At 38.5% G+C, this 71,351-nt stretch overlaps 5 protein-coding genes and 1 non-coding gene across 6 annotated transcripts; 2 read left to right on the top strand and 4 right to left on the bottom strand.

Moving 5' to 3' along the window:
• Positions 1-11,994: 11,994 nt before the first annotated feature.
• Smp_204430 (unnamed protein product) lies at positions 11,995-12,213 on the bottom strand (the record flags this gene model as incomplete). Its single annotated transcript, XM_018790717.1, has 1 exon — positions 11,995-12,213. One exon carries the CDS (start codon positions 12,211-12,213, stop codon positions 11,995-11,997), a length of 219 nt encoding a protein of 72 aa, XP_018645960.1.
• Positions 12,214-17,931: 5,718 nt separating this feature from the next.
• Smp_004530 (hypothetical protein) lies at positions 17,932-18,249 on the bottom strand (the record flags this gene model as incomplete). Its single annotated transcript, XM_018790716.1, has 1 exon — positions 17,932-18,249. The coding sequence occupies one exon, from the start codon at positions 18,247-18,249 to the stop codon at positions 17,932-17,934; it is 318 nt and encodes a 105-aa protein (XP_018645959.1).
• A 255-nt stretch (positions 18,250-18,504) lies between these two features.
• On the bottom strand, positions 18,505-18,777 carry Smp_004540 (hypothetical protein; the record flags this gene model as incomplete). Its single annotated transcript, XM_018790715.1, has 1 exon — positions 18,505-18,777. One exon carries the CDS (start codon positions 18,775-18,777, stop codon positions 18,505-18,507), a length of 273 nt encoding a protein of 90 aa, XP_018645958.1.
• Positions 18,778-23,528: 4,751 nt separating this feature from the next.
• Positions 23,529-31,236, top strand: Smp_004550.1 (hypothetical protein). The gene is made up of 3 exons (XM_018790714.1): positions 23,529-23,565; positions 27,464-27,611; positions 30,753-31,236. Exons 2-3 carry the CDS (start codon positions 27,524-27,526, stop codon positions 31,109-31,111), a joined length of 447 nt encoding a protein of 148 aa, XP_018645957.1. The 5' UTR covers positions 23,529-23,565; positions 27,464-27,523; the 3' UTR covers positions 31,112-31,236.
• Positions 31,237-34,149: 2,913 nt separating this feature from the next.
• Positions 34,150-64,151, bottom strand: Smp_124570 (leucine zipper protein, putative; the record flags this gene model as incomplete). The annotated part of the gene is made up of 8 exons (XM_018790713.1): positions 34,150-34,747; positions 38,524-38,637; positions 47,999-48,356; positions 49,155-49,240; positions 51,992-52,202; positions 54,955-55,030; positions 62,600-62,729; positions 64,041-64,151. 8 exons carry the CDS (start codon positions 64,149-64,151, stop codon positions 34,466-34,468), a joined length of 1,368 nt encoding a protein of 455 aa, XP_018645956.1. The 3' UTR covers positions 34,150-34,465.
• Smp_tRNA_01540_Gln_TTG.1.1 lies at positions 54,587-54,652 on the top strand. Its single transcript has one exon. It is a non-coding gene (tRNA).
• Positions 64,152-71,351: the final 7,200 nt, after the last annotated feature.

Raw genomic sequence — 71,351 nt, 5'->3', positions numbered from 1 at the left:
GTGTGCTGGCTTGAGACGATCAATGCTGACTGTTTCGATGCGGCCACGTCGATCAACCTTGAAGGTCTTTTCGTGACGGGAAATCACGTGAAAAGGTCCTTCGTAAGGCTGTTGTAGAGGTTTGCGTACCGAATCTACTCGTATGAAAACATGTGAACAGGTAGATAACTCTCGAGGGAGAGCGACCTGTCGATGTTGTATACGAGTTGACACCGGAGTCAGTGTTCGCATGAATGCAGACAGTCGTTGGACGTAGTCTGATTCGCCGAACTTAGTGCTGCTCTGTGGTGTGAAAAATTCCCCAGGCAGACGCAATGTCGTGCCGTAAACAAGTTCAGCGGCGGAACATTGAATATCTGCCTTTAGACTCGTTCTGATTCCCAGGAGGACGAGCGGAAGGGTTTCGTACCAATTGTTGTTTTCGTGTGCTCGAAGAGCACTTTTAAGTTGGCGATGAAACCGTTCAACTAAACCGTTTGATGCTGGATGGTAGGCGGTAGTGCGTATGCGTTCCGTACCAAGCAGCCGTGTTAGTGAGGAGAATAATGCGGACTCAAATTGTTGTCCTCGGTCAGTCGTGACAGTCGAGGGACAACCGTACATAGCTATCCATCGTTCTACGAAGCGGTGAGCAACTGTCTCCGCCGTAATAGACGTGATGGGAATAGCTTCGGGCCATCTTGTGAAACGATCAATGCATGTGAGTATGTGATCATACCCGTGCGATGGTGGTAATGGTCCTACAATGTCTATGTGAACGTGATCGAAGCGAGCATCAGGCGTAGCGAAAGTGCCAATAGGGGCAGCTACGTGCCTGTGCACTTTTGATCGTTGACATTGTAAGCATTGCTTTACCCACATACGGACATCTTTATTCATTGACGGCCAGACGTATCGTGCAGCTATGAGGCGTAGGGTGGCTGCGATACCAGGATGAGATAGACCATGAAGAGCATCAAAGACGAGACGGCGATAAGCGGAGACCCAATGTTAGACCCATCAGAGCTTCTAGCGGGATTTCTACATCTACTTCGGATCCCACGCTAGGTGCACCTGAGACCTCATTCTCACGTCCCAGTCAACAGCACGTGTCATCTGCCCCGTCTACGGACGAGACTTCCGTCTCACGTCCAGACCTGCAGACCACACCGCCCTTGACTGCGGATGAGATTGCAGGCTCACGAGGTTCGAACGAGACTACCGTCTCACGTTCTGGTCGCCGAGTACGCTTACCCGTACGCTTTCTCGACTAACCTCATAACCAACTACGGATACAGTTAAACAAATACAGTAAAACAATCTCTGGTACAATTGGTTACAATAATAATAATTGTTTCTATTATTCCAATCGTGTTCTTATCGAGACTGGCCGGTCACTACACGTGAATAGCTTAACATAGAACAAGAAGAGAAGTTGTGGAGGTTTCACTTTGCTTTTCCGTCAATTAGATAGATGACGGACCTTTTTTTGTGTAAATCATTGTTAAGCAAGTTGATATTCAGTAGGTGACACAATCCACCTTCGGAAAGAAAATCATCAAGAAGACTTCGGAACCGGGTTGTAGTTTCACTGCATCGGAGGTTCACTGACAGTCTGTTCCACATGGTAGAGTAGTTGTATTCTGCAACATGTCCCTGACGGACTACTTTGCAATTTGAAATGTTAAATGCAAGTCAGCTGTCACATGTCCAACTGTGAACTTGAGCCAGATCCTTCTGAAGTGCCAGTTTATCTTCTTGGTAGCATACTCCTCTTCAGAGTTTGTCCTTTAACACTCAAAATCTTTTTCATAGGCTTATATAAACTTATTGATATTCTGCTCTCGCCTCCTTTAGTATCGGTATGGTTCCAGGTATTTCGTAATGTTCAGTGAGTGACAGTCTAGCCATTTCAACTCGCAATTTCTATTCCGTTGCATGGTTTTTTGTGGATCTACGGATCTTCTTGTTTGGTTGAGTGTGTTTGTCTAAGAATTGTAAGGTTTCTGGACACTAGTAGCTATCACCTTGCCAGGCAGGAGGTCCATTGATTGCAATGTGAAAATATAAGTGATCATTCGATTGCTGAGGGAAGACGATCGTTTTAAGAATAAATAAGTAATTTACTTAAATGGTAATGTGTGACAACGGAACTGAAATAATAAGATAGTAAACAGAAATGGAAGACATGAGAAGTAGTTACTGACGTGTAGCAATGATGGCCGTGGTGATTTACGAGACACACCAGGCGGCTGGTTTGAGAGACGGATTGTAATCCATAGGTGGGGATAACTCATTATGAGGAAAAGTTAAAGCGCACCTCAGTGTTGATGACAGCCGTGTTTCCGTGACAACGATAACCTCCAGGTCTAAATGAATGCATATATTTCTAAATTTTCTTCGTTTACCCCTGTCCTCTTACGTTACCACATCGGTTTGTGTCATTACCTGATGATCCTCTTCTTTCTGGTTTTTAACAGACTTCTGTTTAAGGTGCGCCATCCAATTCCACGAGCAATGGCAGCTACAGCGTTTTAATCTGTATAGTGTGTCGCACAAACGAGATTGTGGTTTGTGTTCTGTACAGTTGGTTAATGCTAAAGCATTTGCAAGAACATTCTGATTGCATTAGAAGGGTCAGAGTTTTTTCTGAAGCGATAACCGCTCACATATATTCTACCAATTTGATTCACTGCATGACCTTTGCCCTCCGACTGGTTTTCATGTTTTTTTACTTCGCTAAATTTCCACATGCCCAAAGGTCATACTCTGGTACTATAGTAACAAATTTTGTACAGAGTTTTCTTGAGTTGCTTGTTCTAACACAAATGTCAAGTTACCTGCAATTCCGTCTTCTTCCTGTCTTAGCCGTCGAAGTTTGATGTGCTGAGTATAATTGGCCGTCTTCAGTTCCGAAAAAAATCGTTTCCGTTCCTAATAATGTGAAGCCGTAGGCCTCATTGGACCCCGATGGAAAGACACAATAAGGATAGCTACTAAGTGTTGCTAATAAGCTTGAACGCCTACTAGAGCTAGCAGTGAACAAAGAGAACGATTTTCTCAAACATGCTGGAATAGTAAATTGAGTGTGTGAGCGGTTCTTTGTGAGGACCATTTCAAATCAATTATACTTATCTGTATTTGTAAATCTCAAAAGTAAATGAATTTTCGTAAACACCTGTTACATTGTCTTAACCAGGACTCAAAAGTAGCACTTAAGGAAGTTTCTGAAGAACACCAACGATTAATGAACGTTCAAACACGACACTGGTGGGCAAAACAGCTTTAGCATTCAAGCAGTTCAAAATAAAGTCCGTTCCTGTTTTAAGACCACAACATCCACATCATTACACGGAAAATTATCAAAAAGGAAGTCTAAAGTAAACTCACACTTGAGGAAGATGATGATCCAGTGTTCTGGTCAAAAAACCGGTTCCTTATATATAGTCACCACATGTGGACTCAGAACTTCAACGTCTAGAAAAACAAGGTTTTTCTATCACCAATTTTATTCTCAGCTTGGTTAACTCTGATAGTAGTCATCCACAAACCAAATGGCACAGTGCGGATCTGTGTGGACGTCTCAACTGAATTGAATGCTGCTCTAGGAAAATATCATCATTCCTTGCCAGTTCCAGATGATCTTTTTACTACTTTAGAGGGTGGAAGATACTTCGCAAAACTAGGTCTAGCTTAAGTTTATCTGCAATTAGAGGTTGACTGGTCATGACATGAATAATTAACGGCAAAAACACAAATCGAGGTTTATTTCAGCATAATCGACTGCTTTTTGGAGTGAAGACGACGTTTGCGATATTCCAGCAATTAATAGATACCATATCAACTGGTATTACTGGTGTAATGATTTATTTTCACGATATACTTATTGAAGATACCACCAGTATTGTAGTTTGACAACTATTAACTGGTAACACCTTCTATATTTGAATCGTCCCCCACTCGGTTAAAATCAGAAGTCAGATGTGAAGGGGTTGTTATCAATATATCGAGAACCGGTTGCTTGATTTTCACCATTACCTTTGAAGTAGACTCTTCTTTACTTTTTACTTGAGGGCGACTCAAGAGGCAGGTGAGTAAACACCTGATAGCCGGTCTGAGCATGGAAAAATCGTACCTCACCAACATGGTGTTGGATAGCCCACTCGCGGCACTTCCTCAGATATTCTTATTCCACATTCTCACACTTTCTTTTGAAAGCACGCAGCAAACCGTCAGCGATAGTTGTAGAAAAGATCACATGCTACAAAATAAGATGACAAGCTAGTAAATGAAGAGACATCCATGGACTATCGTTGAAAGCGTTAGTCGTAACTGATTGTAAGTCAAATAGTGAGCGAGTTGATAATTTCGCCTTGGGATGAGAAATAGAACTAAGGTGTTTTCAAAAGATAGGTTAATCGAACCGACGTTCCTACGGAAGTCGATTCTAAGGGGAAGCTAATGTAACAGCTCAGGTTGGTTGGTTAAGAGTTGACCCCAAACAACCAAGCATATGCTAAAACAGTATTGTTCAAGTATTCATTCACTTCCTTACTTTTTGTAAGCGTTATATTCCCTACTATCTTATATTGAATGTTGAGAGCCTTTGTTTGTCTGAACAGATAATCCCACGCTCCACTGTGACTGCGCGAAGATCGAAATAAAGACCTATTCACTACTTCTCTGGTTTCTTCTATCAATAGCACGAGGGTTACCTCAAGGCACGAAAGCAGTATAGGATGTGTCTCCGTTTTTCGGAGTGGTAGGTTATGGTGTTTAAGGAATGGTGCTATGTCCAACGTCGTAACTGCCGCTACTACGGCGACTGGATTGATTGTTTCGCACTTCATCGAAGATTCGACACTGGATTGCAGTCCTGTCATCGGTGATTCTAACATTTTTAAGTGTTGGACTACGCCTTTGTAAAGACTGACTATTAAGGAGGTGACTGGATTCTGTGATACTACTAAACTGAAATGGGTTAGGACAAGAGGCTTTAGTCTGTGCTTCACGTAATCTTCTTCTTACACAACAAGATTGCGACGATCTACATTCTTGTAGTACAGTACTTTTAGCAAACTTTAAGTTCATACTATCAGGTATGTTATACACAATGGAATTGTGTATACACTGAAGTCTTTTCAACACTTCAGATGATGTGTGGTCAGTTATTTTTTCAATGTTTTTTATAATTTTGAGACTAGAATTTTCTGCAACACTGATTAAATATTTATACGGTAATAGGTCTTGAATAGTTTGGATGAGGCTAGATTTTATTTGACTGGTTTTAGAACTAACACTGTTGAGATTATTAGGGTCTATGTAGTCGCAGACATATTTGTTGCATGTGTCTACCAGGTGGCTACCTTGTGCCTACTTAGTTGAGAGGTGAGGTATATATCTGGGTGAAAAGTCGAGATCTACGTCATCGGGCTGGCTAGTGTAGGTAGGCCTATGTGCACTCTGTTGGCCGCCACGCGGGATGGCCGATTGTGGACCTACTGTGTGTATGGGGTCAACTGCGCTGTCTAAATACCGCTCACAACATGTGATACGTGGGCTGCCCATTAGTGTCGACTCACCTGACATTAGACGAATCTTATTTATATCTACAAGCGAGATGCAAGGTAGTGAGTTCGTATTAAATGGGCAGCGACTGTTATATTTTTACTTACTAGATGTGTAAAGTTCTATGGTAGGATCAGATCCAATATCAGTTAAGAGCTAGTGTGTTATCGAAATGAGGACAGCGTGGGAAATAGCGAACTTAATGTACGACGTCGAGTCACAAAATGAGGTGTCAAATTATTAGAATCCTATCAGAAATGAAGTATTTCTCGCTAATAAATGCTGTTAAATTAAAAGGGAACACTAATAAGAAGACAAAATATGACCGCGTACAAAAGCTAAAACCTTCAGAGGAAGCGCTACTAGTGAAGGTTTAACAATAAGCAAAGTTACCAATGATATACCAAAAAGAGTTAACACTACACATCTAAGCGTCTGTCCATGAGTAACGCAAAAAGTAACAAGTCACATCTACACTATAAGTGGTGTATTAAATGACAAAATGATGACAATTGTTATGAAATGAATGCTACATGTGAGCTGCTTCTCGAGATAGCAACCACAAATGAGTTCACGTGATTAACAAACGTTCCTCTGCACACGGTGGTACCCGTGGCGTAATGAGAAAGATTAGGCCCAATAGTATTTTTTAACAATGATCTGGGCGAGAGGTTATCATCAGTGTTGATATGCTAGTCCTTCTAATGAAATCTTACTATTTTTACGACAACCATTTCACCTCCTGCTTTGTGAAATACTTTCTTTGCTTCTTAATTCGACGGCCTACTTTTCCTGTCGTTTTTTCTTCATGTTAATAAATTTTCTGTGATACAACTTTGTGTCACTCCTAGTATTTCCCTTGGAATTTTAAAAATGTTCAGGAAGATGTCCTAATGGGTCTTCTTTTGGTATTTTGCTTAACCGGTTCTTTTGGCGTTTCCATTTCTCTAATGCCACTTCAAAAATGACTTTCTCTCCCTGACATAATATTTTTCTTTTTACCTAAGATTCTTTTTTAGGTTTGTAATCATGGACGTGCACAATATGTCTCGGTCTAATGTAAAAGGTATTCTTTTTGTCCCTTTTTCTCAGCTAGCTTCGTTGCATCTTTTATTGTCCGTAACTTTCATTTCCCCAATGAATTTCGTTGTGGCTATCCGTTGTTGGGTGTACTTCTGTATGTGAGTTGAAATCGTTGAGCGATTTCTTTCATAGCTTTTTTCTCCTGACGCTTTACAGACGGCTCTTTTAAATTTGTCCGTGGAGCGTTCAGCTTTGCCATTAAATTTTGGGTGGTGCGGTGTACAGCGAACGTAGACGTTAGCATTTTGATTGCAAGAATCACTGAACGTGTGAGATGTAAATTGGAATCCATTATCAGTGACCACAGTCTCTGGAAGTCAATGCAAGCAAATATATATTCCTTATTACTTCCAAAGGTTTTTGCGTCGTTGGAGGAACTGATGGATGGATTTTAGGGCACCTTGAATATGCATCTAATAAAACTAAATAGTAAACTCTTCCTCTAGTACCCGAAAAATCAAGATGTAATCCGGAACATGGATGTTCTGGCTCTGGTCAGTTTACCGGTTTAACCTTTGCTCAGTGTTTCTGATGCACACTGGCATTGTTCACACTTGTTTTTATGTCTTCTACCTGAGAGTCCCTTTTCGACCAGTATGTGTAACTGTGTTTAATTGATTTCATTCAACATATTTCTGCATTTCCGTTATGGAATTGTTTAACTACAATCCTCCATAATTCTTGTGGTATCACTACGTGTTTACCAAACACAGGTCATTCTCCAACTGTGCACAGAGATTGACGCCGTTGAAATATGTGCTTTCATTCCTCATCTGAAGGCGATGGCCATTAATTTTAAAGATAATGAATCGTCCTTTGGGTCTTCGAGTCTCTCCATGTGCCGTTTGCCACTTAGAAAGTCGTTATGGGAATGGCTCTCACTTCATCTATGAAGTGTCGTTTGCGTACTCTCTATTAGAAATCACAACAACAATGTTCGTTAGTATTAGGCAGATTACCTAGCAAGCAAGAAAGAGCGTTTTCTGACCCAAATTTAATATCACACGATACTGAATGCAGAAATCATATCCTAGCAGTGCTACTGCCCACCCCTGAAGCCGGTCAGCCGAATGCTCCAGTATTCCAAACTCCGAACCAAAAACTGCAAGTAAGGGCTTGTGATCAGCGAACAATGTGAAATGTCTGTCATAAAGCCTTTTGTGAATACAGCGTACAACAAAAAACGCTCGCCGAAGTATTTCTCTTCAGATGTTAGTAATGTATAGGCACTAAACCCCCTAACCACACGACCTTTGAAGTCGAGTATATGATTACTGAAAAGATTTTTATTGAACAATTCATACGAGAAGAAGGCCAACAATTTAGAATGCGGGAACATTCTATTCAATTCAACAGAGTAGCATTGCTCAGTCTTGCGAACTTGGTCATTCTGTAGAGCCCGCCTTTATTCACCTTAAATATAGTATTCTATCTTCAGCCTATATGTGTTCTTCAGAAGTACTGGGTATATATTTCCAATTGTCACGATAGAATAAGTCAGTGTGAACAATGATGTGACTTCCACGTAAGATCTTATACATTAAATTTTAACATCATAGCAAATCTACAGTTTTAGGATTAGATCTATTTTTAGATTAGTACCAATAAAGGACTTAGATTACTATAGATTGGTAAAAGATGAGACCCGAATGGTGCTCTCAATTGTTCAGAAGCTGTTTGACATTGATTGTTTTGTTCTCACTTTGTATTCTTTTCAAGTAGATAATTAAGTAGTGCTCGCTTTTCATGCGGAGATGACAAAAACGCAGCGAAATAACTGATGAACACGAAGAACGAACATATGGTCAGTAGGTCGTATAGGAGAGGCATTTTATCGATAGCTTGGATATTCTCAAGATCGAGACGTCTTCCAAAACTATTAAACATGAATTCAAGGTACTATGCAGACCTTAGAAAGAATTGACATTTTCTGGTCGCAACCTGAAACCATTTTCCTTTTTACAGTTCATCATGACTGTGATTCGGTCATACAACTCTTCTGAAGATATTGGAACTATAATGTAGTTGTAAATAATTCCCCAAAATCAATAGCTTTTTAAGTGTTAGACATCGGATGCTGACCACATTAGTTTTAGTGGACATGTTTAACTGAAGGCGTTCGGTCATACATCTGCACCAGATCACGTTATAGCCCAGCATGGGAAACATCTCCAACGCTCACTAGCCACATTAGAGCAACCGGTTCTCGATATATTGATAACAACCCCTTCACATCTGACTTCTGATTTTAACCGAGTGGGGGACGATTCAAATATAGAAGGTGTTACCAGTTAATAGTTGTCAAACTACAATACTGGTGGTATCTTCAATAAGTATATCGTGAAAATAAATCATTACACCAGTAATACCAGTTGATATGGTATCTATTAATTGCTGGGATATCGCAAACGTCGTCTTCACTCCAAAAAGCAGTCGATTATGCTGAAATAAACCTCGATTTGTGTTTTTGCCGTTAATTATTCATGTCATGACCAGTCAACCTCTAATTGCAGATAAACTTAAGCTAGACCTAGTTTTGCGAAGTATCTTCCACCCTCTAAAGTAGTAAAAAGATCATCTGGAACTGGCAAGGAATGATGATATTTTCCTAGAGCAGCATTCAATTCAGTTGAGACGTCCACACAGATCCGCACTGTGCCATTTGGTTTGTGGATGACTACTATCAGAGTTAACCAAGCTGAGAATAAAATTGGTGATAGAAAAACCTTGTTTTTCTAGACGTTGAAGTTCTGAGTCCACATGTGGTGACTATATATAAGGAACCGGTTTTTTGACCAGAACACTGGATCATCATCTTCCTCAAGTGTGAGTTTACTTTAGACTTCCTTTTTGATAATTTTCCGTGTAATGATGTGGATGTTGTGGTCTTAAAACAGGAACGGACTTTATTTTGAACTGCTTGAATGCTAAAGCTGTTTTGCCCACCAGTGTCATGTTTGAACGTTCATTAATCGTTGGTGTTCTTCAGAAACTTCCTTAAGTGCTACTTTTGAGTCCTGGTTAAGACAATGTAACAGGTGTTTACGAAAATTCATTTACTTTTGAGATTTACAAATACAGATAAGTATAATTGATTTGAAATGGTCCTCACAAAGAACCGCTCACACACTCAATTTACTATTCCAGCATGTTTGAGAAAATCGTTCTCTTTGTTCACTGCTAGCTCTAGTAGGCGTTCAAGCTTATTAGCAACACTTAGTAGCTATCCTTATTGTGTCTTTCCATCGGGGTCCAATGAGGCCTACGGCTTCACATTATTAGGAACGGAAACGATTTTTTTCGGAACTGAAGACGGCCAATTATACTCAGCACATCAAACTTCGACGGCTAAGACAGGAAGAAGACGGAATTGCAGGTAACTTGACATTTGTGTTAGAACAAGCAACTCAAGAAAACTCTGTACAAAATTTGTTACTATAGTACCAGAGTATGACCTTTGGGCATGTGGAAATTTAGCGAAGTAAAAAAACATGAAAACCAGTCGGAGGGCAAAGGTCATGCAGTGAATCAAATTGGTAGAATATATGTGAGCGGTTATCGCTTCAGAAAAAACTCTGACCCTTCTAATGCAATCAGAATGTTCTTGCAAATGCTTTAGCATTAACCAACTGTACAGAACACAAACCACAATCTCGTTTGTGCGACACACTATACAGATTAAAACGCTGTAGCTGCCATTGCTCGTGGAATTGGATGGCGCACCTTAAACAGAAGTCTGTTAAAAACCAGAAAGAAGAGGATCATCAGGTAATGACACAAACCGATGTGGTAACGTAAGAGGACAGGGGTAAACGAAGAAAATTTAGAAATATATGCATTCATTTAGACCTGGAGGTTATCGTTGTCACGGAAACACGGCTGTCATCAACACTGAGGTGCGCTTTAACTTTTCCTCATAATGAGTTATCCCCACCTATGGATTACAATCCGTCTCTCAAACCAGCCGCCTGGTGTGTCTCGTAAATCACCACGGCCATCATTGCTACACGTCAGTAACTACTTCTCATGTCTTCCATTTCTGTTTACTATCTTATTATTTCAGTTCCGTTGTCACACATTACCATTTAAGTAAATTACTTATTTATTCTTAAAACGATCGTCTTCCCTCAGCAATCGAATGATCACTTATATTTTCACATTGCAATCAATGGACCTCCTGCCTGGCAAGGTGATAGCTACTAGTGTCCAGAAACCTTACAATTCTTAGACAAACACACTCAACCAAACAAGAAGATCCGTAGATCCACAAAAAACCATGCAACGGAATAGAAATTGCGAGTTGAAATGGCTAGACTGTCACTCACTGAACATTACGAAATACCTGGAACCATACCGATACTAAAGGAGGCGAGAGCAGAATATCAATAAGTTTATATAAGCCTATGAAAAAGATTTTGAGTGTTAAAGGACAAACTCTGAAGAGGAGTATGCTACCAAGAAGATAAACTGGCACTTCAGAAGGATCTGGCTCAAGTTCACAGTTGGACATGTGACAGCTGACTTGCATTTAACATTTCAAATTGCAAAGTAGTCCGTCAGGGACATGTTGCAGAATACAACTACTCTACCATGTGGAACAGACTGTCAGTGAACCTCCGATGCAGTGAAACTACAACCCGGTTCCGAAGTCTTCTTGATGATTTTCTTTCCGAAGGTGGATTGTGTCACCTACTGAATATCAACTTGCTTAACAATGATTTACACAAAAAAAGGTCCGTCATCTATCTAATTGACGGAAAAGCAAAGTGAAACCTCCACAACTTCTCTTCTTGTTCTATGTTAAGCTATTCACGTATTTCGCGTCTCTTTTATTTCTATCCCCTTAGTTTCTTCCTTTCCTTCACAACACTTATGTACCCATAAGATGTTTATGAGTAATAATAATAAATAACAGACCACCGTCAAACAATCACACACGTTCACCGGCCTGGTAAGTTTTTATAGATGGTTCGAACCGAAATGCGCGACTCTTATGAGACCCTCAGCAGACCAACTTTATTTAAATGCAAAAACCATCAAGTTGGATGGCAACGCGACCAAAGCAATCCCCACAGTTAGGAAACTTATCGCCAAGGCAACATTGTTCGCACATCAGAACATCGAACTACTCTTGAGTATCGCAGTAGACACATTCGGCTTAACAATCAGAGGAGTCTTACAACAATGTGTAAAAACATCTGACACCCCAGAAGTTTAAACCTAACGAGTTTGCCCTTGGTAAACACTCTTCTGAAAGCTTCCTTTGTTCATCATCGTCTAGTCGTCTTTCCTTACTATAAGGGGCCATGCGGTAGAATATAGTATTGGAAAACAGGTGCAGTGAAAATTTAGATTCATCGTAAACTACATCGTTTTATCAACATTTCCAGTCGTCCTAGAAAAGAACAGGGAAGGATATGTTATTACATGTCGAATTACACTCGTATGTGCGGTAAGACAAGACGGGCTAAAAAATGCATATACATGCGTTTCATAAACATGCAATAGAGTAAAAACGATTCTTCCAGGGAGACTTTTCCCTATTTTCTGAAGGAATAAAAGCTTACACACATGAGCAAGCATATTACCAACAAAAAGATCTTGTTCACTTGAAACAAATATATAAATAACACCAAAATTAGTTCTTTTTGTTTTATTGACATAATACAAATAAAATTCGAGAGTTTTGTAGTGTCTTGTGTGCACTAATTGTCTAGGTGTCCCTGAAACCTTTTCGTGCCTTAAGGTAACCCTCGTGCTATTGATAGAAGAAACCAGAGAAGTAGTGAATAGGTCTTTATTTCGATCTTCGCGCAGTCACAGTGGAGCGTGGGATTATCTGTTCAGACAAACAAAGGCTCTCAACATTCAATATAAGATAGTAGGGAATATAACGCTTACAAAAAGTAAGGAAGTGAATGAATACTTGAACAATACTGTTTTAGCATATGCTTGGTTGTTTGGGGTCAACTCTTAACCAACCAACCTGAGCTGTTACATTAGCTTCCCCTTAGAATCGACTTCCGTAGGAACGTCGGTTCGATTAACCTATCTTTTGAAAACACCTTAGTTCTATTTCTCATCCCAAGGCGAAATTATCAACTCGCTCACTATTTGACTTACAATCAGTTACGACTAACGCTTTCAACGATAGTCCATGGATGTCTCTTCATTTACTAGCTTGTCATCTTATTTTGTAGCATGTGATCTTTTCTACAACTATCGCTGACGGTTTGCTGCGTGCTTTCAAAAGAAAGTGTGAGAATGTTGAATAAGAATATCTGAGGAAGTGCCGCGAGTGGGCTATCCAACACCATGTTGGTGAGGTACGATTTTTCCATGCTCAGACCGGCTATCAGGTGTTTACTCACCTGCCTCTTGAGTCGCCCTCAAGTAAAAAGTAAAGAAGAGTCTACTTCAAAGGTAATGGTGAAAATCAAGCAAACCTGAAGAACTGCTCCACTGCCTGCATAAAATAATAAGATACAAAATGGAAATACATAAATGCAATTGATAATTGTTCGGTTCATGTAAGTGCTTGGTCTCCAGAACGGGTTGGTATTCTGGAAGGAAATAGACATAGTGTAGATATCTTGTGCACGAAGAACCATGAAAACAACAAAAAAACTCTTTTGTAATGCATATATGTAAAAGGGTGAACTTGCTAGAAGTTGGACTCTTTAACAAAATCGATCAAATGCATGACCCTGAGCCAGTGATGACCGTCTTTTACAACTAGGTGCGTAACCAAGGGTGCATCAGAGTAATCCACAAAACGGAAACGAATATACGGTTAAGAAGCAAAAAAAATTGTGTGGAGTATGCGGATCAAGTACAGTTGTGTCAAATACCCTTTTCTGGTTTGATTTAGGTATGCATGATATATTGAAGCAATATTTCGTCAATTCATCCAAGTAACGAATTGGTTTGCACCTCAGGAGTGTGTAAGTCCTATTACTCATTAGTATTATGAATGATTAGTCGATAAAATGAAAAATTGCAGTCATTCCCCCGTGGTTTGATGTGGTCTAATGGCTAGGCACACGGTCCAGCATTCAGGAGGGCAGAGGTTCGAGTGCGTGAGGCCTGCGTTTTTGTTCATCAAAACCCCCTTCAATACGACGTTTGTTGGCCATAAGTTGCTCAGATATGAGAGAAAGATAACAAGAGGACGGATTGATATGTCAAAGTGCCATATTGGAACAGTACAAGTTCTTTGTTTGTATTAATAATAATACCATAGAAAAAAAAACACTACAAGTTCGGTAGATTTCCATTTTACGTTATAATTAAACCAACGAGAAAAAAAAGTACACATATAAGCTATTGACATAACATGTCTTTTTTATAACGCTAGTGTTAAGTTCCAGGGTTTTGTATGGGCCACTAATAATAATTGGTTTAACGTTAACATAGCTACGATAGTCATATCGTCAGTTCAATGTTATGATTACTTAACAGTTCCTTTATAAGTTGTGTTTAAAATTAGGTATGTGGAATCAACGCGGCTAAGATAGTAACCTTACAGTAACGCACTGTACTATATCTTCACGGTTATTGATTCTTAAATGTCAGAAATTTAAAAAAAATCTGAATATTGCCAATAAAGATGGGTTATATGATCACACTAAAAAGCATGCTGCAGGAAAACTGGTTAAGTCATTACGTAAGTTTCCTAAACATGAAAAAAAATGATGAGAACTTTAATAAGTACTTGACCATGGTTTAATCCAAAATGTTTTGTCTAAAAAAAACACTTATTAATAGTAGTATTAATCGTATCAAGCTACTAAACATATCTTCGACCGAAAACTTTTAGAATTAGTTCATATGGTATATATGTATAGCCAGTCTATGTGAAAAATGTATACAGATATATAAGAAGTACAACCAACATAGTTAATTAACCAGAGAAAGAAATTATAAAACTCGCCTGGGTTGCTTTTTGAATTCGTTGTATTTGCCAGTGTTAGTTGTATGAGTTTGATTAAAATCCTCAGCCATCGTTTCGGAATACCTAGCTTATGTGTCCAGTATTTAAAAAAATATTTAACATAACACTTATATATCAAAAGTAAAAGGTCTGGGGAGTTGTATGTGAGGCGGAATGAGGAAAAAAAAGTATTTTTAAGTAGATGCAGGGTCTGATTAGCTACGTGGTTAGATTTTATCCTGCAGCCGAAACTGTCAACATCCTTGACTGACTAATCGGATGTGCCCAGCGAACCGTTCTAGTCATTTGTAAAAATTTATCATCTTTACATTTCGATTCCGTAATGGATTTGTCAGTTAAACGATCTAACAACACGTATGGTGGTTCATGATCTAGATAAGCCGGCTTTAGCCTATCAATACTTACTGTGTCGATGTTTCCATGTTTTTCTATCACGAAATATTTAGATTTTCTTGAGACGACTTTGAAAGGACCTTCAAATGGAGGACTGAGTGGTGCTTTTATTTTGTCACATCTTATCCAGACGTGCGTGCAATTGCTTAGGTCTTTAGGTATATATACGGCGCGCGATTGTTCACGAGTATTAATCGGCTTAAGTTTAGACATGTGGTCCCGTAGTTGATCTACATAATTTTCTAAATTAAGTTTTTGACTGTTAGTATTAGGGTTCATAAATTCACCTGGTAGTCTCAGAGTTGTTCCGAAAACCAGTTCCGCAGCTGAACACTGTGCGTCAGTTTTGACAGATGTTCGTATTCCCAACATAACTAACGGTAGGAATTCTGTCCACTGATTGGGGTTTGAGTGAGATATAAGGGCGGTTTTTAGCTGACGGTGAAAACGTTCTACCATCCCATTAGCCTGAGGATGATATGCAGTGCAGCGTATCCTATTGGAGCCTAGAAGTTTAGCCAAGTTATTAAATAGTTCGGATTCGAATTGCGCTTCTCTATCCGTCGTTATTGTTATGGGTGTACCAAAAATGGTTATCCAGTTCTGCATGAAAACTTTGGCTACTGTTTCCGCTGTGATGTCCGTTATCGGGATGGCTATAGGGAATCTGGTAAATCGATCTATGCATGTAAAAAGATAATTAAAACCGTTTGAACGTGGTAAAGGACCTACCAAGTCGATATGCACATGGGCAAGACGTGCATCTGGTTGCGAGAAAACACCTATGGGTGAATTTGTGTGACGATTTATCTTTGATTGTTGACATGCTGAACACTCTCTAACCCATTTGTGTACATCCTTCTGTAAATTCGGCCATATATATCTGGCATTGATTAGTTTTGTTGAAGCTTTTGCGCCAGGATGAGACAAAGAATGAAAGTTATTATATATCAACTTTCGCATACTTTTGGGAACGAAAGGTCGCGGCATTGCCTTGGTCGTGTCACAGTAGATTAGAATACCATCGACAGGTGATGGGAACTGTTTTAAATTAAGACTTGAATTGTTTGTTTTAAGCAGGTTTTGTAGTTCTAGATCCTGCTCTTGTTCGTTTCTCAACGTCTCGAAGTTTACTGTAGACTGCTGTAGCACGTTTATTTCTAGCCTAGATAAAGCATCTGCCGCCTGATTGTCCTGACCTTTGACATGTCGGATATCGCTTGTGAACTGTGATATATAGTCAAGGTGTCGGACTTCTCGAGGTGAGTATTTATCAGCTCTCGCTTTTAGTGCATTCGTTAGTGGTTTGTGATCCGTAAAGACTATAAATTCCCTGCCTTCTAACATGTGTCGGGAGTGTTTAATGGTTAGGTAGATTGCAAGAAGTTCTCGCCCGAAGGTAGAATACCTTGTCTCTGCTGGAGCGAGTCTTTTTGAGAAGAAAGCAATTGGTTTCCAGGCGTTTTTAACCAGTTGGTTAAGGGTACCGCCTACTGCTTTATCTGAAGCATCCACCATCAAAGCAAGTGGGGAAAGAGAATTCGGATACATCAACGTAGTTGCTTGAGCTAATTTATCTTTAAGCTGTTTAATAGCTTCGACAGCGTCAGAAGACAGTTTGAATTCTTTTGGTTTTCCTTCTAGTGAATCTGTCAAAGGTTGCATTAATTGTGCACAACCTGGTATGAATCTGCGATAAAAGTTAATTAGACCTAGAAAACTTCTCAGTTGTGTTAGAGAACTAGGTATGGGGTATTGTTTAATGGTGTCTACTTCTTTTTTGATCGGTTTAATCCCTTCTGAGCTTATTGTGTGACCGAGAAATTCTAAAGTTTGAACACCGAAAACACACTTACTTTGATGTATGTTTATTCCATGTTCATCCAGTCTTTTTAACACTGTTTTTACATGCTGTTCGTGTGATTGCAAATCGGGGCTGGCAATTAACAAGTCGTCTATATACCCCTGCGCAAATGGCATATCTCGAAGTAGATTGTCTATGAATCTTTGAAATGTCTGTGCCGCATTTTTCAGGCCGAATGGCATGCGTACAAACTCGAATAAGCCAAAGGGTGTTGTAATAGCTGTCTTGAGGATATCTTCATCAGCCACTGGAATATTGTGATATGCCCTGACTAAGTCAATTTTAGTGAATATGTTCATACCCTGTAAACTGTTTGTGAAATCTTGGATATGCGGTATTGGGTACCTATCTGGTACGGTTTGATGGTTGAGGGCTCTGTAATCCCCGCACGGTCGCCAGTCACCTTCATTTTTCTTTGGGACCATATGCAAAGGGGATGCCCATTGACTATCAGAGGGACGGATAATACCCAGTTGTAGCATATAATCAAACTCGGTCCTAGCGATTTTGAGCTTATCTGGTGCTAGTCTCCTGGGTTTTGCAAAAACCGGTGCACCTTCGGTTTTGATAGTGTGACTTACTTTTAGTTTGTCTTTAGAAGGCTGTGGGTTTGGTTTAGTTAAGTTTGGAAATTTCGCGAGTATATCTTGGAATTTCGCTGTTGTTACTGGAGGAGTTTGAGTCAAGTTAAGAGAGCTGATGTGACTTTCTTTGCCTTTTGTGTAATACGAAGTTTCTTTTAGTGTTAATCGCCGTTTCTTGGTGTCAACTAGAAATTCGTATCTCTCTAGAAAGTCCATCCCCAGTATTGCCAGATCTAAGTCGGCTACCGTGAAAACCCAAGGGAATTGCCTCCTGAACCCCAAATCTAGGGTTAAGTTTTTCTGCCCAAATGTCGCAATTTTAGTTTTATTTGCAGCTTGAAGTGTAATTGATGATGTTTCTCGACTAATCTCAGTTTTATTTTGAGGGATGATGCTAAGAGCAGCGCCAGTATCCACCAGGAAATTCAAGCCAGAGTTTCTGTCTCTAACATAAAACAAGCGACTGTTTAGGCGCCCCTCCTCAGTCGTCGCGACCTGGGGAGGGGTTACTCGTTTCCCGCTGTCTTAGAATTATGCTTAGGCCAGGCGCATGGTTGCATGCACTTGGTTGAGTTGACACCAAACTTCCAATGGTACCAACAAAACTGCCCAGGTTGTCTGGACATTTGTGACCTGTTTTGTGACTTGGATCGTGGTCGTTGTGGTGACCTGCTCCTGTTTCTATGACCCATTTGCATTCTGGTGACAGCCTCAGTGAGACTCTTAACACTCGCAATGAGTTCTTCTATGACGGGGTCTTTTGCTGATTCTACTTTTTGTGTGTGATTTATTGTGCCTGGTCCAGTTGGAGGACCTCTCTCCATTATTCTATCGGCTATGCGCGCTAAATGAGATAATGAGGTTTCAGGATCTTGTGCATCCAAACAGTGTTGGACGTAGCATGGGAGAGCTTGTATCCATCCTTGTTTTACGACTGCTTCACCCACTGTGTTATCACCCATTAACACTTGGAGGTGACGCAAAAACTGTGACGGCGACCGATCACCTAGTGTTTCACCTTGAAAAAGTCTTTGGATTCTTTGACTATCTGATAATGATAAACGGTTCATTATCTCTCGTTATAAGATGGTGTATGGTTGTGGTGATGGTGGATCTAAAATCAAGTCACGGACTTCTTTGGCGACTGAAGGAGGAAGGATAGAACACAAGTCTCTATAGCGAATCCCTTCAGATTTGATATTGTGTCTCGTGAAATAATGCTCTAGTTGAGCAAACCACAACTCAGGATCACTACGATCAAATTCTGGAAGTCGGGATTTCGTAGTCATAACAGTGTCTATCTCCACTGGTGACAAATCCTCCAGATTATGGGTTTCTATTGAGTCTGACATGAGGTATGTGACAAATATAGCAATAAAGTTAGCACGAAAAATGGTTACTATAACACGAACAACTTAAGATAATACGGAATAAACTAGTTTTATACTCAACTTAGTTTACGGATAATCAGGTCTACTTTTACGATTAAGTAAAAAAAAGTTAATAACAGAAATGAGGTTAAATTTGTGTTCAAAAAGGGCTCACCACTTTCGTGCCTTAAGGTAACCCTCGTGCTATTGATAGAAGAAACCAGAGAAGTAGTGAATAGGTCTTTATTTCGATCTTCGCGCAGTCACAGTGGAGCGTGGGATTATCTGTTCAGACAAACAAAGGCTCTCAACATTCAATATAAGATAGTAGGGAATATAACGCTTACAAACCAACCTGAGCTGTTACAACCTTACTCTTCTTTCACAACACATTGCTTTTAGAGCGTAGTCAGATACCGCCAACGTGTTATCGTGATTGTTGATTGTCAGGTAAGATATCATGATTGTGGGAGTCGTGTCATTTAACTACACGGAAAGAAAATAGACATGAATAAGATTTTTTCTAAATACGCGGCTTTGATGCGATCGATGCTGGTGTAATCGTTAGTTCCGTTTATATCGATTGTGTGGTACTTAGATTCACGCCGAAGAGCTTTAAAAGTGCCTTTGAATATTGTTTCGAGAGGTCGTCGAAATGAGTCGCGTCGTAAAAGACGTGTGTACTATATCATAAGGCAGGTTGAACGAATAAATCAGGAGATTGCGTTCGAGTGAAAGCAGGCTTAAATGAACCTGTTGTCTTTATTATCTTGCTCATGAATGAATTTAGGTCCACACTCATTGAATATGAATTACGTCCTACGATTTCCACGCGATGTCGTAGTGTCGTTCGCTTCACCCGCGGATATCCTACGTATCCATTCTGGGCTTTCAATGCAGTGTGAATAGCGAGTAATTCAAGTAAATTTTGGGGCTGAATGTGAAACTTTACGCTCTCGGTGAAAGCGTAATACCAACCCGTTTGCTTGTGGGTGGTAGGTGGTCTCTCAGAATTGTGTGATTCCCTACAATCTGATGAGGCAAAGCAGAAGTCCGGGCTCGAACGGTTTCTAGTGATGGTTGAAGTGCAGTTGAAGTTTGTTCGACGAAGACGCAGGCCACTGTTTCAGTAATAATGAATTTGGCACGTACTGCTTCTCGCCATCGATTGAAACGGTCTGCGCAGGTTAAAAGATAAGAGTATCCACCGAATCCTTCCGAATCCAGATGAACACGGTCGAAACGAGCCTAAGGGACATTTGAAACAGCCTACGGTATATTTGTTGTGTCTGATCACCTTAGAGTTCTGGTATTATGTAATGGAACGTGCCCGTTCCTGCACGTCTTTGTTCATAGCAGGCCAGCAAAATCATTCTGCTAGGAGCCTGGTGTTTGCACGAACACCTGGATGAGAAAGTTTGCACAACGTATTGAAGATAAAGTTTCGGTACGATTGGACGATCCCTACCTGTAGATGTGTCACATAGTAAGGTTTCCTTACCTGTTTCCATCTATTTAATGAACAGTTTGAGAGTTGTTGAGGATAAATGGTGCTGAGGTTCGGCGTCCTCCTTTTGAAGCTGAGCGAGTTTAAGGAGGTCGATCTCTTGGAAACTGTTCAAGGAAGTTATACGAGACAGAGCGTCTGCAACTACATTGTTTTCTCCGGAAATGTGTTGTATATCTGAAACAGACTGCGAAATGTAGTCCAGTTGTCGAGACTCTCGATGTGAGTAGTTGTCTGAAGATGAGCTTAAGGAGAAAGTAAGGGGTTTATGATCAGTGACAAGGGTGAATTATCGGCCTTTGATAGAGTGTTGAAAATGTTGTACGGCACAATACATAGATAGGAGTTTCCTACCGAAAGAGCAATACCTCGATTCAATATCTAGCGACCGTCTCGAGAAAAATCCTAACGGTTGCCAGGAGTGGTTAACCTATAGTTGTAAGACTCCTCCGATTGCTGAGTCAGACGCATCTACTGCGATACTAATGGGCGCTTGAGTGCCCTCATGTGTCAGCATGGTTGTCTTTGCGATACGTTTCATAACTGTGAAGAATGCTTTTCGCACGGTGTCGTCGAGATTATTGGATTTCGCATCTCCACGGTGTTGGTCGGTTGGCCATGAGCATCAATAATATGTTTGAGGAAATCTAGAGAAACAGTGTCTACTTGACATTTCTGAATGTTTACAGTAATGCCATGCTTTTGCAGTCGTTCGAACACAAGGTCCAGATGCTGGAGATGAGATTTTGTGCCCGAACTTATGACCAGGCAGTCATCAAAGTTAGAATTCGAGACCTCGGAAAACGTCGACGAACCTTCGAAAGGTTTGGGCAGCATTTCTCAGGCCGAAAGGCATTTGCAAAAATTCGTTGACGAGTCCAAGGGGAATGATGATAGCGGTTTCTGAAATATCGTCAGTAGCCATAGGGATCTGATTATAGGCTTCAACCAAGCCGATTTTCGAAAAGACAGTTGTGCCTTTCATGGTAGCTGTCAAATCGTGATTGTGAGGCGACAGGCAACGATCAAATGGGTTTTGCATTCAAACGCCGATAGTCACCAGCTGCACGCCAATCGTTGCTATCCTTTTTAGGGACCATGCGCAAAGAAGATGCTCATGGGCTATTTGACAGTCGAATGATCCCTAACTCTGTCATATGGTCAAATTTGTTTTTAGCCAACCTCAGCTTTTCGGAAGCCAATCAGCGTGCTTGTGAGAATACAGGTGGTCCTGTAGTCGTGATGTGTAACATTGCTGGTTACACACAGCTATTTCGGTTGCGGTTGGTATATTCCAGAGTACTTATGGAGTAATGGTTGATCTAATGGGTCTATGGTGTGTCTAATTGTGACTGGAGATAATTCGCAACCCGAAAAAAAGTTACTCAAACAGGTAACTTAGTGTTTCCGTCTACTAGCTCCGTCCGCGCGTATTAATAAGTAGGTTATGATGTTGTAACAGGCCCGTACCAATGATTGACATAGAAACATCTGCACGACGAAGATCCAGTGAATGGGTTCGCGTTAGCCCACGTTAAGGTAAACGTACCTTTTACCATATGTGGCCAATAGCTTTCCATTTGCCGCCTGTAAGTTTAAAACAGATTCATGAAGCAGATCGTTGGAAAATGCGGGAAGAACGCTAACTTCTGCACCAGTATCAACGAGGTAGCGAACTTTCGTGATCACATCTGTGATGTATAACAGACGCAAATGTTTGCCGACTACCGTTGCCTTGAATAACTGCCGGCTTCGAAGTTTCCCGAATTGTTTTTCGTGGCGGTCGACTTGGAGTTCGGGTAATTGCAGAGTTTTCTGCAATTTCTGGAAGACTTTCCATACTCGTTATGATACCAGCACCAGTCGAGGTTATCCGTCTCTCGTCGTCTGGAGACAGATCGCCTACGTAAGGGGCTTCTTCGCAGAGTATGTGACTGTTCACGGTCATCACGAAATTTTAGATAACGTGTAAGTGTATGACATAACTGCGTAATGTCATTCTGGGTCGTTTGAGGTTTTTCATTGACTGAAAAAAACTCGGCGTTAGAGGACTTCGTGATCTCGAGGATGCGGTCAGCAGATACAGCCAGCTCGTCTACGGCGTTGTTTTGGAACGAGACGAGAACTGTTTGCACCTGCTTGAGAAAAATTTCAGATAAGAACACTTGTTTGAATAGACCATTATCGAAAGTTCTTTGGCCAATAACTTCTCTCATCTTTAGCAACATGTCTGTGGCGGGATCATGTTGCAGGTTGATGTTATTGAGTAGTTGGTCTGATCTTTGTCGATCGGTTAGCTCTCCGCGTCTCAGAATCGATCGCTTCAGCGTTTCGTAAGGTTCAGAAACATCACTAGTAAACATACTAGGTGTTACGTACCTGTTGAAATCGCGTGGTAGTGCCTTAACAACCGCGAGGAGCTGTGCGCGTGAATCAGTGATGCAGTGCTCGCAGAAGTTCGCTTCTGCGTAGCACAACCAGACTTCCATATTGTCTGGCCAAAAAGACATTAATTGAAACGTGGATGGTGTAAGAGTCTTGATCTTAAGGAGCTTGGGAGTCTGATCTGTCATGGAGAATTTAAAGTATAGAAATGAACGAGGAAAAATTTATCCCAAAATACGAAAAATATATCACTATATATATATATATATACATATATATATTTATATAAGTAAAGCAATGCAATGATTTATGAAGTTCCAAAAAGGAACAGACTCACAGTTTATTGGTCTGTGTGCCAGAGCACGTCGGTCTCACCTCTGAAGATACCACATATATTGTAGTTTGACAACACCTTAACAGTAACACCTATGAATGAATCGCGCCCACCCAGTGAAATCAAAGTCAGAAGCGAGGAGGTTGGAAGATATATTTCATGGGTTATCAATATATCGATAAGTGACTGATCTAATCTGGCTAATGATCGCAGGAGATGTTGCGCACGCCGTTCTGAAACGTGATCCAGTGCGGATGCATGACCGAGCGCTTTCAGCTAAATGAGTCCATTAAAACTCATGTGGTCATCATCCAATGTCGAACACTTACAGAGATATTGATTTTCGGGGTTTGTTTGCCGCCAAAAATTTCTAATGACTTATATACTACTTCACACTAGGGGCAGTCAAAGTTTCATATCAGTTTCTCCATATCTAGGTAGGAGCTGAAAACAATACCCTAGGGTGTCACATAGGTACTGAAAATTTAAGGTCTTCACTTATAGGAGGGACGTCTGATTTCAGGGTCGCTTTACTAGGATTACTGTAATCAGACTTTACATACTGACTTTTTGTTTGTTGACAAAAACAGACTTAAGGCATATGAATTCAGTGTAACACCTGGTAGGATTTTTGTTGGCTTGCTGGCACCCTGAGTGTCCAGTCCTCCCACTCGTTAGTAATGTATTAACCATATATAATTACTTGGTATATTATTTTTCTAAAACGTATATGAATATATATATATATATATGACAAATAGTGTCCAATAAGCATGTTTGGTGTACAGTTCGCAATACCTTTACAATTATTAACAGAAAGTCAGTAAACTACAAAGTATTTGGGGATATTGATTAGTCTGGCACGTCGTGTCGTACGGTTATTTATTTAAACACATAAACGTTAGTACAAGGAGGCACAAAACAAATATGCGCCACATAAATGACTCGATTTGTGTGAGGCCTATGATACTGTTTCCGGGTGCCCAGACCGAAGCAGGTGGTTTTCATAGGAGGCCAAACTCGTAGCCTTCGACATAAAGGTCTAGTCCACGAGGCAGTGGCGCAACGTAATGAGATGCAGTCCCATGGTAGCCGGTGACCAACAATCAGTTCATAAGCCATTTGTTTCGTTATGATCTTGGAGCCCATGTGAGGTTATTGCTATGGGTCTAAGTTTCGCATTTTTATCACCTAAGAAAGCTTCTGGTGATAAAAATGCGAAACTTAGACCCATAACAATAACCTCACCTTTCCTCAAAATAATGAAAAAATTACTGATACAACCACTTCAACCTGCAATAAAAGAGCACTGTGATCCATATCAGTTTGCTTACAAATGCAAAAGAAGCACTTTAGATGCTGTTGCTGTTCTGTATCACACTATAGTGTTCGGGTTGGAAAAGGGTAAAAAGTATGTTCGATGCGCTTTCCTGAACTTTACTTCTGCTTTTGATTCTATTCCAAGACACCTCTTACTTAACAAGCTGATCAGCATCGACACTGACAGCTGGATAACCAATTGGCTACGTTCCTACCTTTCTGGAAGAGAACAGTACACTGTATTTGAAGGAAAGTGTTCAACATCTCTACTGTCTACTGTAGGTGTGCCACAAGGAGCTGTTCTTTCACCTCTGCTCTTTTTCTTTTTGCATGATCTGCCATCTTCCACAGAAAACTTTTGTAAAACATGCGGACGACCTCACTGTATGTATGCCAATTTCTACCTCCTTACATCCTATAGAAATGAATGAGTTTTTATCTCGTATTGAAAGGTGGTCTGTTGGTAATGGTCTCTTACTCAATCCATCTAAATGTCAAGCTGTTAACTTTAGCTTGAGACATGGACAGAACCTATACTCTGTGTTGGGATCCCATAATGCTTGTGCCATTGGAGACTCCTTAATAAACACAGTGTCGAAGATCAAATATCTTGGTGTTACTTTTTCCTCTGATCTTTCTTGGTCTTCTCATGTTTTACTGTTATCGAAAAAAGTTTACCGTTTGACATACTACATAAAGAGGCTGCATGCTTTTGAGATTACTCGCCATTTACTCTTACAATTTGCAAATTCCTGCATATTACCTATTATTTTATATTGTTCTCCATTATTCTTTCCCGGGCTTTTGAGAAAAGACTTTGCTATTTTGCGTAGAGTGCTGAAGGCAGTTTGCAAGGTATGTGGTGAATCTTTTGAAGTCATTGTTAATATGCTTGTGGATAGACATCTTAAGTCTTCCAAACTCTTGGCAGGTGTTATCTTATCAGATACTAACCATCCGCTTCATTCATATCTTTCTCCTTGTATATCTTCTGGTAGAACGAGACGTAAATACATTAAAATCCATGCACGCAAGCAAATCTATAAAAGTTCTGTAATACCTTACCTTGCAAATTTACTTTGTGACGAACAGGCTGTTAGAGTTGACCTAGTAAATAGCCTGTCTTCTTAAGCATGTCTCAAATTCGATAATTTGTATAAACTCAGATTTTCCTAAACCTTTTTTTTATTTTATTTTTGTTCTGTTTTTTTGTTTGTTTTGTTTCTTTTTTGGTAAAAAAAACTTGTTGAAATAACTCGTGCTGAGAATTCTATATTGTACCAGATTATGATATTGAATAAAGCCATTAATAATAATAATAATAATGTGCACCGTTGCTTTGGAATCAAGGTTTTCCAACTCCCTTAGGTGGATCCTCCATCCACCATCCCAGTTAGAACTCCGAAAATTCGTTTTTCGTTCTCTGAAAGACGTTGGTTCCAAGCGATAATCTGAAATAGTCTCATTCTTACCGACCTCTTCAGCTGTAAGAAACTTAGCACGACCAAACACTCAAGGTTGTCTCTCATGTAGTTTGGAAACAGAGCCAATGTGAACTAAGGTGTTTTCCCGAAACTAAGTGCTTGCTAGCTTTCCTGGAATGAGATAGAAATACAAGTTCCAGTTGACGTAGTAATAATATTAGGTGATCTGAATACGGAGAGCTAATTGGACCCTTCATCCTCATGGCTCAAAATCGATCACAATGGCGCAGGTGTATGCACTCTTTATCTTCCCTTAAACATTGAGGTTAAAATTGTTTCATATCTGTCTTCTTTCCTAAACTATATCCTTATATACAACCTTTCTTTTATATATTACCACCACTAAATTAACTACTATGAATTCGGTGTTGATCTTGTTGTGCTAACGACGAGGTATGGCAACTTGGACCGATGCATATATGTGCCTGGTCCTACGTTGTAGCTGACTGATTGACTGACCTTCATCCTCACTAACCCTCGGTACCATATACATACATACATACATTAGCTACTCTGCTGTACCGCATATTCTGTCTTTTGTTGTAAGTAGCCCTTAGAGAAGCTGTAAACGACCTTGCAGCTTTCTACTCTGTTTACTAGCTAGTGAATACATATACCTTTACAATCTTTTGCAAATAATATATTGGAAATAGGAATAATATATTTGTAAAATCTCAGCGGATGAATTTTAATTAAATCCAACGTTTCGCCTGGCAATCTGGTCCAAGCTTTTTCAAGGAATTATAATCAAACATCAAAATTATCGAATATAAATAGGTACATAGGTATATTGGAAAGTAAATGCGTATGGTTATTTTACATAGTTCACAAGTTGTCCAAGGTCTTCATGTTTGGCATTCACTTGGTACACGCTTCAACATATATTTCTATGTATTCATCGCGCCATGTCTTTAGAAAAGAAAATAAAACTATGCCCGATGTCCATAGATAATTTTGTCATTGGGTGTTATACAATAGTATCAGGATTGTTGTGTTCATAGAGATATGTTTTTATACAATATAAAACGAGTTAAATTTATCGGTAAACTTATACTTGTTAGTTTATAATACACTATGACGTAATCATTCGTACAACTAACAAGTATTTTCATCCTATTTACACTTGAAAACCGTTATGACGGGACAAAAAGGTGGTATTACTTCATTTCACTATTTTTCGTATCAATTCATTATGAAATTTGTCCAGTGTGACTATTCTATTCGTTGTATTGATTCAATATGAGCTACATATATGTTTTTGTAGTAACTGTATGTTCTTATATATACTATTTATTAGCTGATCATTGTGTGTGTAAAATCAATATATGAATGAGTGTATTTTGGGCTTAAGGACAATATATTTTGGAGATGTGTTTTTGGATTGTCGATAAGTCTTAGTTTGTACCAGTCTTCCATGTTGTCACTGCGTTGTGGAAGTTTCAGTGTTTTCCATTTCCAAATATAAACAGTTAGGACGACAGTAACAATAACTTAATGTTATTTACTTTTATTACCTTTATCATGTTTTTCTGGTACGCCATTCATTTATTACATTGTGGTCAATAGTTGGGCTTGTATTATTAGTTTGATGTTAACATTTCGATGTCAATCTACATATTAACTTTTCTTTCCTGATAGGCATTTCGTAACCAGGTGACTTGGTTGACTTTCAAAAAGCCTTGATTAAGTAGCTAAATAATGCCTGGTTACAAACAAGAAATGCCTCCTCCCGGAGGTTTCGCTCCAATCGATGTCTCCAGAAAGATGCCAAAAGGCTATGTACACGGTATGTCATTTTTGATGTACTCATATTTATTACTCTTACCTGATTTTTCCCACAACTAACGGATTTAATAGCTAGCATGTGATATATACTTTCACAACAGGAAAGTAAAATTGTGAATAATGTATCGGAGAAAGCACAGTATATTCCACTTCTACTGGTTTGCCTACATCTTTACTGTTATCCTATGTGCTTCTTTACACCAAAATTAGCATTTCATATGTTCATTCTGATTGTTAACACTTGTCATATATATCTGGTGCCATCTTGTACCAATATTTATGTGTTCAAATAAATTAATTAATTAGTTAACACTTGTCAACTGTCTCTAGCTTTGAGTTCCAGATCAACTAGCTCATTGACTTTTGTTGTGTTTCCACAAACTCAAATTTTTTTCGGTGGATGTATTAGAGAAGCCAATATCACTGGTCGACTGTCCTGTACGAAGAGAAAAGTTTAATCCAGCGTTGAGTCAACTAACTCTTAAACTATTTTTTGGGCTTCTCCGGCGTCACCAGGCTTATTTTGTTTGGAATGAAAATGCTTAGTGCAACAGAACACGAAGAAAGTACAATATGAAGTAAAATGACAATATTTTAACGGGATCATAGAGGAAAATTATAGGTTAAGAGTAAACGAAAATGATAAATATTGCTAAAGAATGTAATCACGGTGGGTGTTTTTCATTTAGAAGTTACGTCTTACTGTTGACCTAAATTACTGTTTAAAACATCCATCTTGACCGTCACTACCTTTCAATCTAGAATGCGATTGATAATGTCTGAAGTTGCCAAGTTGTTTGATATTTTAGACGTCATGTCAAAAGTTTCAAGAAATTCATAAGTGCCAATCTAGAGCAGATACTTATAATTTTATTTATTTATTTATTCAAACACAAATATTGGTACAAGGGGGCACCAAATTTATATGCGCCACACGAAACAATGAGAATAGGAAGAGAAAAGGGGTAAGATGCATATGTAAAAAAAATAAGAGTACTGATGAGGGAAACTGAAATGTACACCCAGAAGATCTCTTTCAGTTAAGAAAGTTATAACCACTCTTTATGAAGAAAGTAAAAGAAGGTTACAGCGGGATCGCCACTGGCTTCTATTCTGAGCCATATCTGATAACGTCTCTAGCCACTGTGTTGCACCATCTCCTGGACCCCAGTCAGGGGATCGTGAAGGACCAACAAAAGCCAGCCCTTTGCAGCTTTCTTTCATATCACGACACCATGTCATGCACTGGCCACCCCTCCGCTTTTTCCAACCAGTCCAAGCGTCGGCAAGTAGTGCACGACGTGGGATTCTCTGGGACGACATTCGTAAAACATGTCCAAGCCACCGAAGTCGGTGTTTCAAGATGGTGACACCAATTGGATTATCGTCTCTGCGCCCGAACACACGATGCCGAACCTCTGCATTACTAACATGGTGTTGCCACTGGATGTCAGCAATCCTTCGGAGACAACGATGATCGAACACAGAGAGTCGTCTAATATCCTCAACTCGGATAGGCCAGGTTTCACAAGCATAGAGCAAAACTGCTCTCACCGACGCGCTGTAGATCCGACCTTTTACAGCCAGACTAACATCATGAAGGCGCCAAAGATGGCCCAGATTGGCATAAGCCGCTCTGGCTTTCACTATACGTGCATCGATCTCATCACTCACTCCACCACCAGCACTTATGTCTGGTTATCACATACTTAGTGCAAGTTAAAATGTACTAATGTTGTTGATGTGTGTGTGCTAGAATGATAATGATTAGTTGTTTGCTTAGTCAGACTTGTAGATAGTCTGATAGGCATCAGATGAGTCATATATTCCCTTATCCCTATTATTGTCATTGATTGTTGCTGAATTGTATCGGTTTTTGGTGTGCAAATATATTTACGTTCTAGTTAGGCTAATCAAGTGTCCTTGATCTGAGTTGTGTTGAAGTCCTGTAGAGTAGACATTGTGAGGGAATCTAGTGTAGATATTCGTCTGAGGTAAATTAACGTCCTATACGTGTATACAAAGAAACTTGAGCGTTATAACAGTTCTTAAGCATGGATGCCTTTAGAATTCAGTATTTAATATTTCTTAGCTTAGTGGCTCATGATATCACCAGCCTATTCTTATTAAAGCTTTCACAAAACTTATAAGATCCCATTATGTTTTAATCATCCATAATAATAATTTGTAATTTCTTCTCATTAATTTAAAGCAACAATTAGTGGTCGCTATGACTAATTAGTTTCATTAATTTTACCAAATCTATTTCTTAAGTATTAACATTTAAAATAATTTGGATAATGTGTAAGATTTAAGACTTACAAACAATGTCTTATTTATTTTTGCTATTCCGTATATGAACCCTTTAATCTCATCCTAAGCATCATCGTCAAACCAAACTTTCAAGACTATAAGTCATATATGATAGATTTTATCAAAGTCCTGTCTAAATTCTACGAAACTATCATATTTAACATCACTTTATGGCCGTGGACTATCACACTATACTTTGTAATAATGAACATACTTGTCTAACAGAGTTTCATTTTTGAAGGACCTGACGAATGCAACTGCGTTAGGTGTGATCTTGACGACCTGTAAAAATGACTAGATCGATCAAAAGACAACTGTTTCAGGCTAGTCCGAACGTCCTTCCTGAAAGTAGTTTCTGATTATTTAGCTCTGTACTTTCAAATATTACAGCCGGCAATGAGAATCTATAGGACAGGATGTAATGTGGTGTTCTTAGAATTAAACTTGTTTCATCTGCTCTTTTCATTATGGAAGGATATTATTGTTACAAATCCTGGTTATCTAAAGGGAACAACTCACTGTTGTTGTACTTCAGTAAGTTTGACAAAACGAGCTACAAGATGAAAGCCATTTCTTAGTCAAACACGTGCATTTATCATTTGGCCGATTTCTGACTGATCTAGTCTGTCAAATTACATATATATAATCCTTAATTTTGTATCACAATTATTTTAGTATGCTGTATAGTTCAGTGTTCCTAGTTGCTTCCTAATTCAACAAAGGAATACATATTCACATTATAAGTCATTTTGGCTCATTTTAAACACCTTTTTTTGATAATAAACCACTAAACCAACCTTTTTATGAATGCATTTCTATTACTACTAAGGTCTTATAACACTTGGTGCATTGTATACCTCAACATATGTGGGCCTTAAAGTTCTGAAATATATGAAAGGAAAACAAACTAAAATTAATAGAGAAGATCAAGAATGTCGGATTGCTCTTGCTCCTTTCATTATAGCTGAACAAGAGCGATTATACTTGAAACAATTACGAAAAAACCGCGAATACGAACAGAATTTAATGGGTGATGTTGCAGGCTGGAAAATTGGTCATTGGTTTGACTACCCGGTTTATCATAACCCTCGAGGTTTATGGTGTGATCCGGATATTAATGAGTTCTATGCTCATGTTGCTGATTGCGATAAAGATTTGAGGCGTAAAGTCCGATATCGTTACTCTTAAGTTGTGCTGGTGGCGGGTGTTTGGAAGCACTTCTTATTTTTAAAGGACTGATAATTTGAATTGTAGTTAAATATGTACTAGATCAAATACAAATTTACTGTTGAGACCATTGCTTTTTTTTCTTTTGCTTCATGAGTTTAATCGTGGTCTTAAATGTTAAACCCTATATCCTAACCCGTAGATCCCAGTTTTGATATCATAAGTCACTCATTTATGTTGGCTATCTCCTGATTGGCCTAATGGGTCATAACGGTTCCAAGGTCATCTAGAGCGTTGCTCAACGTCACCCTTATAGTTCAGTTATATTAGATAGCGTTAATCAGATCTTATTGATTTATATATCCGTTACTCTATTAGTTCTTTAGATAGATACATGGATTTTATTGATAATTTTCTCCAAGTATGAAACTAAAACAGGAGTTTGATTTGATTGCTGTCCTTTCTACATACGATTTACGTGTATATATTACAGGTCATCGAAATTTCCGTACGGATAAGTGTCGATTTACATATTTTCTGGTTTATTATACACTGTATAAAGAAAGTTTGCATTGAACGCTGTGGCCTAATGTAATCAACTTCCAACTATTGGGTTATAGGTTTGAACCCCACCCCGGCTGATTCGGTTTGGACATTTGGGCACTATCACTAGACACCAGATTAGGAAATTTTGGTTCACAGATGATTATATTTATAGTACTCTTCAGAAATAGCTCAGCTATTATCCGAGAGAGGATAGCATATTGAGTTAAATCACTGTTTGCATAGCATCTAGTGTAAAAATCTTGATAAACTTTACTGGTAGCCACAGATTGGATGTACAAGTCTATTAAGAGCAATGTAGTAAACGTGACAGTTATGATTTGTAATTATTTTTATCTTGTTGTCGACACATAAGTAGCAATACAAAAAGTGGAAATTGCTAGAAAAAGTCAAGAGAAATACGAAAATGGGTTATCTATCTGCTGGTGAGTTTTGTATTTATAAGTTGCATTCATTACAGTTTGGTTTCAATCAATGTACCATTGAAAATCAGAGAGCGATGGACAGCTTTTCCATCCTAGTGTGAGACTACTCAGTAATGGGCACCTACGGCCTCATAGGGTACTGAATTCCAATGATACCCTGAGTGAGGTCACTTTGTGACAAAGAAAAACCTACAAAACAAATTAATTTTTACAGAACCCTTTTAACTAAACTGTAATAGCAAAATTAATTGTGGCTTCAAGATACTCCTGAAACTGTAGTGAAAAGTCGTGACTGATGGGTTCAGACATGTCGGAAGTGGGACAGATATCACCGATTAGATTGAGTAGTCGTCGCGTAGTATCTCAAATTAATTGAAGTTCAGACTGTGCTATTAGACGCCTGCTTGTTAATTGTGTTAAATGTTTTACCATTTATAAAGTTTATTTCGCTACAAATCCTATAAAATCAACATGTTATGTAGTGTATCTGTTGAGATTTATAAACTGAGTGTCGTTATGACCTGGTAGCTCACTTGAGTTGAAAGTCCTAGTAGCGATAATATATGCTTGAACACTCTCTCTGGTGTGCATTATTGATAGGTTTTAGAAACTGGGGATCTACTCAATCTGTTGATCGTGTGACTACAACAATATTGATGGTCTTCTCACCAGGATTGTATCCTGATTCCGGATCATTTTGTTGTCTTAATGAAAGTAATTTAACGGATTGAATCTTACCCTCATAAACTGCATCATTACAATGATGAGTCCTGAGCCTAGTTAGTGTTTTTTCAATGAAAAATGGTGACTTTGATATTCTGGTACAGTTCAAACGGATATAATGTTGCTACCAAACCTTATACACCAAATACTACTTCTAAAAACACGAGGTAAGTGCTTAGTGAAAATGCTGGCGGGCTTACTGTGAGTTGATAGATTATTTACTGACCATGTATCTTTGTCTGCACAATACCATTATTATATATATATTTATTTGGCTTGCAAAGTAAAGCTTACTGCACATTCTTAATCTCCTTATTTTGAATGTCTGGTTGGCCAATCCACTGATGACTAAACCAGGACAATGAACTTAACAGACTTATAGTACTCAAGTATGTCATCGTACAAAATGGCTTGTCCTTATCTTTGTAATCGCTAATGATGGCGTTCTCTTATTAAAGTGTTGTGGTGGATGATGTCCGAGATCTGAAACTAATACACAACCGGCTACGCGCTAACCCCTCAAATAGATTACTTGAGCGAAAAGACGAGTGGGAGAAATAGTCTATTAAACTACTGAATAGTATGAAATAAATGCTCATTTATATGCATACATTTCTACCCCTTAGAAAAGGAATCCATTTCCTTGCGAATGATATTCAGTTGTCCTTCCGGCTACTTCAGATTGTCAGCAAGTGACCTTCCCATTTGGCTACTTCTGATTGTATTAATTATCAGAAGGGGATTTTGTTAAGTCGGCTTACAGTAAACTCTATCAGAGCCTCCAGAGGTTCATAAAGAGCCCCAACCAATCAGCGATTAATTAGAAGCTATGCTACTAAAATAACGAGATCCTGATTGGCTGTTTAACACACTGCTACTATGGAAACTCAAGGTCTCTTAATTACTATAATACCCCTGTATTTTCTGTACATAAATGAATCCTGTAGTAAAGCGCTTCCCTCATGCTCTATGCCTTTTCTCTGGTCTTCAAGTTGCTGTATAGTTCTAGCTCGGGGATACGGAACTAGTTTAGGGAAGCAAATATAGCGTTCACAATCGGCCAGACGTAACAGTGGCGACGGGGAAAAACTACAACTTACAGACGTAACAGATTTGTGGAGATTTCAGTATTTTTCAAGTTGAAATCATGAGTCAATTGAAGCTAGACCACCATGGAAAACCTGGACGGCCGTTTCGTCCTATTATGGGACTCCTCAGCAGTGCGCATCCACGATCCCGCACTCACGAGATTCGAACCCAGGACCTACCAGTCTCGAGCCGAAGCCCTTAACCGATAGACCACTGAGCTGGCATCCAACGGTGATTGGCTAACTATATAATCTCGGCCTTGATGCACAAACACACTTTTTGTGAGGGGGTCAATAGTATTGTCCATTCGCCAAAACCGACTTAAGTGTGACGGGGCTTGCATATACAACCAGATAATCAGAAGCCAATTATTCTGATCATTATTAATATCACTCAACTTCGATTCTCAAATGCAAAATCTAACCAGTCCCATCGTTTATTTATTTAAAGTGAAAAAGTACCATATATACTTATCTTTACTTCAACTAGTAAATAAATTTAACTTTGTAAAGGAGTACATATCTCTCAGTTTTTAAGAGATTAATATAAATCGACAAAAGAAATAGATACATATTCACCAAACAAATCCTAAACGCTCGTTAGTATTATTAATTTTTTTATTTGTCAATTTTCCATTTAATGAAACATTGTTACGCATTTCTTCATTGTAACATTGATCATTCGTACTTGTAGATTGATCATTGCTGTGTTGATCATCAATTGGATGATTCATATTAATAGTCACTAAACTTGGTTTTCCTGGTAGACCGGTGCCTAAACCAGTCATTGATCCTGTATGGGCTGCTTTTTCCAAAGGATAAACATTCCGACCATTTGCTTTACAGTGATTGATTACCTAGAATTTATGTTAGAAATTAAACAAATCAATAAAACACTAAGTGTTCTTGGTAGTCCGACTCAGTTATAATTGCATTTTGTACGGTATACTGAACCTATTACGCAGATGAGACGAATGGAGTAAGGAGTGAAGTTTAATTACTAAATCGAGGTATAATGTATACAAATCATGGGTTTGTATGCACGATTGTCCTTCCAATCCAGACAGGGGCATGCATACTTAGATATTGATTAGGTTGTTAATAGACTTCCTCTAGCCGTGTGCCTTGTTTTTTAAAATTCACCACTTATCGTTTAACTTCAAGATGAAATGTGGACACAGGCACATGATATATCTTTATTCACCCAGCTTATGAGATTGTTTAAAGTTTATTAATGTTTTATGATTACTATATTCAGCGTTAGCTTACTCATTAAGTGAACACAATAAATAAAGAATTAATGGTTGAACTGTGGGCCCTGGTACGGCCGAGAGTGGGGAGAGTCCGCTCTCCCTCTCGAAATACTCTCACATGGCCACGCGTATATAGCCCCTGCCAGGGAAGTCCTACTCACTACCTTCTCGTGGCGGGGGTGTTGCTTACCAAATTGAGAGGACGGAAAGCGAATGTCCGGCGCTTTAACCAGGTTGGTGGACACGGAAAGTCCACCTAGGGGAGTTGGAAAACCCTGATTCCAAACCAATGGTGCACATGGGCTCCAGTATCCTGAAGGAACAAATGGCGTATGAACCTATTGCTGGTCACCGGCAACCATGGGACTGCATCTCCTCACGATGCTCCACTGCCTTGTGGGTTAGACCTTTAGGTCAAAGGCTCGGGGTGTGGTCCCCTAAGAAAACTACCTGCTTCGGTTTAGGAACCCGGGCAGTATCACAGCCCTCACGCAAATAAATGAAATGTGTGGCGCATATGTATCCGGTGCCCTTTGTACCAATATATATGTGATTAAATAAATGAAAAATAAATAATTTTCTGAATAGTCTTGGTATCAGTTGTCTGGGCCTTCATTATCTGTATTATTGACTACATTGTAAAGAGGTGTGCGAGGGGTTGGAGTGACGAAGATAACGTTTATCTCTTATTTACAAGGTATTCAGATAAAATACACTCGATAGATTAAATGAAGATTTTATCAGTCTAGTTACTAAGTCTATAAATTGCTACCAGATTGGTTGTCTAGTGGTTTGCTAGTTCATGGTTTGTATTAAAAAAGACTCCTAATTCACACATCTTAACTTCATATCTACAATGGTAGATTAGCGGATCTAAAATAAGTTGACCATAAAATAATATATTTACAGGAAAAACTATCCTAAATTGACAAATTATAAATGCTTTCTAAAAATATTAAAATTTACCGGGTCAATTATATTTTAAGAAGAAGGAAAGTTTAAATTATTTGTTTGGGTTTGTTGGCTAATTGTAATCAGTACTTCGAAACTTTATATGAGAAGACTCAAAATTGGTCACAGTGATACCGACCTATTCTTTCTTCATCTTCTCCTGTCTTCACTTCCCGCACTGTTCCATACTTCTTATTCAACGAGTTCATTTCTATTTTCCGAACCATATTCTTCGTATATGATCTCATATATTAATCACAGACATTACTAATACATTTATTTCTCTTGTTATTAATTTTGTTAGCTTCTGTCATATGATTATATGAATTAAGAAGATTTAAGTCAGATCTTACGGTGTTTATAACTAAATAACTAGAAGCTATTTACGTCATCAACGAAAAATAAGCTTAAAAAATGATCGAGAACTGGGAAGAATAGGAGAGCTATCTTTGGTTCTCAAAAATTTCTTCAGTGGTGAATAAAACTTAGTTACTTAAATGGCGGATGTGTTTATTTCATGTATTTCATATTTTTATAAGTATATTTTAGAAACTAATATATCATTCATGTATCTTCCCGACCGTAGCTGCTGTCTTGATATGATGGTCAGGCTTGACCACTGTGGTGGTCTAGATTGGTTGGAACACTCGCTCTTTGAAGTTTTATCATGCCACGATGATCGATTAGATGGTGATAAGAGTAAGGCAGAAAACATAATTTCCGTTGATAAAGTCTTACTGTTGAATTTACTGGAGTGTGATGGTGTGGTGTGTGGGCTACTTATATCGACATAAGTAGTATATGTCGTGAGTAAGGAATAGAATATCTGGCAGCAGAAAATTGAGAAGAGAAGAACAGAAATAGAAAGCAGTTGGTATGGAAATCCAGGAACAATGAAGCCTGAGACAATGAACATTTTACAAATAGAGTATCAGAGTATGGTTTTTGTATTTTATCAAGGAACTTTGTAATTTGTGCTAAATCCATAATCGGTTGTCCTCACCTGTGTTCTCATTCACTACAATGGTAGTAAAATGTTTCTCCTAGATAACCAGGATTCTTTCGACAGTGATACCTTCTAACAATCCAAGGAGTGGGCTAGAAAATTTTGGACCTAAAAATACTGCATTATACATTGGGCTGCGGGTTTTCATCTCTGCACATATCTACAAATTACAGAGGTAACGCATCGAAAAATAATCCTAAAAAGGCGTGTATGGTTGATCTCATGCGGTTTCCCATAGGGCGGTATGGTCGCACTCTCAAGGTTGCCGAGATTACAAGTAGCTCAACTTCTTAACAGATTGTGAGTAATTATTTTTTTCATGATCTGGGCTACCGGATGCTGACAATCGTCCTCGTACCTCTAACTGCATACGAGATAGTATATTGGGGTAAGGACGTTTCAGAGTTTATGAACAGATGCTCATTTTTCCCTAACATCATGTGTAGGATTTAATTTGCCCTACAGATATTCTACTAGAACTGTCAACGCAATACTGGCGAACCCAGAGTCTATGTGAAAGCTATGGTCGTTACAAGGAAAACTTGGCTTTAAACTTAATCTCTTTCGACCAGCATTGTATGTCTTATAGAAATGAATAAAAATTATCAGTCACACTAATATAACAGGAATATAATGTCATTCGATATTATTGGTTAGTTATGGACATAATTAACATTATGGTATATTAACTATTGGTGTAGGTTATTTATCATTACAAGCAGTGTGGAATTATTCTCCAATAGACTTAGTTTCATATCCTACGGATTTGTTTTTCAGAGTTATTTACTAACGAATGATGCGGATTTTGCAGCGCACATTTTCAACTTCTCATGGGAAAGTTAATGATTTACTTACGACGTGACTCACTCAGTTGATCTGCACTTCTTGACAGAGCTTCCGAAAACTCATTTTGGGGCCGGTCACATTCGAGTATATTGTTACTGTACGCTCGTTTTATCATGAGAGGAAAATAAGTTAATCAACATTTTCAAACGAGATGTATTAAATTAATTTTAAGTGATATTTGTTGCCCACACTCCCTAAATCAAATTTGTAGGTTGCGTCTTTTGTAAGTTAAAAAAGGCTATAACCAATTTTGAACGTTTCAGCATATTATTTGTGAGTCGCTGGACATTTTGTAATACTTTACCTTAAGTTAATTGAAAGTATATGATTGTTTCATTGACCGTCATAGTATATATTATGCTACGCATTTAACGGACTGATCTACACCCTATTTTGTATGCTTTACCATCCGCATTGAGCCATAACACACTATTTTAGAAGATTTTTAACAATAATCATTGTCAGATGTAGAGATATGTGGATATACACCCCCGAAGAGGCGGTTGTTTGACTTCCCAGTATTCTTATTGGTTAAACTAACAAGGGTCTGCTTCTGTGTTCTTTCTAACAAACTTACTCTGCTTGCGTAATCTTGGAAAAAAATTTCTTCCAGTTGAATTAGTTTATTTCTATTGGCTATCGCTTCAATTTCTGCTTTGCGTTCTTCCTTGGCTTGTTCTCGTTTTACCACCTGTATTGCATTTCGTAGTGAGTAAATATTAATAATCAATTAGCAAAATTATTTTACTACTTACTTTGAAAATAAGTAGCCTGGATTATTATGTCTTGAAGTTTATTCCAAAACATTAAACCATTAGGTACTTTGAAAATTTCATTTTTATCAGCATTCTTGCTTTCTGAACTAAATATTCACGGAGATCCTCAGTAAAAAGGCAACTTTGTTAATGAATTACTCAGACCGAGCGTTCAGCACAACGATTCATAACTGAAGTCGATATTAAACATTCAGAGTAAAAAGACATTTAAACCAGCAATAGAAGTGTTCACCGTTAGGCAAAGAGAGATTATCTTTGGAAAAATAAGTTTAGTACAGCTCACGATTGATTAGAAGTCAGTATGAAGCTAAAAAATATGATAATCAACTTGAAAATAATGAACATTAGTAATTTGACAGGAATTACACTCTACATACACATGTTACACCTGGTGGGACATCAGCCGCCGACTAAGATTCGCTAACCAACCTTTTCCTGGTCTCTCCTTTCCTGTTGTTTCCAGTCGCTATCCATTCTTCTGATGTCTGCTTTTAAATCTCGGCTCACTGTGTTCTTTGGTCTTCCTCTTTGCAATCTGCCTTTAGGATTCCAAGTTGGCGCTTGCCTCGTGATGCAGTTCGGTGATTTCTGTAATGGATGTCCTATTCACTTCCAGTATCTTCCTAATTTCATCTTTATCTGGGAGCTGTTTTGTTCTTTCCACAGTAGGCTGTTGCTGATGGTATCCGGCCAACGGACATTGATTATCTTGCGTTAATAATTGTTTATAAATACCTATACTTTTTTGATGATGGTTGTAGTAGGTCTCTAAGTTTCAGCTCGTACAGTAGAACTGTCTTGATGTTCGTATTGAAGATTATGAATTTGACGTTGGCTGACGGTTGTTTTAAGTCCCATATTTTCTTCAACTATAGGAATGCGGTCCTTGTTTTGCTAACCCTTGCTTTTATGTCTGCATCACATCCTCCTTGTTCATTAGTGATGATGTCCAGGTACGTGAGATTCCATATCTGCCAGAGCTTCTCCATCAAGTGTGATTGCGTTGATGCCCTCTGTGTTGTATTTTAAGATCTTACTTTTCCCCTTGTGTATGTTGAGGCCTACAGCTCCAGAGGCTGCTGCTACACTAAATACCTTCATCTGCATCTTTTGCTCTGTATAGTATAGAAGAGCTAGGTCATCGTCTACTTGCATCCAAGCTGTCTATTGTATTTCATGTTTCCCATCAGATGCGGTGGTTTTCATAATCCTGTAAGCCACCTGAAGAAAGAGAAAGGGCGAGAGTAAGCAGCCTTATCTGACTCTCGTGCTTACTTTTTTTAGTGGTTAGTTTCCTAGATATCTGACTGTAATAAATAGAATCCCGTCAACTGCGTATTTAACGCAGGCTAAATCTCATAGTAGACTTATGGATCTACTCGAGATTATTCAAAGTCCTGAACACCAGTTATATAGATAGTTGATTGGTAAAGATTAGTAAATCCCCAAGGGTGCGGAAAGCCAGCACACAAGGAAACGAGTGTGGGAGTGTGGGAGTCGACAAATAATACAATAGTTGAATGGGCTTACTACACTTGAAACGTGTCTTTCAGTTGTCCTCCATGCACAACTTTGCATCGTAGTCCGTCCTATGAATTGCGTATGATGTTGACGATTTTTTCAGGTACACCATAGTGTCAGAGAAGGTTCCATAAGGTTTTTCTATCCATACTGTGAAATTCTTTCTCATAGTCAAGGCAATTGATGTACAATGACGAGTTCCACTTAATTGATTGTTTAACGATGATCCATAGTGTCGCAATTTGATCTGCTCACGGCCGATCCTTACGGAATCCAGCCTGTTGATTTCGAAGCTGGGGGTCTACTGAGTTTTCCATCCGGTCCAGCAGCACTCCATTGAAAACCTTTCCTGGTACTGACAGTAATGTGATGCCTTTGTAGTTCTCACATTTGCTTAGATCTCCTTTCTTTGGTAAATTGATGAGATATCCCAATCTGTCGGCACTTGTTCTTCCTCCTAAATCTTCCTGAATAGAGGGTGAAGCATGTTTGCAGTTACTTGTATGTCTGAATTTAGTGCTTCAGCTGGTATATTGTCAGGTCCTGTTGCTTCCCCACTCTTGATTTCTTCGATCGTTGGTAGAGTGACAGCTATGGGAAGGTTTGTGTGTGCTGCTTCGATGTCCGATGGATTCAGTGGAGCTGGTCTATTCAGCAGTTCCTCGAAGTATTCTATATACCTTTTCCTCTGTTCTTGAATCTCAGAGATTGGCTTGCCTTCTCTGTCCTTGACTGGTCTCTCTTGTTTACCATATTTCCCTGCCAGTTTCTTCGTTATTTCATATAGCTGTCTCATATTCCCTTCTCCTGCAGCTTTTTCCGCCGTCGTTGCTAGTTCTCCCATGTATTTCTGCTTGTCGCCTATAATGCTTTTCTTCACTTCCTTGTTTGCTTCTGCGTACTCTGCTTGCGCCTTGATTTTCTCTACTCATGTTCGACTGTTGTTAGTTACTGTCTTCTTGTTCTTCCTTTCTTGAATCTTGTCCAGGGTTTCGATAGAGATCTATTCATTATGATGATGCTTCTTGCTACCCACAACCTCCTGACAAGTTGAAGTTAGTGCTTCTTTGATCCCTTTCCAGTTGTCCTCCACCGTAGTTTCTTGTTCTTTCAGTAGATCCTGTAAAACATGGAACCTTTTGTTGAAAGTTATCTTGAATTCGTTGAGTTTGTTAGTATCTCGAAGGAAGGCTGTATTGAACCTTTGTAATGCTGTTTGTCCAGTTATCCAGTGTTTCTTTAGCTTCAGTCTCATGTTGGCCACAACCAGGTGATGATCTGAAGCTATGTCAGCTCCTCTCCTGGTTCTCACATCTTCCATTGTCCTTTTGAATTTTTATTTGATACAAATATGATCTATCTGGTTCACTGTGGTGTGGTGCGGCGAGATCCATGTAGCTTTATGTATGTGTTTGTGTGGGGATATTGTGCCGCCTATAACCAATTTGCTGAACGCACATAGATTTGCAAATCTCTTCCCATTTTCATTTCTCTCTCCCAGTTCATGTCGTCTCATGGTGTCTTCATATCCGGTGTTGTCCATTCCGACTTTGGCATTTAGATCTCCCATCACGATGGTCAGGTCGTTTCCTGAGCGTTTCTCTTCGATAGACTGCAGCCTCTCATAAAATTGATCTTTATCGTCATCATTGTTATCATTGGTGGGTGTATAGCACTGGATAACATTCAGTGTGATTCCCTCCTTTGTTTTGAAGAGTATTGTGATGGTTCTGGATCCATGAGATTTTCATCCAATAAATGCTTGATGTGCTACTTTGGACTGTGTCATTGCAACTCCCTGAATGTGCGGAGCATTTTCTTCTTCGTGACCAGAGTACAGCATCATCTCTCACGAATCTAATCTCTTTTGTCCGGCCTGAGTCCAATGGGTTTTCGTGATTCGGAGAACCGCCAAGTTGTATCGCCTTATTTCCGTAACTATTTGACTGGTCCTCCCAATCTCCCAGATTGTCCGAACATTCATAGTACATATAATTATTGTTGCTCTGGTTGTTAGAAAGGGGATCGGCCTCATGACTTGGGAAGAATCTCTGCTTTCACCATCAGGCGTCATTGGTTCTTCTAAATGAAGATTTTTCAACTCCCAGGACAGAGTTTGAATGGTTTAAATGATTTTCCCTGGATGGCGATTTTTAGCAAGGTTGTTTTCTACGGGATGAGGTTACTGACTCAATGCCCAACGCTCACCCTATACCAGTGTTTGGGATCGACAGTAACGGTAGAAGTGCTTCAGGTAGAGTTGCAGGGAGGTATTGCATAATGATGCTCCATAATGTTACTGGTTTTGGGAATAAGTTTCTTTAGGTATTCCAAATTTCCCGGTTGATATTCGTAAGAAAATTGTAATTTTTGGTTGAAAATCTACTGTGATTATGACTGGAAATTGGCTTCACTGGTACTGATTCAGGCTGTGTCTTCCATTAGATCGCAGTTTTCTGAACTATTTCATGTGTTTTGTTTTCAAAGTATATTCTCCTGGTTTACTATTTCCACCATCATTGGTATTATTATCACTTATAATTACTTACTTTACATCTCGTTCAGTTCTTGTCTTTACCTCTTACTGAATAATACATTAGTCTTAGTGAAGTATATATACAACTCAATAATTTTATTGGTTAATGCAGTTTAATATATTTTTGTTGTAAATTGTACACGCGCGTCTAGTTAATCGATTACTTTAAATCAGTTGCCACCTAGCTCAATATATATATCTGTTGTAGTTTTATATTGCAAAGTAGTAAAGAAATTTCTGTGAGTGTCAGTTGTCTCTTAGGCATTTTGTAGTGTTCATCAATTCTTCTCCCACTTTGTCGGTGGTATATATCATTCCTGCTCTATAAAATAGTGTCGCCACCGATATTTTCTTGAAATTGACTAGGAAAAAACCATTGAAATTAAAGTAAATATCGTAACAAGTACTTTTTCGATAAATCGAACATTGAACTGTTCCGTCTGCTCTCCGTTGTATAACAGTGTCTAGAAGAGGAATATGCCTTTCTTTTTGTCAATCGCTTGTGTTGGGATGACCCTGCAATTTTCTCGCAAGCGACATGACAAGCTCGTGAGTTATCAAGGAGCATTTCAACCAATCAGCGATTAATTAGAAGTTATGTTACTAAAATAACGAGAATGAAAAAGTCACATGTGGAGATCCTGATTGACTGATTAGCACACTGCTACTATGTTTAGCAGTATTCTAGGATTTTCGGTAAAACTCAAGGACTCTTAAATGACTGTAAAATCCCTATATTTTCTGTACATAAATGAACCCTGTAGTAAAGTGCTTCCCACACACTTTGTGCCTTTTCTCTGGTCTTCAAGTCGTTGTATAGTTCTAGCTCGGGGGTCACGGAACTAGCTTAGGGAAGCGAATATAGCGTTCAACCGACGAGACGCAACAGCTTGTTCAAGCTCCGTGTTTCTAACCCTCTGATTTTTCTTTACTATCAATGTTATAGAATTTTCTTTCACATTAGATATTTATGTACGATATTTTCCTTCGTCTGTTGAATTCATTTATTGCATTGCTATACTATACTGATATGTCAACCATCAGACGCGTTCCAGACAGGACGAATCGTCTGACTTGGATTTTATAGCTAGACACAATCGAACTAAACTAAAACTCATATTAACCATGTTTGAATGAAACACTTATCTTTCATTCACATAGGATAGCACCAGAAATACATTGGATTTATATATTATCTAATCTTATATCTCTTGTGAACCCCCAAATGCCCTGGTACGGCCGAGAGTAGGGAGAGGCCACCCTCCCTCTCCAAATGCTCTCACATGGCCACGCGTATACAGCCTCTGCCACGGTAGTCCTACTCATTGCCTTCTCGTGGCAGGGGTGTTGCTTACCAAATTGAGAGGACGGAAAGCGAATGTCCGGCGCTTTAACCAGGTTGGTGGACATGGCGAGTCCACCTAGGGGAATTGGAAAATCCTGATTCCAAACCAATGGTGCACATGGGCTCCAGTATCCTGAAGGAGCGAATGGCGTATGAATCAATTGTTGGCCACCGGCAACCATGGGACTGCATCTCCTCACGATGCTCCACTGCCTTGTGGAGTAGACCTTTAGGTCAAAGACTCGGGTTGTGGCCCCCTAAGAAAACCACCTGCTTCGGTCTGGGCACCCGGACAGTATCACAGCTCACACACAAATAAACGGAATGAAGATTTCTACTGACAATACTACTCACGCTCCTACTAAAAGTCAGACAATTTACAATATTATTATTATTTACCATGTCGCTTATTCACTCCCTTTTACTACCAATTTGTGTAAACGTACTTTTCAACTTATGATACAGCTCGCCCATGGTGGAAACTCTGTTCCATCTAAACGATCTCCAGTCACTATTTAGTCGAAAGTGAATGCTTTCACTGAATACGAATACTGAACTAGTCCTTCTGAAACCACGTAGAGCTGAGGAAGCCCTAATCGATTGGATCTCCATTAACAGTCGGTTATGTGCTGTTAGATTAGAAAGTTCCATCAAAGTGAGAAGAAATCGGCATGAGAAACGATTTCTTTTCGTCATCTCCGCCTATGCCCCGACAGATTGCAGCCCGGATGCAATCAAGGATGAATTCTACCACCATTTAACTGTTCTTCTCCGGGAAGCGCGTTCGACAGATATTGTAGTATTAGCCGGAGACTTGAATGCACAGATCGGGCGTCTAGGTGGCCGATGGGGACTTGTTGGTCACAGGACAGATAACAGGGACCGTCTACTGAAACTGTGTTCCGACCACAACCTGTTTCTGGCTGGCACTAACTTCCGGCACAGTCATCGCCGGTGTGCCACCTGGCGTCCTCCCTCTGCATCTCAAGCCTGAACTCAGATTGATCACATCGCGATCAGCTACCGCTGGCATGGTTGTGTACAAGACTACCGTTCCTTTTGGAGTACCTACCTGGAGTCTGATCATGCCCTGGTCTGCGCCAATCTTACCCTAAGCTTCAGTGGCCAACGAATTGACCGTCATCAACAGATTGATGTCAGTAAATTGGTTGCAACTTCTGTTGCAAGCAAGTATCGAACAGGCTAGCTACCATCCCACCGAAAAGTATGGATGAGCATTGGTTGCAACTGCATGACGTCATGGAAATGGCGAGTAAAGTCGCTTGCGGCTTCGCGAAACGTCCCGCCTATAAGCACTGGGTTTCTTCTGGCTCCTTAAAAGTGATCGAAGCCCGTCGGTCTACTCCGGGTGACCGTGAGTTTTACCACAAACGAAGGCTGTTACGCAACGAAATTGGGCAAAGCTTGCATGAGGACCGAGAAGTCTGGTGGTCGGAGCGTGCTAATCAGATGGAAGCAACAGCTGCATCTGGTAACTGCCGGAAGCTCTTCCAACTCATCCGAGCCACTGGCAGCAAGAAGTCTGGTGTGAGTGAAACAATCTGTTAGGATGACGGGATGCCAATTACTAACATCTGTCGACGTCTTGGACGATGGGCGGAATTTTTTGAAGGGCAGTTCAACTGGCCTGCTGCTCAGGCAACATCGACCAGTTTGTCCTGCCCCCTATGGCCGGTGACGACTGATACACCAAACGAGGCGGAAGTCCGCGAGGAACTCCAACTCCTGAAGCGCCACAAATCACCGGGCACAGATGACTTACCTCCGGCTATTTTTAAAGATGGTGGTGACTTTCCAACTAAGGAATTGACTGCGTTGTTTACAAAGATTTGGTGATATCATGAGCCACTAAGCTAAGAAATATTAAATACTGAATTCTAAAGGCATCCATGCTTAAGAACTGTTATAACGCTCAAGTTTCTTTGTATACACGTATAGGACGTTAATTTACCTCAGACGAATATCTACACTAGATTCCCTCACAATGTCTACTCTACAGGACTTCAACACAACTCAGATCAAGGACACTTGATTAGCCTAACTAGAACGTAAATATATTTGCACACCAAAAACCGATACAATTCAGCAACAATCAATGACAATAATAGGGATAAGGGAATATATGACTCATCTGATGCCTATCAGACTATCTACAAGTCTGACTAAGCAAACAACTAATCATTATCATTCTAGCACACACACATCAACAACATTAGTACATTTTAACTTGCACTAAGTATGTGATAACCAGACATAAGTGCTGGTGGTGGAGTGAGTGATGAGATCGATGCACGTATAGTGAAAGCCAGAGCGGCTTATGCCAATCTGGGCCATCTTTGGCGCCTTCATGATGTTAGTCTGGCTGTAAAAGGTCGGATCTACAGCGCGTCGGTGAGAGCAGTTTTGCTCTATGCTTGTGAAACCTGGCCTATCCGAGTTGAGGATATTAGACGACTCTCTGTGTTCGATCATCGTTGTCTCCGAAGGATTGCTGACATCCAGTGGCAACACCATGTTAGTAATGCAGAGGTTCGGCATCGTGTGTTCGGGCGCAGAGACGATAATCCAATTGGTGTCACCATCTTGAAACACCGACTTCGGTGGCTTGGACATGTTTTACGAATGTCGTCCCAGAGAATCCCACGTCGTGCACTACTTGCCGACGCTTGGACTGGTTGGAAAAAGCGGAGGGGTGGCCAGTGCATGACATGGTGTCGTGATATGAAAGAAAGCTGCAAAGGGCTGGCTTTTGTTGGTCCTTCACGATCCCCTGACTGGGGTCCAGGAGATGGTGCAACACAGTGGCTAGAGACGTTATCAGATATGGCTCAGAATAGAAGCCAGTGGCGATCCCGCTGTAACCTTCTTTTACTTTCTTCATAAAGAGTGGTTATAACTTTCTTAACTGAAAGAGATCTTCTGGGTGTACATTTCAGTTTCCCTCATCATCACCCTTATTTTTGTTTTTTATTCTTTTTTATTTTATTTTTCCTAATATAAATATATATATATATATATATTAATTATAGAAGGGGGTTTTGTGGAGATTTAGTATAAATATTAAGTTTGAAAGCCGGAATCAATTTTAATGCTGGACCACCATGGAAAACGTGGAAACACTGGACGGCCGCTTCGTCCTAATATGGGACTCCTCAGCAGTGCACATCCACGAACCCGCTACCGCGAGATCCGAACACAGGACCTACCAGTCTCGAGACGAAGCCCTTAACCGATAGACCACTGAGCTGGCATCCAACGGTGTTAATGTCTAACTTTAACTGATCCACGAAGTTGAGCAACCATTCACCTATTGTCTTCAATGAGTTCCTATCTCACAACAGACGAGGTTTTGAACTCCACTGGTCACTGCTTCTCACTAGAGCTCCTAGATATACTTCTCGAAGTCACTAGTGAGCATATGATTATATTAATTATAGAAGGGGTTTTGTGGAGATTTAGTATTTATTATAGTATTTATTATAGAATCTCGCGAGAGCGGATTCGTGGATGCGCACTGCTGAGGAGTCCCATAATAGGACGAAACGGCCGTCCAGTGTTTCCAGGTTTTCCATGGTGGTCTAGCTTCAATTGACTCACGCTTTCAACTATATATATATCATGTGCATTTACCAACACCTTAGTGTTGGAGTTCACATTTTAGATACAGGCTATATCAATGCATTCTGTTAAGAAGCCTATATCCTAACAAAAGTTGATAAAATACTGCAATGGAAGGAAAGTAAACAAATAAACTTCTGAATCTCGATGGAGTATTGGTGTTTTTTGTATACTATAGTGGGTGTCTGCAAGAAATGACTCTTACACCCAACTCATATTTAACAAACAAACTTACTGATTCTTGCAGTAATTGTTGTGATAATTGCTTTCGTTCTTCCAGTTTCTTTGTCTTTAATGCATTTTCAAATTCAGTTAGTGCTAATTCAGCTGCTATCTTCTTACGTATTTCACATAATTCTATTTGTTTCTCGTCTTCTAATCGTTTTCTACGTCTTTCTATTTCATTCACTCTATATTCCTTAACTTCTTGGATAATTTTTAGTTGTTTGTCGTATTTCTTCTTTGTATCCTGTTGGTATTTTTCCTCTTTTTCAGTTGTTGCTCTGTTTAAACGTACTTCTTCATTAGTGTGTGCGTTTTTCAATTGTTCTGATAAATATTCTTGTATTTTTTGTAGTTCGGCTTCTTTTTGTCTGATATGTATGAAAAGAGGTATTTACTGTGATTTTTTATGTAATGAGAAATATTTTGAAGATTATTGATTTATTCTTCTAAATTGGATTATTGAATGAATAGACACTTTAATGTCAGTCTAAACATTATTATCACTATCAATTCGATAACTCCATAGCAATCTAAACTTTAAATGACTGACGCTTCTTTCTGATTATGTATATCATTAAAATCGGTCGTTTTATAAATATTAACAACACATGCGGACTTTCGACTCCCCTTAAAGACTGAACAAAAAGCTTTCAACCCTCTTGATGAGCTCATTACTTAAATTATTATTGGTTAGAATCTATTGATCTATACTTCCAACCCAGTTGTAGTGCAAGAGCCTCAAACTAGGTGAAAACAGTTGTTCACTGATTCTTGATCATCAGTGGTTCCCCCAGTTTAATGTTAATAGATGACTAATAGATGATATTTCGACCCCTAACTACTTACTACTAACTATTTAATAGTATGATATGCGATATATATCACATAATTCTGATAATCTTCATCTTCTTATTATACTATCGAAACTTATCAAAGGGACTAATTGCTTTAAATTTCTCAAAAAAAGGCTCCTTGCCCATACTATTAAGAGGTTAGATGAACTTGTCAACCTTAAATGTAAAGTTGTATTGGAAAGCGATATCACATAGTTCTGATAATCGTCTTCTTATTACACTATTTAATAGTAGCTACTTATAATGATTAAATAACAAGCATTCAGGTTAATGATAAATTTAGTGCAATTTGAAGTGTGTGAATTCACATACTGAAACATATCACGTTCCTTCATGATACGCATTTTTGTCATTTTGATCTTAGCTGCTGCAAACAATCGACATTGTTCTTCAATTTCCTTTTATTTTCGTTTAAATGTAATGTGAAAAACAAATACGAAATTGGAAATGAGAAACGATAGACAAAATATGGAAGATTTACTCTGTGATTATACATATGTTTAACCAGTCAATATAGACATGTATGAAAGTGTTAGAGCCTACCATTAAGAATATCTATCTTGGTAAATAAAAAAAACAAATGATAGATAAGATCTAAGTCTCGTACTAGGGTTTTACGTAGCTGCTTCGTTTGTATTATCAGATTATATTTTCAGCTCTAAAGAAACACATAATCTTCATTCCATGTAAATTTGAGGTAATAACGTGTTTTAATGAATATACCAGTAAACTCTATAACAAGAGACAATGGCTAATTATGTTTATCCTTAATAACGGTGAGTTAGATTAGTGGTATATTGATAATACAAATGTGAAATACTTTTAACGTTGACCTTTTCGAATAATGAATATGGATGAACAGCTATTCATTTTCTTGGCTACTGGATAATACAAGAAAATAAACCTTGGTTCGAAGATCTATTGATAAGAAAAAAGTAGACTTATTCTATCTGAGTGTGGAAAGACATTCGGAATAGTTTAGAGAATAGGTTAAGATGTAATATATTAAAACAATGACAAGATAACAGAGAAATGTCCTTGACCTTGTTAAAGATGAGGAACTTTTAATAAAAAGAATCTTCCTGTAGGAAAATGTTAATTTCCAAAAACGTAAATGAGGAAATAGCAGATACCTTAACCAATTCATGACAGGAATTGAATTATCCCAAATTAAATGAACCTAGTCCAAGTATCATGGAATGAACGAGCTTCTAGTCGATTTTAAATATCTACAATGAGTGTCCAGATCTCAGGGTTAGGAGTTTTGATGATCACCCCTAGGGTAGTTAATATTAACTGCACCAGCCGATAATATAATGTAACCATGCTCCATAGTTTAATACAAAAATAGTAGAATAAAATTTTTTTTATTTACAGTAAAGTCGTTTACAAATAAGCTTGTTAATTCAGGTTGAACTAGTCTATTACGCACCAGCTTATTCAATGGCGAATAAACTTCTGGAACAAGAGCGCAATTTCATAACTTACAGTACAGAAATATTTTGTATAATTGCTTGTGAACTACACCTTTGGCAGTTTATACTCCTAGACTCAAAATTTATAGATTGTTTCTCTACACAGTTTAATAATATGACCAATCAGTAAAGCTATGCACTTTTGATTTCGGTAACTTCAGAATTCAAAAACCTGCTCCATTACGGTTTACGATTTACTAGAAACCAGTACTTTGAGGCACCAAGTAACATAAGTCAGCAGTGTTCACATTATCTCATATTTCTTCGTCTTCCTAAAACTATTTGACATACTGTCAATGATGACTCTTTTTATTTGGCATGCATTACATTGCTCTTGCAAATCACCTCTGTTAATCACTATTTCTTTTTCACTATGAGAAGCTTGTCAATTAAACGAATGATAAAGCTAACGTGATAATAGAACTTTTTGCTTAATACGTGCTGATCAGAATATATCAAATAATATGATGCAGTCTCCAAACGAAGTAATGAAGCGTGATGATAGTTTTTTTCTACTGTTAGATATTCGGAAATGTTTAGAAATTAGAGTTAATTAATAAACAATGGTTGGCAACTAGTTTCCAATTTTTTAACGTATACAGACTCTACAGAGTCGTGCAAATCGATCAGTCAGCTAGTCATAAGCGACGTAGAAACTCGTGTACACATGTACACTAATGCACGTTGCCTCAGAATGTCAGTATATTGAGATAAGATTTTCAAGAGAGATATAGTGGCAGTAGAATTAGTTACACTGTCAATGGTAGAGGCCGTGTAGTAAACAAAAACTCAGATGGGAAGAACCAACTTATTGTTTAAATGCAAAATCATACATTGGCTTAGTAAAATATGAAAGTTATGCATTCAATATATCACTTGCACATCTTCTTTACGTCGTCTTTTACATACTCTATTATTCCTCTAATTCTGTTGTTATTTCGTTTGCTCTCATATTTTCCCCTTTTCTCTTCATTGCGATCTTCTGCTCCCAGACATTCAACTTCCGATAGGTACTACATACTACTATTATCTGTTAGCGTAGGTAGCAGATACCACAGTTTTAGTGAAAAGCATTAGAGATAGATATAATTAATGCAAAACAAAGAATAGATTGATTAGATAAGAAGTGTAAGATGATTGGAAAACTTAAGATTAAAGGAAGGACGATGAGTGAATGCATCTACCCGGATTCCGAATGATGTCACTGAGTTCTTTTCAACCACTGATTAAGATAGTCATGCTGACACTAATCCTGTTATTCTTTACCTAATACACGGCGTAGACCAATGGCTAGTGACCTCATGAACCGATTACATGTCTCGGTTTTGTCTACACCAGCTTGGAATCTACTACTACAACAGATAAGGATTTTAATTTATTTAGTTGTGTAAATAAGTTCTATGTTTTAAATGAAATATACACCTTTTTGGAGAAGTGTGGTCGTCTTATCCACGATTTACCAATTGAATGTACCTGAATTCTGACGTTGATGCTATCACTACAATTAACAGTCATTACCGACTACCTCCAACTACTTTAGAGACTGGTTATGAACTACTTATCACTTTATATTTTTGATTTTCCAGTATGAACTATACCTAGATTATGAATTTATTAGTAATATATTCAAAAGTTAAAGGAAAAGCAAAACAGTTGATCAATAAAAATTCGCACTTCATCACATAATTTTTCAATCTCTTTCATTTGTATATGACCATTAATTTGATCTTGAAATTCTTTTGCAAGTTTTCTCATTTGATCATGACAGATTTGATCCAGTTTCTCGCGTTCTAATAAGTCAGTTGTTGCAATCTTCCTCAACGCTTCGCCTTCGGCTAATATTTGTTCTTTATGACGTTTTTTCTGTTCATCATGTTCTTTTATTCTTGTGAATAAATGATCAACATTTACGAAATAGGGTTAATACGGGATGAAGACTGGATAATTCTCATAGTTTAAATCACGAACTGATCTTAGCGAAACAACCATTGGGAACCAGAAAACAATGGACAGCCGTCTCAACCTGATACCGCGCACGTACGACTGCACAGCTACGAATCAAACTCAGGACCTTCCTTCCTGAGATGTGACTCCTGGAGTTTACGAGGAAAAGTTATAACCAAAGGAGTCCAACTGTGTCAAGAGTTAGACAACTATCCACCTTAGTGAATGAAAGATGATCTGTCTGGTTGGTATATCGTTAAGGAAAGAAAAGGAGCATTAGTTGGTAATTTAAAGTAGGACTCATCACCATTGTATTTCGACGAAGCGACTTAATCATATCATACTCGCCGGAAGATTTAAATGGTTTTGGTTTCTACCACTGAAGAGACTGTTCTTGATTAGACGAAGATCTTTTAGGCAGAACAAAATAGCTATAGTCGGTCCTTCCTGTATATAATATATATATTCTCTGAATTGTCGTCAGGTCATTCACTATTAAGCATTTTGCGAGAGGTTTAACTCATGTAGATGGTTATAATTGTCATATATCATATTCAGCTTTTTATAAGTATTCATGAGATAGCATCTACTATATGTCTGCTCTACATTGTATCAAGTGTAGAGGTATTTATTGGCTACCAATAGACACTATATGTTTTGAATTTCGTGTTCATTACTTGCTGACACTACCAATAAATGATTAATTTTTTCAATCAAGAAAACATGTAAACTTCATACAATAAATAGAATGCTTAGAAAGTACCTTCTATTGAGTGTTTGTAGTATTCTATAAAGTATACTTGTATTAACTATTCTATGCCATCGATCGATTTCATTCACCGTTCTAAAAATAAACTATGTGTTCAATTTATTGATATCGTTACTGATCGTAGCTGCTACCTTGACTTGATGGTCGAGCTATTTTGGCTGGAACACCTGCTTCTTGAAGTTATATCATGTAACAATGGTCAGTTAGACAGTATTAAGATTGAAAATGATAGACGTGTCAGAGAGTAGAACCATATTATTGACTGTAATGGATTGTAACGATAGTAAGGTTTCCTTCACAGATAACCAGAATTTACAACAATGATGCCTTCCCACAACAGAAGTCGGCCAAGAATGTTTGATCCTCAAATTTTCACAAAACTCCTTCGCCTATGGGTTTCAATCCATAGTGGTAAGGCCTGGAAAGTAAGAAGCTGAAAAATCAGGAACTGTTCTTAAAAATGATTTCTGTAACGGGCCTCAAGCAGTTATCCGTCGGGTTGTCTTTGGTCCCTAAGGCCAGTGTTAATCCAGTCCTCTTCTTATGTAATTGAAGAAGGATCTTGTCACGGTGTGAGTAATGAGAGAGTGAAAACCAACAACAAGCCTCTAAAAATAGTTGATATAATCCTGTTCACGATATTTTTTGTTTGGATGTTGAAATTGTTCTACCATTCTTTTATTTTATAACAATGTGATGATGTAGGTGTTTGTTGTAATATCTTAAACAATTGGTATTTCCATGTCAGGACATATTTTGTTTGGAACTGGAAGAGAATGTCTTTTGAAATATGATAAGAGACAAACGCTGGTCAATTGTTATCGCTAAATCTATTTGAATTTCGTATCACTATTTCCGACTTATGAGATTATTTTGGTGCATTATTATACTACTAACTAATATCCAGTAACCAGATCGATATTAATAACTCTTCAGTTCCAATCTGATTTGTGTAATTTCTATATATTTATGTAAACAGATAACATTTAGCAGATTTATAGTGTAACTGTATATTAGTAATATTAGTGACCATTGATATTAATTGTATTATACTCGTTAGACATTTGTCTTGTTGCAATACGTTTACATTTTGATACAATTTGTTTTCGTTTCAATGTTGTTTATTGGCATAATTTCGAAACACCTGCCAACGGTTATTTAGTTTATCGCATGGTACTGTAAATAACCATTACATGTCAACTTCAGGAAGTATCTTACTTTGATTGAACACTGACATGATAAACAATGTAGATAGGTAAATTCATTTAGTATTGTTTGTTTGAATCTTCCTATCGATGTGTTAGGACTGCAACTGGTCAGTCTCTAATTGGCATATGTGCATGCTGTGCGTTTCGCTTCGATATAGCCTTAATTCACAAGCACGGTAAGCAGAAATGGATAGTGGCTAGCAGTGGAATCCAGCTTGACGTGCGTTTCGTCCTATATTTGGGAATGACCAGTTGCAGTCCTAACAAATAGATGGGAAGATTCAAACAAACACTACTAAATGAATTTAAACTTCACCTGAATTTAAACTTCACCTCATCGCACAAGCAAGTGACTACCGGGACTCAGTGGCCGAGTGGATAACGCGCTGGCGTTTGAAGCGAGCGTACTGGGTTCGAGTCCCAGAGTGAACATCAACTCTGAGATGCAGGTACATCCAGCTGACGAGTCCCAAATAGGAAGAAACGCGCGTCAAACTGGATTCCACTGCTAGACACTATCCATCTCTGCTTACCAATGTAGGTAGGTTTGTAAACTCATTTCATATATTTTCGCAATAGCAGTAACACAATGCAGAAAATTTTCACATTTTCGATTGCTATATTTTACATATTACTTGATAGTGTAGTCAGAAGCTTCAACAAGAAATAATAGTATTATATATTAAATAATAGTAATAGTAATGAGAATTATTTACTGTGCCATTAATTCTTGAGCATTTAATAAATTTTTCTCATGTCTTCTTTCAGCTTCATTAAGTTCTTTCATTATAGCTAAGTAAAAAGTGAAAGCAGTTAGCGTTAGGAACTCGGTATTCAGATTCGCAATATCAAATTAGATTTGTGGGAATAAAAGATATTACTCAGAAATAAAAGAACGGTGTTACTATGGAGCGAATAAGCGAAAACATGTGATTCGGAAAGTTATTCTCTCGGGATTCAGTAAGTATGTTTTTCAGAATGAGGAAGTTTGTGCGAATTGTTAAGTGTTGGTGCGACAATAAATGGACTGAAGTTAAACAACCACTGGAAGCCGGGAAATATTAGAAAGCCGATTTTCCCATAATCGGACTCCTTAGAACTGCTCTTTCATGATCTCGCCAGATATCGAACCCAAGTGTTTCAGGTATAGCGAGGAGACTTTAGACTAGTGAGTTAGAATCTCATAGTTTACGGCTCTAACACCAATCCATTTGCGATATTGTGCAATAATCTCTCCTTATCTTTAAACTTAACACAACTGAACTCCAATTGTCACTCCTTTTTATTGCAAAATTTCTTAGATGATTGGTTTACTGTATTTCAATATTTTTAAATTGAAGTCATTTATTTGATTTATTAACTACTAAAGTATCTTTTGTCGATTTTAAACTAGGGTAGTTTAATGATGAGTCTGTTACTCAGTCTTGTGTCAATGAGTTTTATTAGTTATTTTATGTTATAGTCATATAATATCTGTAAATTATCATGAGTTTTTATGGAACAATAAATAGTATCCTTAGGTGATTTTCCTAAAGTTCTGATTAGTAGGTTATGAAACAGGTGAGAATGTCGCTTGGGTTTGTCGGTCTTTTAGACCATACATTACATGTTATCTGACGTTAAATGATATTTAGATATAAGGTCAGTCGTGACCGATATAGAGCCTGGGACATACATGATTTGGCCGAAGTTGATTGCCACATTAGCATGATAAGATGAGATTAACATGATGAATATCATAGAAACAGCAAAAGCGTTGAGAAAGACTGAACTTTGAGAATATGGTTCAGAAAGACAAAATGGAAAAGTATATATAGTAAAATAGTGGATTTCAGGACTGAGAGGAAGATAAAGAGTGGACGCATCTGTGCCGTTGCAAACGCCTGTGATCCGTGTTACCAAAAGTTTCTAATTATTGATAGTTATCATGTAGACTGCAACGAGACAGTTTGCATCCATTTACTTGGCTCAGACTAACAGTTGATAACTTAGTGGATTAATGCCACATTTCGGTTTCGCTGTCATTAGCTTTATTCCAGTCTACCACTACACTTTAGTAGTATTACAAAGAAGTTACTCAAAACATCGTCAGTATTGCATGTATTTTAAATTATTCCTAAAGTTAGTGATATTTCTTTTTACAAGTGAATTTTAAGCAAAAAGAACTTTTAAAAGTAGGTTGTTTATAAAAGAATCTGAAACCCACACTGTTCCCACTTAGTACATTGTAACCTGAATTAAAAGTATCCTCATTAAATGGATCGTATATCTACTATTGCTATACAACTACAACGCTTCAACCTTATTATCACAGACGCAACAGAAAGGGAAGAAAATCACTTAGAAGATAACTATAACTATCTTCAGAATTGGAGAAACAGGTTACAACTACTCCGTATTTCTAGTTCATACATAATTTTGGTGTAGATACAAAACAACATCAAAAGGCTAAATTACATATGAGAGAATACCTAAGTTCAAAGTAGATTCTTAGTTAGTCGTTGATTTTTGTTGTTTAGCGTCTTAATTTAAAATGAAAAACAGCAAATTATATATTTTCTATAGCCTTCTAGAAGACCTGTTAACTAAATGCTCTCTAAATACATGATAGTTTGTCACATTCTATCGTTCATCAATAAGTTTTTTCTATCAAACCACTAGGACACTAAATAAGTGGTATTTTTACCATTAAAATTAATAGGGAATGAATCAACAGATCATTAGAAACATAACATATCTCGCTGTGTTAACGGGATATGGTAACTTGAACTTAAGCACACATGTCCCAGGTCCTACGTTGCATTTGATTGATTGATTGACTGTTATAACCCGTGGAGATTTATGAATGGTAACTTTGAGAAGTATTTATGGAACAATATGATATGTATATTTCCTATTGTATAATTGTTAAGTGACTAAACTATTCATATTCGTGTCCCTCTTATTATAAGCTTTATTTTGACTTATAGACTATTCCTGTACGAATTACCATTCCTGAGTTATACCCAGTCTATTAATTACTGTTTCCCCTATTCACAGCCACATTTGGCAAAATCTTATACAAATGTTATTTTCTATATTATGGTACAATGTGGTCAGTTAGTTTGGTATATAAACTCAGTATGTTTGAGAATAATGATTCATATTGCAGAGGCTGTTATTGGTGTTCTGGATTTAACTGCCTAGGCTAAGCAGAAAGCAGGACTGATAAGTACTCAAGACTGCTCATACGGCTTTTGTGTATCACTGGTCCGATCAATGAATTCGCTGCTCTCCAGTTGGCGGGAATCAGTACATTCATATATAGACAGGGCACGCACGCGCTCAATCGATATAACATTGACTAACTGCTGTAGTTAACAAACAGTAGAGTAGATAAAGTTTTTATGTACGCTATCAGTAACACCTGTGATCCTTTTTAAATTAATACTTCTCTAGTTAAAAGCTGTAATGAAGGATAATTTTAGTTGATGTGAGTTATATCTATCTTTGCAAAAGACTTGTCTATCCGTCTTAATAGATAACCGTCTATAAACCTGTATTTGTGTAATCATCAGGGTTGACAAAGGCTTGATGAACAAACACAATTTACCATTCAGGGTGAAAGAAGATGCACTCTACATTTAATGTAGAGTCAAAAAGGCTTTTTTATAACAATGATTGAATATACTTTTTTCAATATATTATGCATATTCTTGTAGCGTTACTACCGGTCCCAAGCCCGGATAGAGGATGAGCGTTAGACATGGGGTTAGCGACCCCATCCCGTAGAAAAACTAATCCGCTAAAAAAACACTAATCAGAAAAAATAATTCAAACCGTTTAAACTCTGTCCTGGGAGTTGAAGAAGAAATTATGACGCCTCATGATGAAAGCCGAAATTTTTCGGAAGTCACGAGTCCGATGCTCCTTCTAAAAACCAGAGTAACGCTCTTTATAGGTACATAGAACGTCCGGACACTGTGGGAGACCGGGAAGACCAGTCAAATAGCAACAGAAATGGGGAGATACAAATTGGCAGTACTCGGAATCCGCGAAACCCATTGGACACAAGCTGGACAACAAAGGCTAGGTACGGGAGAGATGCTGCTGTACTCCGGTCAGGTAGAGGAAAATGCTCCACACACTCAGGGAGTTGCTCTAATGCTGTCCAGAGAAGCACGAGGTGCACTTGTAGGATGGGAATCTCACGGATTCAGAATCATCAAGGCATGATTCAAAACAAAGAAGTAGGGGATCACAACGAATGTTATCCAATGTTATTCATCCACCAATGATAGCAACGACGACGATAAAGATCAGTTCTACTCGAGGCTGCAATCAATCACAGCGAAGTGCCGAAGAAAGAACCTCACCATCCTGATGGGAGATCTAAATGCCAAAGTCGGAATGGACAACACCGGATATGAAGACACCATGAGACGACATGAACTGGGAGAGAGAAATGAAAATGGGAAGAGATTTGCAAATCTATGTGCGTTCAGCAAATTGGTTATAGGCGGCACAATATCCCCACACAAACACATACATAAAGCTACATGGATCTCGCCGCACCACACCACAGTGAACCAGATAGATCATATTTGTATCAAATAAAAATTCAAAAGGACAATGGAAGATGTGAGAACCAGGAGAGGAGCTGACATAGCTTCAGATCATCACCTGGTTGTGGCCAACATGAGACTGAAGCTAAAGAAACACTGGATAACTGGACAAACAGCATTACAAAGGTTCAATACAGCCTTCCTTCGAGATACTAACAAACTCAACGAATTCAAGATAACTTTCAACAAAAGGTTCCATGTTTTACAGGATCTACTGAAAGAACAAGAAACTACGGTGGAGGACAACTGGAAAGGGATCAAAGAAGCACTAACTTCAACTTGTCAGGAGGTTGTGGGTAGCAAGAAGCATCATCATAATGAATAGATCTCTATCGAAACCCTGGACAAGATTCAAGAAAGGAAGAACAAGAAGACAGTAACTAACAACAGTCGAACATGAGTAGAGAAAATCAAGGCGCAAGCAGAGTACGCAGAAGCAAACAAGGAAGTGAAGAAAAGCATTATAGGCGACAAGCAGAAATACATGGGAGAACTAGCAACGACGGCGGAAAAAGCTGCAGGAGAAGGGAATATGAGACAGCTATATGAAATAACGAAGAAACTGGCAGGGAAATATGGTAAACAAGAGAGACCAGTCAAGGACAGAGAAGGCAAGCCAATCTCTGAGATTCAAGAACAGAGGAAAAGGTATATAGAATACTTCGAGGAACTGCTGAATAGACCAGCTCCACTGAATCCATCGGACATCGAAGCAGCACACACAAACCTTCCCATAGCTGTCACTCTACCAACGATCGAAGAAATCAAGAGTGGGGAAGCAACAGGACCTGACAATATACCAGCTGAAGCACTAAATTCAGACATACAAGTAACTGCAAACATGCTTCACCCTCTATTCAGGAAGATTTAGGAGGAAGAACAAGTGCCGACAGATTGGGATATCTCATCAATTTACCAAAGAAAGGAGATCTAAGCAAATGTGAGAACTACAAAGGCATCACATTACTGTCAGTACCAGGAAAGGTTTTCAATGGAGTGCTGCTGGACCGGATGGAAAACTCAGTAGACCCCCAGCTTCGAAATCAACAGGCTGGATTCCGTAAGGATCGGCCGTGAGCAGATCAAATTGCGACACTATGGATCATCGTTAAACAATCAATTAAGTGGAACTCGTCATTGTACATCAATTGCCTTGACTATGAGAAAGAATTTCACAGTATGGATAGAAAAACCTTATGGAACCTTCTCTGACACTATGGTGTACCTGAAAAAATCGTCAACATCATACGGAATTCATAGGACGGACTACGATGCAAAGTTGTGCATGGTGGACAGCTGACAGATGCATTTCCAGTAAGGACCGGAGTCAGACAAGGCTTTCTACTCTCCCCCTTCCTCTTTCGTCTGCTGATTGACTGGATTATGAAGACTTCGACATCTGATGGGAAGCACGGAATACAATGGACATCTCAGAACCAATTAGACGATTTGGACTTCGCAGATGACTTAGCCCTCCTATCTCATACACACGAGCAAATGCAGACGAAGACAACTAATGTAGCAGCAGTCTCTGCATCAACATGCCTCAACATGCACAAAGGTAAAAGCAAGATTCTCAAATACAACACGGAGGACACCAACCCAATCACCCTTGATGGCGAAACTCTGTAAGAGGTGGAAACATACACGTACGAGGGAAGAATCATTGAAAAACAAGGAGGATCGTATGTAGATGTAAAGGCGAGGATTGGCAAAGCAAGGATATAATTTCTACAATTGAAGAACATATGGAACTTAAAACAACTGTCAACTAAATTCAAAATGAGAATCTTCAATACGAACGTCAAGACAGTTCTACTGTACGGTGCTGAAACGTGGAGAACTACTACATCCGTCGTCAAGAAGGTGCAAGTATTTATAAACAGTTGTTTAAGCAAATTACTCAACATTCACTGACCGGATACTATCAGTAACAGCGTTTTATGGGAGAGGACAAACGAACTTCCAGCTGAAGATGAAAGTAGGAAAAGACGTTGGAAGTGGATAGGACATACATTAAGGAAACTGTATCACGAGGCAAGCCCTAACTTGGAATCCAGAAGGGAAGCGGAAAAGTGGGAGGCCAAAGAACACATTAGGCCGGGAAATAGAAGCAGATATGAAAAGGATGAATGTTAACTGGAAAGAACTGGAAAAGATTGCCCAGGACAGGGTTGGATGGAGAATGCTCCTCGACAAGGGGTAACAGGCGTAAGTAAGTATTATGCATATAAGTAAGACGAATAGTACTGGAGTTAGGGTAATCTTTATTAAGAGTAACACTTAAATATGCGTCACTGACTCACTAAGTAAACAGAAGAACAACCAAAAGTACTGGGTTCACATTGAAAACATTGGAGACAAACTCAACCTAACGGAATCGGGTGAAAATAATGCATTAGTGATTTTGACTGACTGTTAACAGTTTTAACTACACCTTTGCTTAACCACACTGGGAGGTACTAACGAGCCCGAACATTCAAATTTCTAGAACATCTGCCAACATAACTTGCTCAACAGGAGCAGTTGAATTGATAGGTATAGAAAGAAGTGACTAGTCTAGACAATTTATCTACCAATCTTGGAGTGGTCATGGAATGTGTAGAAAACATTAATTGTAGTTTACCTGCATTAAGTTTTTGGATAAATCTTTGTAACTTTAGTATCAGCGCTTCACTGGGTGCATAGCCCCTAAATTGTAAGTGTATATAGAGGGACGTTTTTTCTCAAATTTAAGTTTTCCTTATGCTCTCTTTTTACGGCTAAATGTTCATGTATAAATTTCTCCGGATATCCGTTTTCTTTCAGACTAGTGAGCAATGCCTTTGTTTCTTCTTCATCCGCATCTAGAGAGCATACGGTCTTGATTTTATAGTGAAATGTCTTAATCAGGTTCCCTTTGTATTGTCAAGGAGCAAAAGTAAGGAAATTTGAGGACGAATCTATCTATCTGTCAAGATACATATATCCTATTTACCGTATGAAGATCAGGAACAGTTACCGTACATCCATAATCTTCGTCTCGCTGATGTGTACCGCACAGTAAATACTAACATACAGGATCGTAATAAACACCAGAAAGATGTATACGACCAACAGACTAAGAGACCAGTGTATAAACCTGGAAATCATGTTTGGATGCAAAGCCCTATAATGCAGGCAAACTGAGATTAATGTTTTCTACACATTAAGCAAAGGCGCAGTTAAAACTATTAACAACTCCATTTTATCTCATTCGACTATAAAATTGTAATATCCCTTTTAGACCGCTCTGCACTATGTGGGACTATTGGTCTGGATTACCACCCAGTAAAGCCATCAGATTTATATTTCTACTCGAAATGTCTGTACCAAAAGTGCAGAAGAGCATATAATGATAGAGTGAAGTCTATTTGTAGTGGTTACACAGAAGGAGCTTAGAAGTAACATTCATCACATAACTGTTGGTACCATTTTGTTATTCAATATACAACACTGTTTCGAGTGTCATCTTTCTGCTGTTTTTTTTTATTCAAATATAAGCATTCCGGTTTACAGTATCAATACTTGTTTTGGTATATTATTATTTGCCCTGTGTATTTTCATATCATTGAGTTCTTTTAAGGGTCTACAATACACTGCCGTACTAGGACGAAATAGCCGTCTAGTTTTCCTAGTTCACAATGGCGTTCTAATGAAGATGATTCCGCGATACAAACGACGGAAAATAAATATATAAATACTTTCGCTCTATTTATGCATTGTTTTTAAAACTTACCCCCTTCAATACTTTTCCGCATCGTTTCGACATATTTTTTTCCTTTGTTCACTTCCGATTTATTTTTCAAACGTTTAAATTCCAGTTGCATATCACGTTCTTTCAAAGTTTCTGTTAGATTTAAGCCTGACTATAAACAGAAGCGATAACAACAAATAGGCACTGAAAAATAAAATCTTAAAAATAGAGCAAAACAAACCAATGAAATTAACCAGTGCGGAGATAATTTCAAACAATTTCTGATAACCACTATTATTATTATTACTAATATGGCTAGGCCAAAGTATGGGGATGGGACAGTGTGTGACTTCAAGGTCATGGTAAATGGTTCAAACAAGAGCTTAAGTTGTCGATCCCACGCATACTAATTTTGACAAGAGTATAATAATTAACGTACAACCAGGAAGCCGGGTTATTTTTCAAAACCATTCTAGGAGTTTATGATGAGGAAATGATGGCATTTAATGCAGACATGTTAAATGCACATACTGTACACTCAGTTTGGAAAATGATATCTGACTGAGCATCTGGCTATTGAATGCATTTTATCGGTTAACTTGTGCTCAGTTATCATTAATTCGAATGCCTTACATGTGAATCATTCCAATATCCATTTGCCTGGTTACCTGTCTGTCTATCGATTAATCATATTCCACTATTATATTGACGCATGAATACTTCAGGCATACTGATTAATTGACATTCTGAACAGTTTGAATTCATTTCATTACAATGCAGACTGGATCAATCTAATGCAGTACTAGATTTATTTTACAACAATACGATTGTTGAAAATAGGATATCCTATTTCCAGTGTTATCTCCATTTTAAGTGCCAATGTCAACATGAATCCAATTCAATCACAAATAGGTCCAAATTTTGTGTTATTCCAAAACTATTATTATTCAGTCCAGTGGTGTCTACTCACTCCTATTAGACTTCGATTGTTTATTGATACCGTATATGCTGGTTAATTCAATTATTTAAATATATATTAAGGAACATTTGTATTCTAGCACTTACTTGATTCATTTGTTCTCGGTAATCGAGTATACAGATAACGAATATAACAGAAATACAGCTAGTTAGGATTACAATTAAGACTTAGCATTATTATTAGGATAAGTCCGTAAAAGCAATAAAGACATGACTTAATAATTTACTACATCAATATAAGGGTAGTCGTGAAGGAATATATTTTAGCCTAATATATGAACATCTATAGCGTTGTTTCGTTTGAATGTAAACCACAAGAACGTTGAAATGTTAACGAAAACCCGATCTTTCGTTTTTTGTGATTTTCTCCATTACAAACTAATCACTGGGACCTGGTAAAACGTTCTCACATTTATTTTAGGAGTTGCAGAAGTTCACTTGTAAATTTTAGTTTTGATATTACGATAATTATCATTAGGATTATTAGGTTATACTACGAATTTACATGTAATAATCGAAAACGATCCGTTTCGTAATATAATAGCTGCTTCGCTTTATCAACAGCTTTCTTTCTTCGTTCCGCTTGAAATTTCTCCTCTTCACGATCGATGGCCATTCTACATTTTTCCTCTTCGGCTAAACGATTAGAACGATCTTCAAGCTTCTTTTGTCTTGATCCCTGATAATTTTATTAAATTTAAAGTAATCAACAACTAGATGCGCGTGTACAATTTACAACAAAAATACATTAAACTGCTTCAACCAATAAAATTATCAAGTTGCATATATGCTTCTTCACTAACTTACTTACTTACGCCGCTGACAAGCATTCTCCAACCCACTCGGTCCTGGGCCTTCCTTTCAGGTTCTATCCAATTTTTGTTCATTTTTCTCATGTCTGTCTCCATTTCTCAGCTTAATATGTTCTTTGGTCTTCCTCTTCTCCTTTGGCCTTCAGGATTCAATTTGAGGGCTTGTGATGCAGTTGGGTGATTTCCTCAGTATGTGTCCTGTCCACTTCCAGCGCTTTTTCCTGATTTCTTCCTCCACTGGAATCTGGTTTGTTCTCTCCCACAGTAGAATGTTACTGATAGTGTCTGGCCAACTGATCCGAAGTATCTTGCGTAGACAGCTGTTAATAAACACCTGTATCTTCTGGATGATGGCCATCGTAGTTCTTCAGGTTTCCGCCCCAAACAGTAGAACTGTTTTGACATTTGTATTGAAAATTCTGATCTTGGTGTTGGTTGACAATTGTTTTGAGCTCCATATGTTCTGCAGTTGTAGATATGCTGCTCTTGCTTTGCCTATCCGCGCCCTCACATCTGCATCAGATCCACCGTTTTCATCAATGGTGCCGCCCAGATATGTAAAGGTTTTCACATCCTCCAGAGCTTCTCCGTCAAGTGTAATTCGATTGGTGAATGCTGTATTGTATCGGAGAGTATTGCTTTTCCCTTTGTTTATATTGAGACCTACTGCTGCTACTACACTGGTTGTCTTCTCCTGCATTTGTTGTCGCGTGTGTGATGAAAGAGCCAGATCATTTGTAAAGTCTAGATCGTCAAGCTGCATCCTAGCTGTCCACTGTATCCCGTGCTTCCCTCCAGATGTTGACGTCTTCATGATCCAGTCGATCACCAGGAGAAAGATAAAGGGTGAGAGTAAGCAACCTTGCCTAACACCGGTCTTTACCTCAAACGAGTCACCGAGTTGTTCTCCGTGAGCGATTTGGCAGTTTAGTCCATCATAGGAATTCCGTATGATATTGACTATCTTTTCAGGCACGCTGTAGTATCGAAGAAGCCTCCATAGTGTTGTCTTGTCCACTCTATCAAATGTCTTCTCGTAGTCAATGAAGTTGATGTACAGTGATGAATTCCATTCAATTGATTGTTCCACAATGATGCGTAGAGTTGCGATTTGGTCTGTACACGATCTATCCTTACGAAATCCAGCTTAATGATCTCGAAGTTGGGCGTCCACGGAATCCTTCATCCTGTTTAACAATACTCTGTTGAAGACTTTTCCTGATATTGAGAGAAGAGTGATGCCCCTGTAGTTATCGCACTTGCTGAGATCGCCTTTCTTTGGTATCTTGATCAGAAGTTTTTTCCAGTCTGTTGGTACTTGTTCTTCATCCCAAATCTTACGGAAGAGGATGTGGAGTATCTTGGCAGTTGCTGCTACATTTGCTTTCAGTGCCTCTTCCGGGATGTTGTCTGGTCCAGCTGCTTTGCCGCTCTTGATTTGTCTAATGGCCGTGCTGATCTCTTCAATTGTTGGTGGGCCAACATCGATTGGGAGGTCTGTGGGTGCTGCTTCGATGTTGGGTGGGTTCAGTGGAGCTGGTCGATTCAAGAGTTCTTTGAAGTGTTCTACCCACCTGTTTCGTTGTTCTTCAATGTCGGTGATTACTTTGCCCTCCTTGCTTTTTACTGGTCTTTCTGGCTTACGGTAGTTTCCAGCAAGTTTCTTGGTTGTATCATACAGTTGTCTCAGGTTTCTTTCTCTTGCAACCTTTTCCGCTGTCATTACTAAATCTTCCACATATTTGCGTTTGTCGGTTCTGATGCTCCTCTTCACTTGCTTGCTTACTTCAGTGTATCCAGCTTGTGCCTTGGCTTTTTCTGCTCTTGTTCGGCTGGTATTAATTGCTGACTTCTTGTTCCTCCTTTCTTGAATCTTATCCAGTGTACCAACAGTGATCCATTCCTTGTGATGGTGCTTCTTGTGGCCCAGAACCTCATGACATGTTGAAGTGATTGTCTCTTTTATCTCCCTCCAGTTGCTCTCCATAGTAGTTCCCTCTTAGTTGAGTAGATCATGAAAGGCCTGGAACTTATTGTTGAGGGCTATCTTGAATTTGTTGATTTTGTGAGTACCTCGCAAAAAAGTCGTATTAAACTTTTGTTATGTTGTCCGCCTCGTTGCCCAGTGCTTCTTAAGTTTTAATTTCATCTTGGCGACTAGTAAGTGATGATCTGATGCCATATCAGCTCCTCTCCTGGTTCTCACATCCTCCATCGTCCTCCTGAACTTTTTGTTGATGCAGATATGGTTGATTTGGTTCTGTATAGTGTCATCCGGTGACGTCCAGGTGGTTTTGTGGATTCATTTGTGTGGGAATATAGTGCCGCCTATAACCAATTTGTTGAACGCATATAGGTTTGCAAATCTCTTCCCATTTTCGTTCCTTTCTCCCAGTCCATGTCGTCCCATGACGTCTTCGTATCCAGTGTTGTCCATTCCAACCTTGGTATTGAAATCTCCCATCAGAATGGTCAGGTCCTTGGTTGGGCACTTCTCGACGATCGACTGCAGCCTATCGAAAAATTGGTCTTTAACGTCTTCATCGTAGTCGTTGGTAGGCGCATAGCATTGGATGACGTTCATTGTAATGCTCTCTCTCTTTGTTTTGAAGGAGGCTTTGATGATCCTTGGTCCATGCGATTCCCATCCTATAAGTGCATTTTGTGCTTGTTTGGACAGCATCAATGCAACTCCTAGTGTATGTGAAGCATTCTCTTCTTCATGACCGGAGTATAACAGAAGCTCTCTTGAAGCTAATCTTTGTTATCCATCCAACATGCGTCCAATGTGTTTCAATGATTCCAAGCACCTCCAGGTTGTACTTCCTTCAACATCGTACGGACGTTCCATGTACCTGTAAAAAGTTTTGCTCTGGTTTTTAGAAGGAGCATCGGACTCGTGACTTCCGAAGAATCTCGGCATTCATCATGAGGCGTCATAATTTCTTCTTCAACTCCCAGGACAGAGTTTAAACGGTTTGAATTATTTTTTCTGATTAGTGTTTTTTAGCGGGTTAGTTTTTCTACGGGATGGGGTCGCTAACCCCATGTCTAACGCTCATCCTCTATCCGGGCTTGGGACCGGCAGTAGCTCCCGAAGGAGCAACAGGCGGAGTTTTCTTCACTAACACTTACTTTTTATCTCGTTCAGTTCCTATCCTTACCTCTCAGTGAATAATACAATAAAGTGATATTAACACCAATGACGGTGGAAATAGTAAACTAGGAGCACATGCATCGAAAACAAAACACATGAAATGGTTTAGAAAAATATGACCTAACGGAAGATACAGAGTGAATCAGTACCAGTGAAGCCAATTTCCAGTCACATAATCACAGTAGATTTTCAACCAGAAAGTACAATTTTTTGCGAATGTTAAACGGGAAATCTGGAATACATAACGAATTTCCATGGTGTAATAAGAAGCCGAAGATTATCAGAACTATGTGATATACTAGCGCAATACATTTCGAACAATCTGATCACACATATACTTGTTAAGAACATTTATATATAAAAAAAAGGTCAACTAGACTGGAAATGGGGGGTAAGAGGAGACAATGATAATAATAATAAAATAATGTGAAGATAATTTGAAACCTAATCACTTTGGATAATGTTTAAGGTGAGAACAAACTGTTTTTGAATACACAAAGGAGGCTTGAATTTTCACCTGAGGACTGATGTTCAGTTTGAAAATCTATTTACCCAGACACAAGACCTAACACCCACGACAAAAGTAGAACATGAAGGATTCAAAACCACGCTGGTTGACTGCTGTAACCAATTTAAAAGCAACAAGCATTACACAAATAGTATATTGACTGATAAACATCGCGAAGCTATCCGGAAACTAAAATTGAATGAACACATTCTTATCACTAAACCTGATAAAGGATCCGGCACTGTAATTATAAACAAAACAGATTACTTAGATAAGATGAATACCCTACTGAGTGATCAAACTAAATTCCAAAAGCTTGGTTCATGTAAAGACCTCAATGAAAAGACTGAACGTCAACTAACTACAGCATTAAAGTTTTTAAAACAATATCAATACATCTCTGAGCACACCTATAATGAGCTCAAGCCTTCTAGAACATATACGCCTCGACTCTATGGCCTACCTAAGATTCATTAACCTGAGGTTCCTTTACGCCCAATTCTGGACATGTCAAACTCACAATACCATTCAACAGCAAAATGGTTAGTGAAATTATTGGAACCATTACACCAAGAAGTGATTAAACACAGTGTTAAAGACGTATTTGAATCTGTGGATTCAATAAAAAATAGGAATATAAACGGTAAAACCATGCTATCACTAGACATAGAATCCTTGTTCACTAACATCCCCCTGACTGAAACTATCGATTACATATGTGAACAAGTGCTAGAAAAGAAAATGGAAATACAGATTCCAATAAATAAAATGAAAGAACTCCTGTTGAAATGTACTATGAATATCTACTTTAAGTTTAACAATGAATTTTACAGACAAGTAGATGGAGTAGCAATGGGATCACCACTAGGCCCAATCCTTGCTGACATTTTTCTGGCCAAACTGGAAAATGGACCGTTAAAAGACACCCTAAGTAAGCTAGACTACTACTGTCGATACATAGATGACACATTAATCGTATGCGACGAAATGGTTGACAAACAGAAGATGTTGGACATTTTCAATAACGTCCACCCAGCGAGGAAGAAAAAGATAATAGTATAGCTTTCCTCGACGTCCTACTTTCTAGAAGGAGAGATGGTTCCATCAAGCGAAATATATTTAGAAAGAATACATGGACGGGTCAGTATACCGATTTCCAAAGCTTCACTCCTCATCAGTATAAAATAAATTTGGTTAAATGTCTCAGTCACAGAATCAAGCTATTATGTTCTGAGGACAGTGTTGAGAGTGAAATAGATATACTAAAAAATACATTGCGAAATAATGGCTACCCAGATAAGTTCGTTAAAAAATACCTAGAAGAAAATACTGTTAAAAAAAGAAGAAATTGTGACACAGTGAGTAAAAAACCGTTGTATCTGAAACTGGACTTCAAAGGTGACATAGCGGATGATATTCTAACACGCCGACTGAAACGATCGGTTGAAAGAACGTTTTACGCCGCCAAGCTACACATCACTTTCTCAACTAAACCAGTACTTACACAATTAATCAAGGATAAGTTACCAAAGATGGGCTCTTCCATGTGTGTATACCAATTCAACTGCTCCTGTGGAGCTAGTTACATAGGCCGTACTCAGAGGGCTTTATCCTTGCGTATTCGTGAACATGTACCAGCATGGTTGGGAAAAGGAGTCACTAAATCCATTAACAACGTCATCCTTTCTCACTTGGTAGACAGTGAACATCATATCAAAATAGAGGAAGCCTTCTCTGTTTTATATCAAGTTCCGAAAACTCTACCTCAAAGAGCTAGATTACGATTACTTTACACAGCCGAAGCCATCTGGATCAACGCCTAAAAACCAAACTTATGCATTCAGGAAAGGTGTATCCAGCCACTATGTTTACCTTGGCCTACGACTGGATCACCGGATTCCTAAACTAAATATTATAAACCTCCACCTTTTTTTCTTTCTTTTTTTTGTTGATAACCTCTATCTTAATCTTCACATCCATCATTCCCAATTCGTTCATCTTAATTACCTTGACAACACCCTCTTTTATTACATATTATATTCACACAACAATCTTATTACTATTACTATTTATCTTTATTATCTCAATTAACAAGATGAAATTCTCCTACTATGGATTTTATTCACACAATTTTTTTCGCATTTTTATTTTTCCTAAATTACTATTATATTGATTGTGACTGGACACTTGAGTACAAATCATTTCGACCTTTAACAAATGACCTTTCTAATTTACAAATAACACAATTTTGAAGTATATATGTCGTAACAATTGTTCGCCCAAATATTGTTCATTTTTGAATATTCTATGGGGATCTTTAAACTGCTTCAATAAACCTTAGTATGTGCCCTTTTACACATTTATACAACACCACAAAAGCCGAATTAAGATCAATCTTATGGCCTGTCTCAATTATATGTTTAGCAATAGAGGATGATGGATGTTTATCATCTCTTATTAGGTCATTTGATTTTATGTATGTCTCCTACGTCTTTAAATAATCAAAGCTGGTGTAAAGCTAAACTGGTGGATATAGCACACCAATTTCATAATGTTGGACCAAAGCAGAGAGGCATATTAACTTCTCAGCATCTTAAATCACTAAAAGAACTACGAACAAACCCTGATATTGTCTTGTTGAAGCCTGATAAAGGATCAGGCGTAGTTATCATGAACAAATGTGAATAAGATGTTATTCATCCTCAGTGATGAAAGTAAATTCATGCCCGATGTTGAATTTGGAGGTATTAGCAAACTAGAGGGAAGAGTAAACTCAAACCTGGAAAAATTGTTACACATAAATATTATTGATAAAGAAGAATTTAATTTCTTAAAACCTATGGGTTCTGAGTATCCTCATTTATATGGACTACCTAAAATTCACAAATCAAACATTCCTTCACGCCCAATTATATCAATGTACCGATCACTTACATAAAACCTAGCTAAATGGCTAATAACATTGCTGGATCCTATTCGAAGACGTTTATGTAAGTATTCTCTGAAGGATTCGTTTGGATTGGTCGATCATTTAGGTGATATTCATAACAAAGGAAAGACAATGTGTTTATTTGATGCGAATTCCTTATTCACAAATGTACCTTTCAAAAAGACTATTGATAGATTATGTGACTGCATATCGTTAAACAGCCTTAAATTACTTGTTCCTTTAGAAATTCTTAAAAATGCAGATGAAGATATTTAGTGTAGCAGCAGCCTCTGGAGCTGTAGGCCTCAACATACACAAGGGGAAAAGTAAGATCTTAAAATACATGCCTTGACTATGAGAAAGAATTTCACAGTATGGATAGAAAAACCTTATGGAACCTTCTCTGACAC

This window comes from Schistosoma mansoni, assembly GCF_000237925.1.
Source record: "Schistosoma mansoni, WGS project CABG00000000 data, supercontig 0037, strain Puerto Rico, whole genome shotgun sequence".
NCBI lineage: Eukaryota > Metazoa > Platyhelminthes > Trematoda > Strigeidida > Schistosomatidae > Schistosoma > Schistosoma mansoni.
The sequence above is the reverse complement of the archived record's forward strand: the minus strand, read 5'-3'. Positions and strand labels throughout refer to the sequence as shown.

What these genes read in the sequence shown, in the direction of transcription:
- Smp_004550.1 (XM_018790714.1), top strand. Translation starts at nt 27,524, where the DNA reads ATGCCTGGTTACAAACAAGAAATGCCTCCTCCCGGAGGTTTCGCTCCA. An exon ending in GCCAAAAGGCTATGTACACG is followed by an intron (nt 27,612 to 30,752) that starts GTATGTCATTTT and finishes ATTACTACTAAG; the next exon opens with GTCTTATAACACTTGGTGCA.